The sequence below is a fragment of the Schistocerca piceifrons genome, chromosome 5 (assembly GCF_021461385.2).
Source record: "Schistocerca piceifrons isolate TAMUIC-IGC-003096 chromosome 5, iqSchPice1.1, whole genome shotgun sequence".
In the NCBI taxonomy this organism is placed as follows: domain Eukaryota; kingdom Metazoa; phylum Arthropoda; class Insecta; order Orthoptera; family Acrididae; genus Schistocerca; species Schistocerca piceifrons.
Genome location: NC_060142.1, coordinates 126,376,582 through 126,448,670, shown reverse-complemented (window position 1 = coordinate 126,448,670; position 72,089 = coordinate 126,376,582). Strand labels below are relative to the sequence as shown.

General features: G+C 41.2%; 1 protein-coding gene across 1 annotated transcript; it reads left to right on the top strand.

The window, feature by feature from the left end:
- The first annotated feature begins 15,287 nt into the window (after positions 1-15,287).
- On the top strand, positions 15,288-58,751 carry LOC124798792. The gene is made up of 4 exons (XM_047262321.1): positions 15,288-15,414; positions 16,801-16,957; positions 17,964-18,235; positions 58,576-58,751. Exons 1-4 carry the CDS (start codon positions 15,288-15,290, stop codon positions 58,749-58,751), a joined length of 732 nt encoding a protein of 243 aa, XP_047118277.1.
- Positions 58,752-72,089: the final 13,338 nt, after the last annotated feature.

The following is a 72,089-nucleotide window of genomic DNA, read 5'->3' as shown; positions in this document are numbered from 1 at the left end:
CGCCATAACCTTTCCGGTCGAAGGAATGGTCTTTGCCTTTTTTGGTGCAGATTCTCCCGAGGTAACCCATTGTTCAGATTGTTGTTTGGTCTCAGAAGTATAGCAATTTATCCACGTTTCTTCTACAGTGATGAAACAATGCTGAAAGTCCTGCAGATTCTTCCTGAACGGCTGCAAACCATCCTTGCAACACTTGACACAATTCCGTTTTTGGTCAAGCGTGAGCAATTGCGGAACCCATCTTGCGGATAGCTTTCTTATGTCCAAATGTTTATGCAAAATATTATGTACCTGTACATTTGAGATGTCCACAGCACTAGCAGTCTCATGCACCATAACTCTTCTGTCATCACCACCATATCATGGATTTTGTCAATGATTTCTGGAGTTGTAACCACCACGGTGTGTCCAGAACGTTCAGCATCACTTGTGCCTATATGGTCACTCCGAAAATTTTGAAAGCACTGATAAACTGTTCTAATCGAAGGTGCAGAGTCACCATAATGTTTATCAAGCTTCTCTTTAGTCTCCTGAGGTGTTTTTCCTTTCGTAAAGTAATGTCTAATCACCACACGAGATTCTTTTTTCGTCCATTTTTTTACAGTCGTTCGACTTCCTTGATTCACACAAATGCCCAACACAAATAAATAGGCCAATATGGCTGAAACTTGGTGTGCGTTCTTTCCAAAGATGCTCCTAACTAAACATGACCTCGATATGCCCCGGTGGTGCCATCTCTCGGACTTTACACGGACTTTTAAACGACCCTCGTATGTGTAATGCTTATTATGAATGCTCACCGGTTGGAAGCAGTATGTGGACCAGAAAATGGGACACATCCCAGCATCACAGACTACAAAGTGAAATTTTCAGAAACAAAATACCCTGTCACTGTCATATGGCTCTCATTTGCTGCTGACATCAAGCAATCCGCAGTCAGACTGACTGTCCTCACAGCTAAACCTTAGTCTTCCGCTTTCACCTTAGCTGCTGTGTACGCTGCTATCAACAATGCATTTGCAACATGCTTCATGCTTGGGATTTCACTAGCAGGATTAAGAGCACACAAAAAACTGTGAAACACCGAGTCTTCAACAACTGAAAAAGGTTGGAAGTCTTTAGTAAGTAGTTTAAGCAGCTGCCCATATATATCTTTTTTTTATGATTTACTCCGATCCTTTTGGGGAGGTATGCACCAAGGTAGCTGAAACAGCTCACTTCCCGTCCACACCACATGTGCCAAGGGCCACCTCATCTCTATAGCTTAATTATCTCCGAAAAAAAATTGATGAAAACTTGCATATGTAACAATATTTGAAACATTACACTGCCTGTTCTTAAAATTAAAAAAATTTATATACATACTATAAACCAACTGTAATAGCAACAAATGTATTTTTCTCATTTTTTACCTAAATTTGGCTCTGAAGCTCTTCGTGATGACAAATTCACATGCACATTTTATTTCTGTATGTGCTTTTTAAATTCAATATCATTGATTTATACAATAATTCCTTACTGCAGAAATCACATTTCGTGAACTCATGTTCGAGAGTTGAGAAATACGTTCACATTTTCCTCATTCTTGACTTCTTCATGTTACTGGCAACTATTGTTAGTAGCAACAACACAAAGAAAAGAAAAAAAGTGAAACAAGCCAGTACTTTCTTAGCAGTCATAGGCCAGAAAGAAATTGACATATTTTTTGGAACTACAAGAAACAACAAGAATAGAAGCCCGTTTATTTGTTAGCTCTGTGGAATCCCCAATGGCCAGGGGTTATTTCCATAAAACAAAAATACTTGTCCACTTCAATAACTACCCTCTCCAGAAATATCACTTGTTTCTGACCTCCAACTGAGTCCAGAACAGAGTTACTGACTTCCCAATTACCTCTGGTGGAACCTGTTATCTTCCAGAAAACAAGAACTGTGAACAAATATGATAGCTGCCACAGACAAATACTGACATCTCATGTCTATCTACATAGTTGCACGAATCCTTATGATCACACTATTTGTACTACCCACACAAACTATGTTGATGCACTATGTGGTGGCTGACAGGAATGACCTTGCATGGGACATGCCTTTACGGTCGTCCCCATCAACCGCTGTGCTGACACTGATTTGGTTTGCACAGACATTAGTGCGATTACACAAAAGCATAGGACACAATTCAAGAAAGAAATTGTATACAGTCTCAGAGTTATTTCCATGAGCTATAGGACACCTTCTAGATGGTCTGTCTCTCTCCCTTGTGCCCAGATCCCTGGTGATGTGAAAGCATAGTACAATCTTCGATAAACTCTGGGCACAACACACTATTGGACATTATTAAGGTTCTATTTAAACCAGATAAAGCCATTCCCAACATTTATATCCAGGTATTTAAAACTTCTGACTCACGAATTTGTGCGTATCTGACAAAATGTGCTGGGTGCTAAGGCCATTCACAATCTCCATTGTAGACAGCCTGGGGAGAAAGCATTGCTGTTGCCGGTGCCAACTAACTGCTGTCAGTTGTGTCTGCTTTGTAGCCATACCTCAGTTGACGTGAAAGTGAACACCGGTTACACACCCAGCAGGTTGGACCGGACGGAAAGAATACTTCCGCGAAGACTTTCTACTTTTCTCCAACCAATAAAATCTGAATCTTCATCTGCCAACCGCAAAGGATCCGAGAAATGAAACAAAGGCAAATAGTTTTCTCATTCCCCGACTTAGTGATCCTCTTCAATAGTGTCACCACGTGATTTCCGTCACCCAGCCGATCTCTGTGTCACTGATGCGCACTGCCCCTCTGCACCCTGTAGCAGTGTGTCTTTGGAGCCAGACACTCGGCAGCTGCCACCCCCCCCCTCCCCCCCTTCACCCCCCACCCGTCATTCCCCTCCAATCGAATGTTCGTGGCCTTAGATCCACAACAAGAAGGAATTGGTGTCCACTTGTTCCCTTCCTCCAGAAAACAAAACTTTGTCCTTATGTCTACTTTGATCTCTCTCATTTCTTTCCATTCTGCTTTAACCTTCCCCCCAAAGACAACATTCCATCTCATGGGCGAGTCATGCTGCTCATCTGGGGTGATTCAGATTCTTTATTTGTCATTGACCACCTGAGGTGGAATAGGTAATTTACATGGATATCATATAACAGTTTCCTTGAGTAGTACCTAAAGCTAAATGAGCATTGCAAATAGTGCCCATAGATGATAACATACACCATAATATAAGATAAATACATTCAGTGACATCACATAATGAAATCCTTAAAAATTAATGTCAATTGATTTTATATTCGTAAAGTCTGTTATACTGTAAAAAGGATTGATAAGTAACCAGTTTAGCAGCTTGCTCCTGAAGCTAGTTATTTGAGCTGTCCGAGAAGAAAATGGAAGTTCATTAAATATTTTTAGACTATTATTAAATGGGAATTCCCTGTTCTTGTCAGCCTGTGCCTAGGTACGTCTAATTTTGTTTTGCCTCTGGTATTATGGTGGTGTACGTTTTCCCTCATTTCAAGATCTGCTATATTGTTTTTTGCATACAATACTGAGGTGTATATACGAGGGCCGTTCAGAAAGTAACCTCCGGTTGATTTAAAAAAATACACCAAGTTAAATAAAAATATTTTAATATATACATCTTACAACTACATCTTTGCACTATTTTTCTACATAGTCTCCATAGCAATTGAGGCACTTATCGTATCTCTTCACAAGCTTTGAAATTCCTTCTGCATAAAAATCACCCGCTTGTGACTGGAGCCAGCCTGTGACCGCATCTTTGAGCTCTTCGTCGTCATCAAACCACTTGAAGGACTCAAGAAGGGCCGTTGTTCTGCGAGCAGAGTGAGGACGGGCGTTATCGTGCAAAAAAACGATACCGGAAGTCAGCATACCACGGCGTTTGTTCTGTATAGCCCGTCGTAACTTTTTTATTGTTTCACAGTACACGTCTTGGTTAATGGTCGTACCACGTTCCATGAATTCAACCAACAACACCCCTTTGGCATCCCAAAACACCGTTGCCATCAGTTTTCTGGCAGAAAAATCTTGTGAGGCTTTTCTTGGTTTGGTAGGCGAATGTGAATGTGCCCACATCTTTGATTGTTCTTTTGTCTCAGGGTTCACGTACTTAATCCAGGTTTCGTCAGCGGTCACGATTCTGTTTAACAATGGTTCTCCTTCGTCCTCATAACGTGACAGAAAGTCTAATGCAGAGGCCATTCTTTGAGTTTTGTGGTGGTCGGTAAGAATTTTGGGCACCCATCGTGCACAGAACTTATGGTAACCCAATCTTGCTGTCACTATCTCGTACAAGAGAGTCTTAGAAATCTGTGGAAAACCAGTAGACAACTCCGACAAGTAAGATATCATGAGAAATGCAGTCAAATGCCTTATTTAAATCACATAAAAGAAGTGAGGCTTTATTTTTATTCTCGAAGGTTGTTATTACTTCATTCATATTTGAAAGAACAGCAGTGGTGGTATTTCTTCCCTTGCGGAAGCCAAATTGACGAAGTTATGCAACTCAAAGTAGTAGTTTAGTTGGTTATAAATAAGAGATTCAAATATTTTCGAGAAAATGGGAACTATTGAAAGTGGTCGGTAATTTTTGAGATCATGTTTGTCCCCTTTTTTATACTCTTGGATAACTTTCGATATTTTTAGAGTTGTAGGATAGACTCCAAACTCTTGACACCTATTACACAGAAAGGCCAATGGTTCACTAATTATATGCACTGTTTTTTTTAATTACGTAATTGGACAACCAAGAGTAGTCCATGCTCCTGGAGTTTGAGAACTTTACCACTACCTTTGTAATCTCGGTGGGTGTGATTGTCCTCCATTTAAAGGTATTGTTTGCAGGTTATTGTTGCTTAAGTAGATCACTTGCATTAGTGTTTGTTGTTTCAATTTTGTTCCTAATGTCACTTACAGAGTCCATGAAAAAACGATTAACTTTATCCAGTTCAAGAGCTACGCTATGTTCATCATTCCTGCAATGCTCTTGTGCAACAACATTCCATGCAGCTTTGCACTTATTAGGAGCCCCTTCAATGTATCTTTTGTATGCTGTTCTTTTTACTATTCTAAACTTAGTTATGTAGGTTCTCTTACATTTAAGATACGGTTTTTGTACAATTCATCTTTCTTCTCTGTTCCATATTTAAGAGAATTTTTTACATGTGGTACAACGATAGCATATTTTCCCTCATATTGGTAAGTTCATCTGTGTACTTCTTAATGTTTTTCTTTATAGGTTGGCTTTTATGATTGATTTTTATAAGAGAAGAACAAGAATACCACGAATCTAAATAAATTGTAATGAAGTTCTCAAAAGCAGTTTGTTTTATTTACTCCCACTTGACAGTTATATATACAGTTCCACTTAATATCTCCGAGTTTCTGAATGAACTGGTTTACTACTTCTTCCTTCTGCTCACTAACCAACGTTACCTTTTCCTTAGCATTGGCACCTGTGTTGGAGGGGAGTCCTTCAGTTTTGTTTTGGTTGAGTGTGAGGAGTATTGGATGATGGTCTGCAAATCCCCCACCTACAATACTGACACTGTACAAATCCCTATCAAAGTTAACATCGTTGTTATCTATACATGCTCCATCACGTGAGGCTTTTCTATTGCTACAATATAGGTTGAACATTGTGAGGAGGTTGAAAAAAATACTTTGTATCTTGCTCACAATCACTTCCCATTTCTATATCAAAGTCCCCACAGATACCAATTTTTTATTTAGATTTTAACAACTTTTCCATTATTAATTCAAATTTCTCAAAGAAAACACACGTCACTACTTGGTGATCTGTAGAGACTAACAATAATTAGGTTATGATCCACAAGATTTACACAGGTGAATTCCCCATCCATTTCAGAACAGTATGGGCTAATATCAGTTTTTCTGAATATTGTCCCCTCTTTAACAAAAATGCCTGCCCCCCCCCCCCCCCCATTTTTTTCCCGCTTCCCGACACATTACAACTGCAGCAACATATCCTTGAGAAATAAAGCAATCTATCTCATTACTCCTCAACTCCTCAGCCAGTGCTCTGATACGCAAACATCATCTACTTTCTTATCAATGCAGAAATGCCCCAGTTCCAACAATTTATTCCTAATGCTACATAAATTCACTTGCATCACAGTTAGTGTTTTGTTAATGTTAGAAATTTTTTTTAGTCATATTCTGTGTCAAAATGTCCTGTTCTGTGTCCTGGTGAGGCTCCAAAATTCCTTGAGAAGCTTCTACATTTTGATTACTTTCACAATTTTTATTTAGAGAAGATATTTTTGATTTGTCACCCCCTACAGACAGTATCAGTTTCCCTTCTTTTTAATTATTTTACAAATATCAACGAGCATTTTACTAAAAGTCATTGAACCAAGTCTATTTAAATGAACACCATCCCTACCCAGACATTTGTCACTCAGGAATTTGTTTGGGTCAACGAAAATTGCACCAAGTTCATCGCACTGTTCCCTAATGCCACTGTTTAAATTACATGGGTATTACTCACTGATCTTCTTTGTAAAATTCCTCTGATTACCAGCCTTGAGCCTGTATAAACAGTTTTGGGCAGCGATATACGTTTCATGTTTCATTTATTATTTCTTCCTGGCTGTTGCTTCGTAATGAATTTGTCCCTGCATGTATTATAACAGCTTTGAAATTTGTCTTAGGACCACTATTATTTCTGGAGTTATAATCATGCTTTATGAAATTTTTAAAATTATTTGCGAGTTGTTGAGGTTGAATGCCTGGGCAAACATTGATATCACAGTTCGGAAGTACCACATTTTTCAGCATGTAGTCGCCAATAACGAGAAATTCATTTTCGACAACCTGTTTTGATGAGATACTGGTATTTTCGAGTTTGTTCTTTTTCTTATACGTAACTGTTTTCCAGGTGTATTTGTTTACAGATTTTCCTCTTGGTAAGTCCTCTGCATCTTTTTTCACTGAAATTTGCACATGAGAATCGTCCTTGTATTGTACTTGACAAAGAATTTCCACATACACAAGAAACTGTTTCACTTGCCAACTTTGTGTTAGCTTCTTTCAGAGATTTAATCTCATTTTTCAGAGATACCATATCACTTTGTAGCAATTTTATTATTTCATCTTTCTACTTTATTGTACTTACAAGTTCGACTGTTTCACACTGCAAACAGTCAGAGAAAGACCATGGCAGGTCGTCACTTATGAATTTTATGTTCACTCTAGCTCACTTTTAATGAAGCCAATAGTTGCACTTCACACATAAGATTCCTTTCATAACACGCTTTTTACACTGTTCACACAATGAACTGTTGTTTTTACTATTTTTGTACGCATGCAATGTGTCATTACACTGTTCAGTCGGCACCATCTTGTTCTTGGTTATGTTCACTGTCAAACCACCTCACTGAAAACCCAGCTGCTTCCTGTTACAGTCTGAATTTTCCTTCCTCGCTTCACATTTTCCCTTTATACCTTCCTTATCCTGCCGTCTTGCAGCATTAACAGGGAAGACTTCCTCCAGCTTATTGGGCAACTCCTTCACTTCTTTTTGCTGCTTTGTGACTTTATTGTGCACCATCCCCTTTGGGGCTCTCCCAGAACCTGTCAGGGAGGTGTCCTCTTGGCTGACTTCCACAATCAACTGAATCTCATCTGCCTTGGCACTAGAGCACCCACATTCCTTTCAGACTCCACACACACCTATTCCCATTTTGACCTCTTGTTCTCCACTGGCCAGCTTGCATATCATTTCTCTCTGACATGTACTTGAGTGACCATTTCCAGTATGCAGTCTGTTTGCTGACTCCTGCTCCAACTCCATGTAAACCCAAATGACATCTTTCTAAGGCCAACTGGAGACTTTACTCCTTCCCGGCGACCTTCACTGAACACCATTTCCCCAGTTGTGATAACCAGGTAGAATACTTTACAAATGTTATCTTCACCCCCACAAAACATTCCATTCCTCGCACTTCACCTTTACCATGCCATGTCCCTATCCCTTGCTGTTTTGAGGCATGCCACAAAGCAGTTTGTGCATTTTCACCATCATGCTATTATGATGAACTGCATTCATTATAAACAGTTGCATGTGCATTGTCATTACATTCTTCAGTATAGCAGAAAAGCTATCTGGATTTCTTTTACTAGTTATTTTAACAGTTCCACTCCCTCTTCCGTCATGTGGTCCAACCTCCTTTGGCTCTCTGGAACCGAGGTCCATTCCTCAATTTCCAGCCTGACTGTAGCAGGTGATGTCATAGTGGACCCTGTTGCCATCTCCTATACCTTCGGCCAGTATTTTTTAGAGATTTCAAGCTCCGCCCACTATCACCCTGACTTCCTCCATTGCAAACAAGTGGAGGTGGGTCGGGTGATACCCTTCTCGTGTCAGAACTCTGAGTGCTACAATGCAGCTTTTACTGTGAGGGAGCTAGATCGTGCTTCATCCTGATCCTCCGTGTCAGGGCTGGACGATTTTCACGTTCCGGTGTTGCAGCACCTTTCTCTTATGGGGATGTATTTTCTCCTTCATACACTACAATCACGTCTGGGCAGAGGGTATGTTTCCCAGACACTGACGTAAAGCCACGTGTCAGATATTGGGTGCCCGAAACATGTTAAAGTGTGTCTAAAAGTACCGAAAGTAAAAATCATATTCTACTGGAGATTCAGGGTGCTTCTCAATGTACAAATGATGCAATGTATTGATAGTGAGGTCGGCAGGCAAGTACTGTCTATTGCCATTGTCTCATCGACTGTAATGCGATTCTTGCCTAGAAAAACTGTCAATGTGACAATGGACTTTTTGCACAGTTTCATCTGGAATTTTTGTTGGGTCTTGTATTATGGTTTCACCTACCATCTGGTTTTGGTGTGATAGATCTGTCAAAAGAAGTTGCTTTGCAATGTTTTGTACCTGCTTTCTGGACACACCATGCAGTGACAGAAATGTTTTTTTACAGACTCTTGCATTACTCTCACTGACTCGAACAGTATAAACATTTGAAAATGCCCTGGGCTTTCCTGTTCCACTTTTTGGCCTATGTATTTTAACAGGTAAAACTTAAATGCAGCCAGACAAATACACATCTTGGGTATGCTTAGTCATTAGGCCATTAAAAGCATTAGTAATACAATGCCTTGCTTCAATGTCAAATTCAGTAAAACACTTGTATTTGCAACTGCAATCATTACCTGTAGTCCGGCGAGGCATGTTTTTTCCACTCGTGCTCTTGTACTTCTTTCCGTGAACCTTCCGCTGTTTTCTTATGTTCCATTCCCATTGTTCCTTGTGCGATTCTTTTTTCCTCTTCATTGGTCAAACAACTGCGTCTCTGCTTCTTGAATCTTCTTCTGAATCAGTAGAAGTCTCATCTCCACCAGGCTCATAGTTTTCTGAAGAGTCACAATTAAACGCTCCTTCCTCTTCTGATTCGCTCATATTGACAGAAACCATGAAATCAAATGACAATGAAGTCACAAAACAGATCGTAAACCCGATAAAAAATATCCCTCACAGAGAACGCACGATGTTTACACCGGTCTGCTGAACAGTACGTAAAACAACCCCTGCTTCCTGCTATTGTTTGAGGGGAAGAATGAGGCAGCTACCGGAGCTGCCTCTGTTTTTATGCGAACTCTGAGTACAGGCAGCTCCATCTGTTCGATTTGTCTGAAACTAGTGGGTGAAGCTGCATCTTTCTTGCACCAAACTAAGGTTGTTTTTTTTTTTTGAGAGAGAGAATGTTCAACTCAATAGAGACATTAAGTGGAGCTGCCTCCTCCTTGCGCCAAACCCCTCAATTTTTAAAAGACAAGAGTTTTCAAGGTATGTGTGGATTCTGCGTTGTTGGACAGCTTTATGCAGGAAAACGGTGTGCCTCAGGGTTCCATCTTGAGTGTCGTCCTCTTGGCTATTGCCATTAACCCTATTATGGCCTGTCTCCTTCCAGGCATATCTAGCTCCCTTTTGATGATTTTGTGATCTATTTTAGTTCTCCGTGGACTTCTTTGTTGAGCAGGGTCTTCAGAGATGTCTCGATCATCCTTACTTGTGGAGTTTCGACAATGGCTTTTGCTTTTCCACGGGCAAAACTGTTTGTATGACTCTGGCAGCACAGTGGGCTTCTTCCACCATCTTTACATCTTGGACCTGTTGCTCTTCTGTTTGCTCAAACTACAAAATTCGTGAAGCTCATTCTTGATAGGGAACTTTCTAGGTCCTACAATGAGTCTTATCTGGCTGCCCACTGTACGTGGTCCATCAATGTCCTGTGTGTCCTCAGCAGTACTTCCTGGGGAGTGGATTAGATGACCCTACTCGATTTGTACCTAACCCTTGTCTGTTCTAAAATAGAGTTTGGGTGCTTCGTTAATGCATCTGTATGTCTGTCCATCATACTCTCTATACAATCCACCATTGTAGCTTCTGTCTGCCCATTGGCACCTTTTAACTACCCCAGTTGAGAGCCTGTATTCAGAAACTGCCAAGCTCCTGCTGTCATACCAATGTGATGTTCTCCTTAGTGGATATGCATGTCGTCTGTTTGCCATGCTGGTCTCACATCCTATGCCTCCTTCAGTGATTCCTTTGACCACCAGTGATGTTTATGTGGGTTTCTGGTCACATCAGTCTGATGGGAAACAGGGCTGCTGACACTGCAACCAAGGATGCAGTCCTCTTACCTTGGCCTGTTAGTTCTTCCGTTCCCTCTGATGATCTCTGTATTGCTGTATGTCAGCAGGTGGTACCCTTTTGGCACCACCACTGGTCTTCCCTTCATGGGAACTTGCTCCAGGAAAGCTGCCTGCCGTACCTTTCTCTGGTATTCTCGCCGAGAATAGAGATGTACAGAAGCTCTAAAGGCAGGACTAGGTCGCAGGTCTTATCTGCCTTAAATCTTTTACAGAGGCTTGGCTGATCTCCTCTTGCCACAAGGAGATCATTTTAGTTAGGTTGCATATAGGGCACTGTAATTTTGGTTATTGCCATTTGTTAAGTGGTGATCCCCCATAACTTTGTGCTATTCCATCTCCGTTACTCTTCCTCTCTTTTTTTTACTACTGGAGTTAATTTTATTCGGCTTGTGGTTTTATTTATTTAGATATGATTATATATGTGTAGCAGCAAGTGAGTAGGTACATGGTAACTAGTAACTTTGCTTTACAATATTGAAGTTTGGATTTGCAATGTTCAGACTGATATAAAACTGAAACTGAGAGTTGATGGCAGTACACAAAATTACTTGTAACAAGTTGCTATGGTTTTGATTCAATGTTATTACACTGTCTTTACTTGGTGATTCTTTCTTCATAAAAGCAAGTAACTTTGAGTATTGTTGAGTAAATATTTCACTTTGGCTTTATGAGTCAAACTAGCACACATATTTTAAGTTCAGACATGGAGTGGGAGAGGGAATAAACACTTTTAACATAAATGCGGCACACCGTGGGTCAAATTATTGCTTTTCCACATCTGCTCTGGATAATTTTGTAGGAAACATTCACTTGTTACTGTAACATAATCAAGAAAGAAAGAAAACAGTATCTGAACTCACTAACTTGCATCTTATTCAGAAAAGTCAGTAATGAAATTCAAATGATCGTCACAGCACTGAATGTTTGTTACATTATGCAGTGGATTTTTGAATACTGTTAATTAGAACAGGCGCGCGGCTAGCCCGCATTCTCTTAATCTCAGGGAAAGAATGTAAAATATTGCTTTAGTTTCACAGAGCAGACCTTACCACAAAATGTGAAAATGATAAAGTCATAAGACAGTTATTCGTTATATTTTTGTGATCGCATAGAACATGTCGAACAGTACCTTCCAAATCAAACTGAGAAATGCACTGAATAATATAACATAGTCTGCTGACACTGCTGGAAGCTGTAAGAAAATGTTAAATATTATTATATTACCTCACTTTACCTGCGAGATGACTGCAATGCCTGAAGCAAATATTTTTTTAAATGTGCCGCGTCTGCGGCGGTTGCCCTCGCAGATTGGTACAGCGGCTTCCGCTAAATTAAATGCTGAAAATGTCTAAATTATTTACGGGACGAATGACTGGCAACTTTACAAATTATTTTAAAAACATATTTGCTCAAACTCTACATATTCAAACAAAAATGCATTAATTTTACACACCTTTTTACAACAACTCACCTAATGGCGGATCTCAAGCTTCATAAACAGAAGACTCAGGGCCAGCATATTCATTTGCTTAACATGCAAGTGTTACTCGTAATGAAACCCAAAGAGAAGAGAGAAATTATTACAATGCTTTTTACTATTTATACATGTACTGAATTGTCCTTTGTATCTGAGGCACAGATCATAATCACTAATTCATTTAACAAGAATACGATTGTCAAAGATGATGATAATATGTCATGGATTCAGAGTTAAAAAATGCATAAAACGCCAAATAATTATGAATGTTCTATCTACACACATAATATATTTAGGAAATGTTTACACAGTCTTGCTTTAGTGCTTCACTTGGTCATGTTTATTCGTGTTTAAATTATTTCTCTTTCGCCGTGTGCGTGGCACTATATCGATACATGTTAACTGGTCTTACACACACGGAAAAAATTCTGTCACATGCTTTTTATGATGACTGGCCAGGAGACGCTACAGTGCCCATTGTCATCAACCTTTGATGATTTGCCTTTTCCTGATTGTATGCCCTTTTTTTAACCACTTACATTCTCATATATGTTTACCGTCTGTATTATCAGCTGTTTTATCGAATGATGCACGGGCTGTTGACTGAATTTTACTTTTTATCCATTGTAGCAACAAGACAAAGGACAAAGTACATCATGTCGCCCATTGTATCTGTGGCATATTTTATGGACTTTTCTCTCCTTGTGTCGATTAGGCTTAATGTGTAGTCACTTTTAGCCCCATTTTCACCTTCATGTCCTACAATTGTGATATGGGTGCATATGACGTTAGTTGTTTTTGCTCACTAAAACAAAACAAGAGAGTCTCTTGCGATGTCTTGTAAGAACTGCACTAGGCCACGAACAACATCTTCTCTTGTAGTATGTGCCATGAAAATGTTCTTTCATTTTGGTGAACAGGTCATAATCGCATGGACTCATATCTGTTGAATAGAGTGATGTTCTGGTATCTCCTATCCCCACATATCCATGAACTCCTGCACAGGGTTCGCCATGTAGAATCGTGCATTGCCATAAAAGATGGTGGGATGCCATATGTTACAGTGTAAAGTCAAGTGCCGGCTTGCCAGTCGGGAATGAGAGAGCTGTGAAAAAGACGTCAGCCAGTTGCATGCTGACTGACCCTTCTCCAGGACGACAATGCGACTGCAGTGGTCTCTATGCAAAGAGAACATAAGAGCCACGGCCCATTTCTACAGAAGCCTCAAGAGTAGCAAGCCGAACAGAAGTGTCAACTATATTACTTCATTCATATTAGGCTTTGTATATACTGAAGAACTTGCTTATTGTCTTGCTTGCGACAGATCTGTGTAAGTATAAGTTAAGTATTGTAATCATTTCCTTTTGTAATAAAACTCATTAATATGGTGTGCTTGAATTGTTGTCTAGTGATCCAAGAAAGCAGGTTTTCTAGACATTCCATATTTGACAACTATGCCAGATTCAACACTATATCAGAAGATTCCATTGCTTTCTTCTCAGTGCAGTATGAAGGTGATGTAAAACAAATTACAATAGTAGGGTGCAGTGACAGTCTGCCCCAGTGGTACAGTGTGATGCAGGATTAACCTACGGATATCATAAGCCACAATAACTATCACTTTGGTACCAGCTGGTTCACGGCGGATGTTTTGTAGGCAAGGAAAATCAGGGAATTTGCAGTCAATGCACCAGTCTTGGATGACATTCAGCCATCACAAAAGACTGTCGCCCATCCCATTGCTGTATGATGTGACAATGTTATGTCACCACACGCCTCACAGAGTACCTGAAAACATTTTTGCACACACAGACCTAATGCCACTGTAATCTGCATCCACACACATTTTTCACATTCCTTGTTAGGGTGCTTGAGGTGGCCTCAGCACTTTTGGACAATACACACTGCAACTCACTCAAACACAACCATCACTGCTCTCTGAACTACTTCAGCTGTCCTTCTGCTGTCAACTACATATAGCACGCATGCCACTGGACACACATCCTTCATGTTATGGGAGTGTTGTCACTACTTTTTATCCACACACAGTGCTAATAACTTCATTGTGTGGAGCATTTTGCGTAATAAAGCTCTGAATCTCATGATTTGATTTTTTTCTCCAGATGTTACTACAGCATCTGCCTTGCCTCTCTCACTCACTTTGTATTTCTATAACGTATTTTTTTGACATGTAATGTTTTTAACGTGATTAGATGATTTTTATTGTGACACACTACTGGTATCTTTGAACAAAGTTACTTGTGCTTTTTTATTTTTGTTGGTTGATAAGCAATGTATTTGTGTTGCACTGGCTTTTTGCTGACTGGCATCAGAACAGTTTCTTTGTTTGTAAGTACACTTACTTATTCTGTAGGCTTTTTCCTGGATAGCATTGCCACTTAGAACATACAATGAGAACATGAGTTTGTCTTTGACTGCAGTATTAATTTACATGTGTTCAATACCCTTCTCATTGTACTCCACGTTTCTATGAGTATGTGTTTACTTAGTTTTTACAGTAAGTCATTGATTATCATTCGTAGTGCACCTCCGTACTTTTGGAAGACGTCAGTTATCGTCTTTCACTGCTGAGTCTGTTGTTAGACTTCAATGTCCTTGCAGCACCAAAATACAGTTCTTGATTCTAATTCATATTGACAAATATTTGCAGTTAATTACTTTAAAAACACACAATAGCACAGGCATTCTTTATCTCCACCTTTTTTCAAACACTTTGCTCATCATAAGCTGGAATTTATATCAGCTTGCGAGAGCTGTGAATAAGTATCAGTTTAACTCTGCCAGATCTTGAAAAATAAATCAGTTCAGATTAGTGCTTTCATTAAGGCCGTTTCACACTGCAGTCACACTGTGTCACATTACGTAAGGTAAAAGATTTTCAATAGTTTTAAATGGTGTAATTCACACTGACCTCATATAGCCTCGCATATGCCAAACCATGTGTCGACGTCTGTGGCCTCGCACATGCGCAGTGGTCTGTACTACACTGCCATGAGCATGACCACACCTGTCATGCAGTTTCGTGCTGAACTCGTTACAAGAAGCTGTATTGCTATTTTTGTTATTTGTTATGGAACAGGTAACTGAAACCATCAGAAGGTGTCCACTGCTGTGGAATACAGATTTGGAGAAGTGTAGGGACAGCAATTTAAAGGACACAGCATGGGGTGAAATAGCAGAGCAACTGGGACAAAATAGTAAGTAGTTCTTAATTGTATTAGTTCAAGCTTAAAACCTTTCAAAATAACCATTCATAATTGGGTATAGTCTAATAATATTAACAACATAAATGTGTTGTCTTAATATTTATTACACTGGCTTTAATATTAGCATAAATTTGTATTATTTATACCCTTTAATGAACAGCCCAAAGTAAATTTAGTACAAAATCTCACAAGGGTAACAAATCACGACTTAACAAAAAGAAACTCATGCATGTTAAATACAAATTGGCATTATGTTTATATAAAAATGACTCAACAAAAAATTACATATCAAATAATGTTCATATACAGACAGTAGATTAAACATTCTTACTACATACCACAAACTGTTAGCATCACAATTTTGTTTTTGTTAATATTAATCATACACAACAGTAGAATACATACAAACTGTTAGGACAAATGTTGTTTTGGTTATCATTAAATGTGGTTCCACTGCCATGGCACACTTCCTTCTTTGGACATGAAATATTTAACAAAGTGATTTCGTACCTTGGTACCTTCTTTAGATGCCTGAGCACCATAACGAGGAAGAAGTCTCCATGCTTTGTGATCAGCTTCTAAAATTTCATCAGGCATCATTACTGAAGATAATGGTCCCTTTGAGCAAAGATAATTGTGGAGGACGGCTGTTGCTTTGACTATCTTGTTTACTACGTGCAGCTTACAGTCTAAGGGTCTGAAATAGATACGTCATCTTTGTGCAAGAATGCCAAAAGATTTTCAACCACTCTTCTATATCTACAAAGACTGTAGTTCAAAATTCTTCTTTCATCGTTAAGATGTCAGTTCTTTGGGAATGGATGAAGCAAGAGACGTTAAAGGGGAAAACCTTCATCACCCACAATCACATAAGGAACATTGAAGTTTTCCTCAAATAATGCTTCATGTGGACAAACTGCCATAGCATAGTTGCTTAGTCTTTGCCCTAATTCACTCTCAACAAAAATAGTACTGTCAGATTCTTTTCCATAGGCACCACAATCTATAGCGATGAACTTGTATTCTGAATCAACCAGTCCCAAAAGGACAGTAGAGTAGTATTTTTTGTAATTAATAAAGTTTGATCCAGAGTTGAGGGGGGGCTTGTACTTGTACGTGTTTGCCATCAATGGTTCCTGGGGGAAAATCCCATCTGGAATGGAAGCCCTCTTCAATGTTTCGCCACATGTTTTCGTCTGGAGTTGGCATGTATAGAGGTAGCAGGTTCTTCCATAAAGCATGACACACCTCTTCAATTATTTTTGACATGGTACTAACTCCAATTCTGTAGCTGAAGCTGATTGTTGTAAATGTATCTCCTGTAGACAAGAATCTGAAAAAACATAGCCAACACCTTAATTGTGTTTATTTTTGCAGAGGCGAATTTGAAAGAGGAATGGAGGAAATTACGTGACCACCACCACCAAGCTCTCTTCCAGAAGAAGATCAAGTCAGGCCAGTCAGCTACAAAATTCAAGCCATGGAAATATGAACAACAAATGGAATTCCTCGTTACAACAGTGAAACATAGGAAGTAAAGACCTTTATACATTGTCATGAATATAATAGAGGGAAAAATGTCTGCTTGTGTCTGTATATGTGCGGATGGATATGTTTGTGTGTGTGTGTGAGTGTATACCTGTCCTTTTTTCCCCCTAAGGTAAGTCTTTCCACTCCCGTGATTGGAATGACTCCTTACCCTCTCCCTTGTAACCCACATCCTTTCATCTTTCCCTCTCCTTCCCTCTTTCCTGATGAAGCAACCGTGGGTTGCGAAAGCTTGAATTTTGTGTGTATGTTTGTGTTTGTTTGTGTGTCTATCGACCTGCCAGCGCTTTCGTTCGGTAAGTCACCTCATCTTTGTTTTTATATATAATCATCTTTGTTTTTAGATATATTTATACATTGTCAAGTATATATGCAAATATTTATCAAACTAAAAGTGATGAGGATGAGGGGAAGACTGTGGTTGTCATTTTTAAGTGACAATGGTTCAGTAACATGAGAAGTGTTGTTGATGTTACAACATATGCAACACTTTACGTCTTATAGCAATTAAAATATATTTACAGTTGTACTGCACATACATACAAGACGGTAAACATACATAAAAGGCATTTAATTTCAACCAATCATATTGGTCATCATGAGGCACATGAATGGCAGAATCAATATGGCAACACTGATTAAATACTAACAACAAGAAATAACAGAATTGACCCCTGTGGCACCTATCATAATTTGTATCCGGAACTTCTGGTAGCCAATAGTATTTAAGCAGTGACGCCGTTTTATTTCTGCTATTCTTAGGCCTGATGATGACCAATGGGATTGATCAAACACAATTGTCTTGTGCATATATTTACAACCCTGTAACTAGGAGTTGTAAGACATAAATTATTACATACATTTGCACTTAATAATTAAAACATATACACATTAAGTTTTGAAATTTAGCTCTCCTTTTAATTATTGATATTAAATATGTTTCTGTGTGTGATATCACAGTTGTACTACATCTTTGTTTTTGTGTGTTGCAGGTGTGACACTAATATCCCTCCAATGGACCAAAGTGTTGTTGGGGGAACAGTCCCTGACTGCGACCGTCCTCTCACTCCAGGAGATGAAAGCATTACTGATATAGAGGAGAATGAAGAGACTTGTCCCCTTCCCTCTACTAATGCGTCAACACCAGGTGAATCCCGTAACCATCACCACAGGCATATGGACAAATTAATTAATTATTTGCAAGAAAAACCGAGCACCAAAAGACGTGCACCAAAAGCTGATGACTTGGACTTATTTTTTGCCAGTACTTGCAAGTCCATTCGTTTGCTCCCTCATTTTTTGCATGAAAAATATTTAAAATTGGCCTTTATGATTCCTTTGTACATCAAGGAAAATAACATCTTTTTTAGAAAATTTAATGTAATTGTGTAGATAAAATATAAACACATCAAATGGGAGCAGGGGAACACACATGTACAAGATATCACAGGTTGTAAGCTTTTGGAGCCAGTGGCTCCTCCTTGCAGCAGAGGGGTTGAAGGGGAAGGAGGAGAGGTGAAGGAATAGGGCTGGTGAGGTTTAGAAAAATGAGTAGAGTTCAGAAAAGTTGCAAAGAACCCTGGGTCAGAGGAGACCTACCAAATGGGATGAGAAGGAAAGACTGAGTGAGTGTCTATGCCGAACTCTGCCCCTTTTCCTAAACTTCACCAGTCCTTTTACTTTCACCACTCTCACTTCCCTTTGAACCCTTCTGCCAGAAGCAGCAGCCACTGGCTGGCCTTTTTCTGCCTTGGTAAAGGATTACTCCAAAAGCTAGCAAGTTTTCTTATTTTCTGTGTGTAGGCCTATTGACGACTCAAGCTTCTTCTTTTTTGTGAGTAGTCACCTGTAATCCAAAAGTATTTACATTCTGCCACAACTTTCCTACAACATTTTAAAATACGTTTAATAAGCCCAGTGGCCAGCTTGACAGTCTCTTGCTGATCAATTGGCAAAAATATTGAAAATGAAAGGTTTCTACCATTGCTGACTCTTGTCTTCCTATGTGGTCTTTTCAAAACTGATGCAGATCATATGGGTGACAGATCCTGAAATGATTTCCAATGGATAATTTTACCACCTGGGTCTGCTCCGAGACTTCATTTCTCCAAGCTTGTGAGCTTGGAATATTATGAAGTGCCCTACCTCGACTTTGCGGAGGTCCTTTAGCACCACATAGCTGGACTGAAACATGATTATTAAAATCAGTTTCTTTCTGTTACTGTAAAAGTGTGAAACATGAATAATGAGAACCAGGTGAAGAAGAATATATAATGACACTGTATCTACACAATAATTAATATGACAGATCTTTTCCAGTTTTTTATTTTATTTTGTTGAAGATTACTGTCCCACAAACAGCTAAAGCATGAATGCTATGTTAATGAGTGATTCTTGTTACATTAGAGTATGAAAACATTCTTCTGCTCTTCATAGATTAACATCTCTGGAATAAAATGAAGTATGTACAAGAATTTGGAAGCAGATATGTGAAATATCAATTTATTAAGCAGAGCATGGAAGTTTGAAAACTGAAATACTAAATTACTTATAGAAGTGTGCAGATATGTAATTTATGATTGTTTCTGCATGAGTACTGTTCCTAAGATGTACGTAATGGAATGAAATAGTTTGAGAAATAGCCAAAGTGCTCTGACTGAAATTGTTGTTTCTATAAAGTTCTCTAAGTTGTTAAATAATGCATTTTGTGTGAAATGTTTTCAATCATTAGGCATTTCGCTGTGCAGACCTGTCACATCAGTAACTTGTACTGAAATTACATTGTATCTAACATTTCAGCTGTACAAAATCAGTATGATTAAGTATCAGGCAATGGAAAAACCTGTATTGAATAGTGGCATTATGAAAAAGAATAGTGCTATTCACCATACAGAGTAGATTCTGAGGCACAGCACGCGCAACAAATAGACTGCTAAATGTGAGCCTTCAGCCCAGCCAATGGGCCCGCTACTAAAGTACACACACACACACACACACACACACACACACACACACACACACACACACACGCGCCTTTTACCTGAGAACTCATGTTTGAGGCAGTCTTTTTATTGTGCCTGCCTGTGACGCAGCATCCCCTCTACATGGTGGGTAGCAGTCCATGATTTTCATAGTATTGTGTAACAAATTACACTATTTATATTGACTAAAAGGTACTATGCATGTAAAGGGTTTTGGTTATTGCCTATTTGTGTAAATAGTGATATCAAATTCTTCATACACTACATAATACAGTTCATAGCATATTTTGAAACAGCGAGGGTGTATCAGCTCTGGAGTGTTTATGGAAAATGATTTTATACTTCCTGTGCATTATGTAACTGCATATATTTTTTTCTTTTGTTTATACTTTTTACAATTAAATTCGTAGACCAGAATACAAATAGCAGAACAGAGGAGGATCACCAATGTGTACTGTAACTATACAACTGTAGCATTAGAATGTATATGTATATTTCAATCTTTTCCCAGAATATAATGATAAATGACACATATAGCTGATTTTAACAGAAAAGTTTAGTTATTAAGTGAGATGTGGTTTTGAACAATCAGAATTGTTATCCATCATATAGGTGTAATTTGTTCTCTGTAGACAGGAATTACCGATTAACACTTGATAATTTTACTTTATTCACTTCCATTTGTTGTAACTATTTGAGAGTGCATGTTGCTGAGTAGCGTGCATTAAAAAGGCACATAATTTGCCACTAAGTATCCATTTAACATGGGAGATGTGAATTCATCAACAGTTACCCATGTAATATAATTATCAGTGCACCTTTCCTGTAATCTTGCTTGCTCTGTCTTACTGGTACAGTGTAAGCATCAAGACACTGATAGATGTATAGCTCACACTGGTGGATTCACATCTTTTTTTTTTTTTTTACACTGCCTGACAAAAAAAGTGAAGCAACCAAGAGACATGGTCAGATATGAATGTAACTTTGTACATCTACACACCAGTGGCAAGTATATAGATGATTAGAGGTACAATTCTGTGAAAAAGTTAGGACAGCCAACAGGGTTCATTAGTGTTGTTAATGTTCAGTGTTGTTAGCAGGCCTGGTGAGATATATAAGGGGGCATGACGTGTGTCAGATTTTGAGTGATGACTCCAAAGGCCACTGAAATGGCATGTGAGAAAATATTATTAGCACCTGACTATTTGAAAGAGGCATCATTGAGGGATTCCATTTGGCAGGCTGGTTGAATTGTGCATATCCTGATCTGTGGGGCATTAAATGTGACAGTGGCCTGATATAGGACTATATGGAAATGTGAGAGCAGAAATAACTCATCGCCAAGCTTCTGGTCGACCACATCTGACAACCACAAGGGAGGATCACCATGTTTTGCACTGACGTCTTTGCGGCTGTGCCTGCCATCCAAGAATAAGTGATGGACTCTGTGCAGCATTGTGTGCCATCCTGCACCATTTGTTGGAGACTAGCAGCAATTGGACTATGGAATTACCAACCTGTGCATAGGGTGCCATTAACACAACAACACAAATGGTTGCTTTTGGAGTGTTGCCTTAATCGAGAAGCACGGACTGCTGGTGAATAGTGTCACATTGTGCTCAGAGATGAACTGTGCTCCTGCACTATCCCATATGACTGTTGTCGGAGAGTACGGAAGTGATGTGGGGAGCAGTCCCATCCTCCTAATGTTTTGGAGATGTGCAGTGACATTTCGCCAGTCGTGGTGCGGGGAGCCATCGGTTATGACTTGAGGTCATGGCTGGTAGTGATGCCAGAAACTTTCAGGGCACAACAGTACGTCATGGACCTACTTCATCCTCGTGTGTTAACTCTTGTGTGACATTATTGTGATGCCATTTTTCAACAGAACAGTGCTCGACTACACATTGAATGGGCATCTATGAAACGACAGTGGGACACTGAGGTACTTATGTGGCTAGCAAGGTCACTAAATCCATCCCCAGTAGAACATGTATGGGACCAGTTCGTATGTCAGCTCCACACCAGTACAATTATTCAGGGTATCGAGGACCAATTACGACAACTGAGGACCAGATTGCCTCAGGGGAGAAAAATCAGCTGTATGACTCCCTTCCCAATCAGATTAGCAGACACATCCAAGCCATGTGGACTGAAATGTCATTCTGCCAGTTTAATGGGATATGACTATTTTGTAATCACAGAAATAACGTCACACGCCCTTTCTGCTCATGAAATTTGTCTGGTTCCTCATCCTCTTCTGGGTGCTTGACTTTTTTTTTCAGGCAGTGCATTTGTAGACATAATGTTAAAACTAAAAACATGAACACCACTGGTAATACCAGCAGTTGTATGTTACTATGTAGCATAGCTTAAGTTACTGCATAGTGTTAATGTGGCAGAGTTTAATGAAAATGTGTGGAATGCATATATTGAGAATGTAACGTTGTCATCGGTGCAAATCATTATTTTTATTGGTGAGTGTTAGAATACTAGATTGTTACTTGTATCTGTTAGTCTTCTGTTACTTCACAAAGGACTGGCAGATTTTTTACAGCACCATGTTTAGGTAACCTGAATGCAGGTTACTGTAAAATACATTTTACCACTGAAATGAATATAGACTGTTCTTGAACCATTGTCATTCATTAGAGGTATAGTGGTGAAGGGGCAGCTTGTATACACACTGTTTGAGCTGCAAGAGATGATATACACACACTCATATAGTTCTTTTTTCTCTCCCAACCAATTTCTCATTGCTTTGATAAGAAATGTAACAGTTGCACATTATAGCATCCCCTTTGTTACAGCTTTTCTGTCCATCCTGATTTGTTTTCTGTGATTTCCCTAAATCACATTCCGGGATGGTCCCTTTGAAAGGACACGGCTGACCTCCTTCCCCATCCTTCCCTGCTCCAATGGGACTGATGACCTCACTATTTGGTCCCTTCCACCAAACCAACCAACCAACCATTTCTCATAAACTAGCAATGCTGTGCAAGTGATGACATTTTCGAAGTATAAAATATTGTTTCGCTTTGTTTGTTAACGTTATTACCAGATGAAATATTATGCTTTTTGGCATAATCGTTGTTCATTCAGCCAGAGGAAATTTAACAGAAGCAGGAAATTGGGAAATGTTGGTTTGATAATAGAGAAAATGTTTGTAAATAGTATCTACCCTGTGTGTTCAAGGGTTTGCTACAGAATTTCATTAAAGTCAAGAAAAATACAGCCAATCTTTAAATTGGTCATTTGCTTGCTAAGTACTTAACGTTGTTTGTTTTTTTAATAACTCTGTAGAATTTACAGCCACATCAGCCGTACCAGTTTTAATGGAACTTTTGTCATTTACATTTTATTTTGTTCATACTGTTAACTGATTTTGCTATCTGTCATTCCATAAAAAGCAAAGTTTTGGACATTCTCAGCATGCTGTGAGCTGCATATTGGACAAAGATGATGGACACTGTTACATATCACTCCACAGGAGATGGTTTGGTCGGTAATTGCTTTTTCAGTTCTCAGGCAGACAAACAACCTCAATTAAGATCCCACATGCACAGTATTTTGAGTATATATGTACATTTATGGTGAATCTGTTTCTTGATGCTATCACCAATACAACCGCAACCATCAACAGTGAACATCAGATCTGAAGTAGGCTGGACAAAGCAGAGACTCGCAGGCCTTGGGCATGAAAAAAATGTCCTGACGCTTGCTGCACAATGTGTATTCAGAAGCTACTCCAAATCCCCCATCTGCATAACCCATCATTGCCAAACTATTAGTTTGGATATTGTAAACAGGTAACATATTTAGCAGTACAAATTTTACTGGACCATCCAGCACACACACATGCCCCACTGCGACAAATTTGACTACTTCTGAGTAGCAAGTGTTGGAACAGAATTACCACAAAGTGCAACTGGAGCAGAGTGGATACTGGTGATGGCAGTCAGCTTACACTTCTCACCTCTAAATAGTGGAAGGTATGATTCTGACACCATGATAAGTTTGCCGGATTTTGCTGTCTGCAGAAATTACTGAAACCAGGGAAGAGAGAGCATGCCTGACCACTGATCGTATATAAAGGTTGGCACTCACCACTGACTGTCATACTGTCACTAACTTTTCATACAGTAACAGTAGTGAAGATGATGATGATTCCTGCCTTCTGGAGGGCACTAATGGTCTGAGCACATGTAGTGATCATTCCATCGTCTACACTTGCAGTGATTGTCTTAAGTGAGAGTCACCGTCCACCCGCAAGCAACATCAGAATTAAGATGCAAACATCATTTAGCAGCACCAAGTTATGGCATTACTAATGTGGAACAACCTGAGAGATGCAGTATTAGCAACCGGCACATAACAACCATTCTAAAACAAGAAGAGGAAGAAGAGAAGAAGCCAAGTTATAGCAGTGTTTTGCAAGTGCCTGCCTTTGTTTGTTTGGTATTCCACCATCTTGTACCACTTCATGGTATTGTGGTTTCTCACTGAGTTACTGGTTTGACCCATTCATCATCAGCTGTGATCACATGTGAATCATTCTTCTTTTGTCTGTGGGTGCGTTCAGCTTGAAAGAAATAAAATTAAGTAACTGGTTGAATTCACACCTTGTATTGAATACTTATGCTTGATTACCATGTCATTTGCCTCAAAGGAAAAACAACACATGTAGTTTCACACTTGATTGACATCAGTGTCTGGCTACTTCACATTTCTGTTTGACCTTTTCTGCAAGCAATTCATGTGTACACAGATGTACATAAGAGAGACAATGCAGACAGTGTACTGTGTGTGTGGGATAGATAGTCTGCAGTCTTCTTCAACACTCTATTTGGGCTGTAGATAGATGGTCAGAAACTAAATCTTGTATCAAATAAGTAAACACAAGGGTGTGTTACCATCTACCTTGTTGGCCAGTTTTACCTCGGAAGGCTGATGACTGTGTGTTGAACAAACATGAATTGACATTTATCTGTATCTTGTGCTCGCGTATGTGGTCTAATAATGAGGTTGCAGTCAACTTGAAATCCAAAATTTCTCCCCAGTGACCTGAAAATTTGGTAGACAGAAGAGTGAAATTAAATATTATCTTCGAGCATTTTTGTATGTTCTTACTTGGCTAATTTGAAGTTAGACATATTTGTGACCCCACTGAGTATTTTCTGTATACTTTGTGTGTATATTTACTGAAAACAATATTTTATGTTTGTACCTAATATGCGGTGCAAACAGTGTTTTTTTTTCTCTTACTTTGGTTCTGTAAAGGAGAATTGATGCCATTAATACTTCCAACACACTGATTGTGTGTTTATGTTCACATAATCAGTTACATATATTTATACCAATAAATAGATTTTATAAATAAATTCTGTGTTGACACAGCTACAACTACAGTCTGTTCAATATGTTAAATGAAATGAATATGTTGTATAAGCTTTTAGATTGTAAGATAGAAGATACATGAATTATTCTATGCTAAATGTTTTGTATATTTTTGCAACACTTCTTCATAATTTAACATTTTCTAGTTTAAAACGTATAATTCAAGATTTTTAAAGTCTGCAAAGCAACAGACCTGCTTTTTATTTTCTTAATTAAAAACTATTATTCATTAACCAAAGCAGAAACGAGGAAGAAATGAAGCAATTATTTTCTATATTGTAACTTGAGTAAGTTATATATTAGTTCATAAAAAGTAATTTAAAATAATTGTAAATCATTTATAAATTGCAATGTTTTATGTGAAACGTATCTGTGGAATTAAATGAAACAAAAAATGTTTACATCAAGGTGGGCCCAGAATCCGATATTGTTTTATGGAAACACTGACCAACAAAACAAGACTTCATGTTACATGACTGTTTTTTTGCTAATGCAAAAGCTTGCACAGAACCTGAATGGTTGTTGAAAGGACTCACTGAAAGTTGTATAACTTATGTGCTCTCGAGAGTGTGTTTGAAAGGCTCACAGTTATCAGTAATTTTTAAGTGTATATTCACCATTGGGGATCTCATCTTTTACTCTATTGTGGATTGTACATAATCCATTTGTTAGCCATTGCTTTGATTACTGTGTAATTAGTAAAGGATCTAGAGGTTATTTATATTTTTGTGGACTGATTTTTTCTATGTCTAATATGCTCCTGTTTTACTTTTACAATTGTACTTAATGTCAGTTTCTGGTATTGTATTTGTTTTTGCAGTACCTATGTTCAAGGCTTAAAGTTGAGGACTGCTGCTCTCAAGAATCACTATTTATTAGTAAGATACTGTAATGTAATTGTTTATGTAGTCATTATTTACTTTAATGTGTGTCTCTTTTTGAGATCTATTAAACTTGTTTATTTTGAAGAAAGCTGTAAAATTGCATGTTATCCAAGAAGCGTGGGTCAAGATAATAATGAAATAAAATACTGTAAAAGATTTACAACTGTGTGTTTTAATTACTAACCCACAAATAAAAGGCATGCACAAGCTGTAATACTGTAGTTTTAGCACCATTACCTCATCACATAGTATGAAAGAGCCATACATGTGTGTGTGTGTGTGTGTTTTGTGTGTGTGTGTGTGTGTGTGTGTGTGTGTGTGTGTGTGTGTGAGAGAGAGAGAGAGAGAGAGAGAGAGAGAGACCAACCAACCGACTGACCATACTGATACAGGGGCATCATGTAGGGGTATAGGCATGTATTTATTGTACTTTAGGTCAACGAAGGATAATTCAGAAAGCTAGGAAGTTTCCATTCTATTGAGTATGCCTGTTGACAACTGAACACTTCCGCTTTTCAGTGAGTGGTCCTTTAACCCTTTTTACATTCTATGAGAACTTTCCCCACAACATTTAGTTTACAATAAGAGTGATGTGAAGCAAGTTGTGATCGGGTATATGAATATTAAACACTGAATTTCACTAACACAGTGATAAGAGCCATAAACAGCTGGTTATTTAATATTAAAGTGCAGTTGAAGTGTTCTGGACTGCAGACCTGGTGCAGATATCATTTAAATTACCCCACTTTAGGCAAACAATTTTCAGCCAGATTCGATGGAGGTGCAGCTACCGATGACACGTTTGTGCAGGTAAATATGGTAATGTTAGTGTTCACAGACAAATACTAAAGCTGATATTGCTTCTCACTCGAAGTTATTGTGATGTTGACTGTGGTTGGATAGTCTTGGAAATATAAATAATGCAAGCAGATGCTTTGAAAATAATTTCTTAGGATAAAATACAGTATGAGAACATTGTTCTGAATTCATTGTGGTATAGTGTGAAGGTCTGATGGCACAATTTATTTTGTACACCAGTTTTTGTCAGGACACAGCAAAGAAAAACTTTGTATGGGATAAACAATGGGTACAATCTTCTTAACTTTGTATATTAGCTATGATCTATAAAATCATATCACATATGGCTGTCCAAGCACAATATTAATGTCTGAATACAGTTTGCAAATATAGAGGATTACAAATTAGAGTAAGCTGCTACAGGAACATAACAGAATATGAATAACTTGCAGTGCAAATGAATTTCACAACTATAAACAAGAATATTGTATGTGTGAAATAGAAGAAGCAGCATGTACATACAAGGAGGTGCTTCCTATGTGGAGGTGGCAAATAACAAAATAAGATAATGAAGAATGCTATGTAATTCCTGTTATTTAAGATCAGTTTCAAACTTCACACTAGAATTGGTAATTAGCATCTAATAGATAGTTGCTCATGAGGTCTAAATTAACACATACCAAGAGCAAATCACCTGTAGTCTGCAGGTCTACCCTAATTTAAGCACTAGTCTGGGAAACGATTAAAGTAGTTAGAGAATTCATAATAGACAGTTTCAAAGGATCCTGAATTTATATGGAGCAGAATGTATTGTTCACACATTAAATACAAATTAGAAAAATACTAGTTTTACGGATACATATTTCTGCCTTCATCAACTGTTTTCAATGAAACCTGTAAAGCTGTTCATTAATATACGAACAATGGAAAATCCGGGATTGAATATAACAATATTATGAAAAGGATAGTAGCTACTCACCATATAGTGGAGATGCTGAGGTCCTTAGTCGAAAACACACACACACACACACACACACACACACCCCTCACACAGTCTGGCTGCTGAAGTCAAAGGGCAAGCAGCAGTGCATGATGGGAGAGTCAACTGGGTGGTGGGGTTAAGGAGGCTGGGACAGGGAGAGGAAGTGATAGCAGGATAGGTGAGGGGGGACAGTAAAGTGCTACTTGTGGGAGTGTACAGGGATGAGGTGGGGGGGGGGGGGGGGGGGGGTTAGCGTAGCTAGATTCAGTTGGGAGGATAGACAGAGGCAGGGGTAGCAGAAAAGGATAGAAGTAAAAAGAGTGAGGGTGCATTGGTGGAATAGAGAGATGTGTAGTGCTGGAATGGGAACAGGGAAGAGGCTAGATGGGTAAGGAGAAAGAATAATGAAGGTTGAGGCCAGGAGGGTTACAGGAATGTAGGATATATTGCAGGGAGAGTCCCCCACCTAAGTTGGTGTTGATGGGCAGGATCCAGATGGCACAGGCTGTGGAACAGTCATTGGAATGAAGAATGCTGTGCTAGGTGGCATGCTCAGCAAAGGGATGGTCCACCTGTTTCTTAGCCACAGTTAGTCCTGGTCATTCATGTGGACAGACAGCTTATTGGTTGTCAGCCCCACCTAGAATGCAGCACAGTAGTTCCAACTTAGCTTGTAGATGACATGACTTGTCTCACAGGTAGCCCTGCCTTTGATGGGATAGGTGATACTTGTGTCTTGTCTTGAGTAGGTGGTGGTGAGAGGCTGTATGAGACAGGTCTTGCACCTAGGTCTATTATAGGGATATGAGGCAAGGTGTTGTGTAGGGTTGCACGAGGACATTGTGTAGGTTCAGTGGGTGGCAGAATACCACTGTGGGAGGGGTGGGAAGGATAGTGGGTAGGACATTCCTCAGTACAGGGCACGACAAGAGCTGGTCAAACCCTGACAGAGAATGTGATTCAGTAGCTCTAGTCATGGGTAGTACTGAGTCATGAAAGTAATGCACCTCTGTGGCCAGATGGTGAGACTTTGTGAGGTGGTGGATGACTGCAGAGAGAAGGTGTGGGAGATCTGTTTCCAGTTTGAGGGTAATTACAGTCTGTGAAGGACTCAGTGAGATCCGTGATATATTTCAAGAGGCACTGCTCATCTCTATGGGAGGACAGCCACTGGTAGCTAGGCTGTATGGAATGGACCACTTGGTATGGAATGGGTGGCAGCTGTCGAAGTGGTATTGTTGCTGGTGGGTAGGTTTGTCAAGGACAGAGGTTCTGATGTTTACCATCTTTGAGGTGGAGGTCAGCATTGAGGAAAGTGGCTTGTTGGGTTGATGAGGACCAGGTGAAGCCAATGGGGGAGAAGGTGTTGAGTTTATGGAGGAATGTGGATAGGGTGTCCTCACCCTTGATCCAGATAATGAAGATGTCATCAATGAATCTGATCCAAGTGAGGGGTTTGGGATTTTGGGTGATTAGGAAGCATTCCTCTGGACGGCCCATGAATAGGTTGGCATAGGATGGTACCATGCAGGTATCCATAACCCTACCCTGGGTTTGTTTGCAGGTAATGCCTTCAGAGGAGAAGTAATGGTGGGTGATGGTATAGTTGGTCATGGTGACCAGGAAGGAGGTCATGGTTTTGAATCCATTGGGCATTGAGAAAGATAGTGTTCAATAGCATTAAGTCATTAGGGATGTTAGTGTAAAGGAAGTTGGCATCAATAGTGAAGAGCAGGGCGCCATGTGGTAAAGGAACAGGAACTGTGGAGAGTCAGTGGAGGAAATGGTTGGTATCTTTTAAATAGGAGGTTGGGTCGCAGGTAATAGGCTGAAGGTGTTTGTTTATGAGAGCAGAGATTCTCTCAATGGAGGCACAGTACCCAGTCTCAATGAGGTGTCCTAGGTGTTTGGGTTTATGGACTTTAGGAAGCATGTAGAAGGTACAAGTGCGGGGAATCAAAGAGGTGAGAGGGAGATGGAGTCTGAGGAGAAGTTCTGGGATGGGCCTAAAGATTTGAGGAGACACTGGAGATCCTGCTGGATTTCTGGAATAGGGTTGCTGTAGCAGGGTTTGTTGGTGGATGAATCTGACAAGTGGTGGAGTCCTTCTGCCAGATAATCCTTGCAGTTCAAAACAACAGTGGTGTAGTGTTTGTCAGCAGGTACAATTATAAGATCAGGATGAGTTTTTAAGTGGTGGATTGTGGTTATTTCTTTAGATGTAAGGTTAATTTGCATGTTGAGGGATTCAGGAAATGATGGTGAGGCAAGGTTCAAGGTTAAGAAATTTTGGAAAGTTTACAGGGGATGATTTGGGGGCAATGGGGCTGGATCACGGTTAGATGGAGGAATGAACTGAAGCAGGCAGTGTTCAAGATTGGTCTTTGGTTGAGTCTCATTGGTAGTGTTGGTGGGAAAAAAAGTGTTTCCACCATGAGAACCTGGAGAGGGATAAAAGGTCTTTAACAAGTCCTGCATGATTGAATTTGGCATTGAGGCAAAAGGTGAGGCCCTTGGAAGGGACTGATACTTTTGCGAGGCTAAGGCTTTTGGAGGAAAGGTTCACAACTGTTTTTTGTGTCTGTATAGTTACTGGGTTCTTCATGTTGGTGGGAAGGAATTTTTGAATGGGGTAAATGTAGTAAGTCTGTAAGACAGTGTTTATCAGCTATGAGGGGACATGGAGGAGGTTTGGAGGTTGTAGAGGTGGTGCATAGTGGTAGTCCAAGGCAGGAGTAGGAAGTGCACAGTGTGGAAAGTTTTTTGAGATGGCATTGTGCATGTTGTTCTAGTTCCTGGAGGGCAAGAGTTTCAATGTGTGATTTGAGATCCAGGAATTTTGGACTGCACAGCAGGTGAATTTTACGGGTGGAGAGAAGGTATAGCAAGGAGATTTGGGATTGATTGATATTGTTTTGCAAGACTATGTTGGTGAGGGCTAAGGATTGGTGGAATCTGAACAGATGGAGGTCATTGTGGAAGGAAGGGTGGCAGGTGGAGATAGTAAGGTCATTTGGTGGTATTCTATGAGCCAAGCAACTATGCAGGAACAGTAAGTGGGACTGGGCTCTGGCTAGGGATAAGGAAACTTTTCTGGTATGGACATGTGAAAGGAGCAAGGATCCATGGTGGTGGATGAAAGCGCATAAAAATATGTAAATAACGAAGAATTACATCCTAAAAAATTCGCAAAAATACACCCAAACACACGGGAAATATCTTGAAGGGATGAAACAGATGAAGTAAGGGGAAAGAAGAAGAAATCTGAGGGAGTAGGCCAGTAGTGAGAGATGAAAACCAGCTGATATTGGTGTGAAGACACAATGAGAGCAGAGAAAAATAAATAAAAAGATTGTAATGTCGGTTGCAGGTCTGTGGGTGGATAAATGTGGAGGGGGACAGCAGATGTGATGATTAGGTGAAGTTAGTAGGTGCAAGCTGGAATAGAGAGGGGGAGGAGTGTAGGGTGGGGAGGGGTTGGTAGGACGAGATACAAATTTGTGGGGCACAGGAATGGTACGGAAAATAACACACTAAAATACCCAAGAGTGATGCAGGAAGAGAGATAAATTTGAAAGTATAGGGTTAATTATATCAGCGGGACATTAGAGCACCAATAATCAGTGTGGTCTTGCAGACATCTCATGTGCATAGCTGACACAGTTGGTACAGTATAGTTTGTAAGTTGAGCGTGCAGTATGGCTTGTAAGGTGACAAGAAACAGAGGAAAGAAGAGAAAGAATGAACGCTGAGTTAATAATGCACTAGAAAATGCTAACAAAGTAAAACAGTACTGGATTATGGGATGAAAGAAAAGCCTCCAGGCAAAATCAAAAATTGAAAAATCCAGGATGGAATGTAACAATATGAAAAGGATAGTTGCTACTCACCATATAATGGAGATGCTGAGTCCTTTCATCGAAAATAGACAAAACACACACACACACACACACACACACAATGATCACAGTCTCTGGGTGCTGAAGTCAGAAAGCAACAGTGCATGATGGGGAAGGCAACAGGGTGGTGGGGGTAAGGAGAAGGCTGGGGTGGGAAGGAGAAGGGATAGCAGGCTATGAGTGGGGGATGGTGAAGTGCTTATTTTGGGAGCATGCAGGGACAAGGTGGAAGAGGGTAGGGCAGCTAGGTGCAGTCGGGAGGTTAGACGGAGGTTGGAGATAGAGTAGCAGAAAAGGAGAGCAGTAAAAAGACTGAGGGTGCGTTGGTGGAATATAGAGGGCTGTGTAGTGGTGGAATGGGAACAGGTAAGGGGTTAGATGGGCAAAGACAATTATTAATGAACGGTCAGGCCAAGAGGGTTACTAGAACGTAGGGTATAATTTGGGAAGAGTTCCAACCTGTGCAAATCAGAAAAGGTGGTGTTGGTGGGAAGGATATAGATGTCACAAACTGTGAAGCAGTCATTGAAATGAAGAAAGTTATTTTGGGCAGTGTGCTCAGCAATGGGGGGGGGGGGGGGGGCACCACTTTACTGTCTTCCATCCCTACCCTGCCTCAGCCTCCTCCACCCAGTTTGCACACATCACGCTCTGCTGCTTGCAGTCTGGCTTCAGCAACTAGAGACTGTGGTCATGTATGTGTGACTTGCGTTTGCATGAGTGTTTGTATAAATGGTCTATTTTCATCAAAGGCCTTGTTTGTTGAAAGCTCTCTTTCTGACAGTCTTTTTGTTGTGCCTATCTGTGACTCTGTGCCTATCTGCATCTCCACTATGTGGTGAGTAGCAACTGTTCTTTTCATCAATATACACAATGATGATAATTAGAGTTGCAGTTACAAACTGGTGTAAAAAAAGGAACTGCTGCTCAGAATGACATTTAATTTAAACAGAATACTGTCAAGGAATGGGGAAACATTATCAAAACAAAGAGAATTTATTGATAATTTTCCAATGAGATGTCACTGTAAGTTTCGTAACATAAATTGATTTGGCTACAAATGATGGTTGTATTGCAATATGATGGCTATGGTGTGAGTTGCACATTAAACCAACCACGATATGCAATGTACATGACTGTGCAAGTTTGGCGTTCAACAGTTCTGGCACTGTTAGTTAGGTAAACCCATGCATTACGGCAAGGTCATACTACATTGGATGGGAAAAACTAGGTTTTAATATCCCTAAGGCCAAAAACTGCATTAAAAGCAACAATGGACTCAGGTTTTAACCGTCGTGAGGCCACAAGACATGTTCAAAATGCTATCCGCCCTTTTCTGCAACAGGTTGAAATTGGGAAACGATGTGTTCCACAACAGATTGGAGTGTCTAAGGGATGTGTTCCACAACAGGTTGGAGTGTCTAAGTGGTTACATTCAGAATACACTGCTGTGTGCATGCCTTCATTTCAGCTGCATTTGTAATCAGAGCACTGAACACAGCATTTTTAAGGTGACACCACAACTGGAAGACACATGGATTAAGATCGAGTGATCTGGGTGGCCAGGCTTTAAGGAAATGATATCTGATATTTCTGTCATTTCCAAAATGCCTCTGCAGCAGCTGCTTCTCTGACTGTGTAATAAACATCAAGCATGAAAATGATCTTATTCCTATATACGGACTGTTGAAGGGTTGAAATGATGTTGGTGTGTATAAAGACTCTCATAGTGTCCACCAGTGACGGTACAAGTAACAAAGCCCACAGGACCCACCTCCTCAAAAAAATACAATAAACAATGCCATCAACCCATACAACACAGTCATCTTTGTGGAATGAAGTGGCACCGGTTTATGTGTAACTGGATTTTCCATTTCACATATTCTGCAATTCTGGGTATTGACATGTCCTTGGATATGGAATGAGCTTTGTATGTCTGCAGAATACTCTATGGCAGTTCATTTCCCACTTCAGTGTGGGCAAGAAGTTCTAGAGCAAACACTTTTCTTATTGGCAGGTCTGCATGAAGCAACTGCTGAACATGGGTAATTTTGTATGGATAGCAGTGCAAAATGTTTCACAGAATTTTATGCACCATGCACAGAGGCATGTCCAGAGTTCAGGCAATTCCACGTGCACTGCATGTTTGCACACCACCATTCAACTGCTCCTGCAGTGCTGTGGCAACGCCTTCAACTGATGTTGGGTCCTTTTCCCCCCCTCTGCCTCACTGCACTTCAAAAGAACCTGTCTTTTCGAGTTTTGTAATCACTTTTTCCAGTCCTTTGACAACCATTGGACAAACACCTCATTTCTTACCCTTGAGTGTTCAGTACTTCTGCAGAGTAGCTGGTGTGCAATCACTGTTCTTGTAAAAGAGCTTTACCAGCAGTGAGCATTGAGACCATCATGCTGAGCATTTTAGAGGCAAACTGAGCAACAGCCATGTGCCCTACATATTTCAACTTGTGTATCTGCTGCTTACAGTTTTGTCTATTAGTAAAATTTTCATTAATTTTGTTTTGTAATGTTTCCCCCTTCAATAATATTCCAATAAAATTTGACGTCATTCTGAACAGTGTTTTGAAACTAAAAGTTTTATTGGGATCACTCTGTAATACTGTGTAAACCTTGAACAACAAAAGGTACAAAAATAATTTTTTTGTAAGTAAGGGAAATACATAATAGTCAAGGTAACACCTAGAGACCAGTGCTTCATGTATGTACTACTTCTCTCTATCAGCAAGAGCTACTACAAACTCAAAAACTAAAGCCTTTGTGATATGTGAAAACCAATACATGTGGAAATTAAATGAAAATTATAGTATAAAGAGAAACTAGGAACCTGTTACAGAACAGACTAATGTACTTATTATAAAGAGCATATATACATTAAAGAAACATTTTTAACCACCAGTTTCTGGACGCAATAGGAAAATGAGTGCTGTTATCTCAAATGAAATAGGAATACAATGTACATGAGAAAACCAATTACCTTCCTATTACCTCACCTACTTCCAGGGATATGGGTGGGTGGGACAGTCATTTGTTCAACATGTCACATCATTTTATACACAGCACATGACTCACTATGATAAGAAACTGATCAGTGCTGTCAGATTGCTATTGCTGTAAACCAGTTACATCCTGAAAGATGCACCATTGACTACAATGAAATATTGTTGGATTGTGTTGGAATTTTTGCTTGATTATATTTTTATTGCAAAGTTTGCTGGACCAGTAGAAGAAATGTAAATCAAGCTTCACAACATAAAGTGAAATGTGGTCTTGCTTAAGTGTACTGTGCCAGCCACTGTGGCCGAGTGGTTCTAGGCACTTCAGTCTGGAACCGTGCTGCTGCTATGGTCACAAGTTTGAATCATGCATCAGGCATGGATGTGTGTGATGCCCTTAGGTCAGTTAGTTTTAAGTAGTTCTAAGTCTAGGGACTGATGACCTCAGATGTTAAGTCCCATAGTGTTTAGAGCCATTTGAACTTATTTGAGTGTACTGTTTATTTTGTAATTGTTCATTATAATTATATGGGACCCAATTTAGAAAAATAATTGTGCTTTAGTGGACATCCAAGAAGTATAAACAGCAAAGCTAGTTATGTCATTCGGTTTCAACACTTTGACCATCTAATTTTGGTGTGTGCAGGAGAACCAAGGTGCCAATGAACAAACTACTTGCACATCTGTGCTAATGCATATCAGTTGTTTTTGAAATTAGCTGTCTGAGCCATGAGTGTTCTGTGTGCTTTTAACAAAGCAAAATATATGAAATCAAAATAATAAGACACAATAAATATAATAAAAAAAGAAAAGGATGAAGAAAATGTCTTAAATATACAACAACATACCATGTTAGCACCTCACTCAATCTGTTAAAACAAATGACTCCTCCACTCAGATGCAAATAAGTAATATATACAGAAGCAGCTATGTTTGGAATACAGTTGCAAACCTGCATCTGTAGTGAAACCAGATATTTTGTCCAAAGATTTTATAAAGCCCACAGATACCAGCAGTAAAAAAATTTCACAGTGTCCCAGTTGGGAGAGAGAAAACATGAACAGTACATCCATCACTGTGAAAATTTCAGTGTCTTACCCCAAATGAAAGTATGGAGGAAGTACCAAGGAACCAAGAAACACACTCAAGTTACTTCTGACTCTGCTCTAGAATTAATGACATGCAGTGATCTCCTGCGTAGACCAATCAGTTTCTTAACTAAACACACAAGTCACGAAGTGCAACCCAGTGAAAAGGAAGAGAGGGTGAAAATGTTCAATACCCACTCACACAATGGCTCCCATACAACAGGAAAGATAACTCAGTGAGGAATGAGCAAAAAGTAGAGTTGCCATCTATGAAAAGAATGCATGCCTCTCATCGTCTCCCCAAATACTGCCAGTTTACAGTTAGTTAACCATTCTTTGCTACGATTTCAGAATATCCAGTTACTTTCCCAACATGAGTTTCACATACCTATGTTTTTAAATGTGTTCTAAAATGTTTTGATATTGCTGTAAGTTGGTTCTGATGAATGGTAGTGACACTGTGACTTGCTGCTGAAACTCTTCTAAATAAAACACAACAAATGCTCTCAGATGTACATAGACATGACACAGAAGAGTCACTATCATCTGAATTATATGTTTATAGCAAAAGTGTTAGATTGGTGTTGTCATGAGAGGAAACACAGAAATATGAGTAGTTAACATCCAGTAGTTGTCCATTGTTCAAGGGATTCCACTGACAAAAAAGTGAGGCACCAAGAAGTGTAGGAGGAAACAGAATGAAACTGCACACATAGAAGAGGATATGTGACATTATTTAGGTTATTACAAAATCAGATCAAATTTTCAAGTAACTTGGCAGTAAGAGTTCACATATCAGTATGATGTTGAAACCCATCTGACCTGGATGCAAGCATTGATTTGGTTGAGAGGGTGTCATAAAGTCATTTTATCCCGTCCTTAGGCAAGATGTCCCACAACAGTTTTAACTGGTCCCTTATACTCAGGATGCTAGAATTGGGACAGAGTAGACATCTGAGCTGGTACAACATGTTCTATCAGGCACAGATCTGGGGCTCCTGCTGGCCGCAGGAGTGCCTCAACATCATACTGACAGTTCATAGAAATACATGCAGTGTGTGGACAAACATTGTCCTGTTGACAGATGGCACCATGTTTATGTCACACAAGAGGTATCACATGAGGACGCAGAGGATCCATGACATTCTGCAGTGCCATCACAGTTCTCTCAGTCATTACCAGTTGTGACCCAAAGCTATATCTAATGGTGCCCCACACCATGACACCAGGTTAATACCTCTGTGCTCTCCAAAACATTGGAAGAATGGGACCACTCCCCAGATTGCCTCCATACTCACAGGTGATGGTCATCCAGGATAGTGCAGTAGTGCAATTCTTTGCTTAATACAGTGTGATGCCATTTAGCAAAAATCTGTGCTTTCTGCTCATAGCACCACTCCAAATGCAGTCATTTGTGTTGTGGTTTCAGTGATGGACAATGCATGGGATGGTAATTCCCTACTCTGACAGCTGCTGGCGTGCAACCAATGGAGCAGGATGACACAGAATGTTGCAGGGATTCCATAACTTGTTCTTGGCTGGCAGGCACAGATGTGAAGGAGTGGGTGTTAGACGTGGTTGACCAGAATCTTGGCAACAAGTAAACCTGCGCTTAAGTTCCTATGCAATGCAACATCGAGGAACTGGTGCATCCAGAGGCACCACAAATCTGGATATTGCATAACTCGACCAGCTGGCCAAATGGATACCTGATGACCCTTTTAAACTGTCAGATCCTGATAATGTTGTCTCACATTAGCGTGCGATGTGTCTGTATGCTCCTCAGTGATCCTCCTTAGTTACCAGGGCTGGTGACAACACTAAACGTGAAGAACATTAATAAACTGAGATGACAAAAGTCATGGGATAGTGAAATGCACACATTCACAAGGTGATAGTATTGCACACACAAGGTATAAAAGGGCAGTGCATTGGCGGAGCTGTCATTTTCAGTCAGGTGATTCATGTGAAAGGTTTTCCAACATCATTATGGCCGCACGATGAAAATCAACAGACTTTGAATGTAGAATGGTAACTGGAGCTCGATGCATGGGACATTCCATTGGGGAAATTGATATGGAATTCAATATTCTGACATGAACAGTGTCAAGAATGTGCCAAAAATACCAAATTTCAGGCATTACCTCGCACCACGGACAATGCAGTGAACAACAGCCTTCACTTAACGACCAAAATCAGTGTCTTTCAGATAGAGTTGTCATTGCTAACAGACACTGTACAAAATAGCCACAGAAATCGATGTGAGACGTACGACAAATGTGTCTATTAGGGTAGCAAAATTTGGGGTTAATTGGCTATGGCAACAGGCGACTGATGCAAGTGCTTTTGCTAACAGCACAACATCGTGTGCAGTGCCTCTCCTGCTCTTGTGACTATATCAGTTGGATTGTAGATGACTGGAAAACTGTGGCCTGCTCAAATGAGACCTGATTTCAGTTGACAAGAGCTGATGGTAGTGTCTGAGTGTGGTGCAGACTCCACAAAGCCATGGACCCAAGTTGTCAACACAGCACTGCACAAGCTGGTGGGGACTCCATAATGGTGTGGGCTGTGTTTACAAGAAATGGACTGGGTTCTTGGAACCGGTCATTGACAGGAAATGGTTACGTTCAGCTGCTTGGAGACCATTTTCAGCCATTTGTGGACTTCATGTTCCCACAAACACACATGTGAGACAGTGTTATCAGTAGCTGACAGTGTTTGAAAGTGGCGTTGGGTCTGAATTTGGCTGTATGGTCAAATTGTGCAGTATCCAGGTTTGTGGGGCATTTGGATGCGACAATAGCCCAATGCTGGACTATAATCAAATGTAAGGGTAGGGTATACTTGTACTCAATGTTACAGTTGACTACATATGACAACCACAAGGGAGGATCTCAGTATTGTTCACTGGGACTGGTCCCATTCTTGCAATGTTTTGCAGAGGTGCAGCAATGTTAAGCCTGGAGTCATGGGATGATGAGTCTTTGGGTATGGCTTCACGTCATTACTGGTAGTGACCGAGGGAACTCTGAACTGTACATCACAGTTTGTGTTACCTCTCATGCAACATTATTATGATGCCATTTTTCAACTGCACGATGCTCGTACACAAAACGCACGTGTCCCTACAAAATGTCTGCTTGATGTTGAGGTGCTCCTATAGCCAGCAAGATCCCCTGATCTATCCCCAATATAACATTTGTGGAGCCAGTTTGGATGTCAACTCCACAGTGCCAGTAGTGAGGAGACTGAGAATGAGTTACAACAGTTGAGGGCCAGCTTTCATCAGGGGAGGATACAGCGGTATTATGGCACCATTTGTAACCAAATTGATTCATGTGTCTAGGCCAGAGGGGTCCTGTGTCATACTGATGAGTAGACTCACTCTGCAAAATTCTCCGAGAATGTGACTCAATTTTGTTTCCTCTTCAACTTTTGGGTGCTTCACTTTTGTCAGGCAGTGTATAAAAAAAAGGAGAACCTGACTGATACAATGCATACGCCACACCACTGGTATTAAGAAGATGAGAATTGGAGGAAATAATAATGTACAGAAAGTTCTGGTTGAGAATTCGAATTATTTAGGAATAAAGGAGATGGCTCACCAATAGGCAGAAGTATGCTTCCTCAGTAGGTACACAAACAAAAGGTACAGAGTTTTGCGAGCTTTCAAAATGAACTTCCTTTTTCAAGCTTGTAGGAGAAACATGCACACAAACACACATGTACACACCTGTCCTCCTACATTGTGCTCAGTTGACTGCCAGCTATTTCCTGGCCCACAGTGAGTGTACAGGGGTGAAGTGGTGGTGCAGGATGAATTGGCGTGAGGGATGGAGAGAGGCAGGAGGCAGGGAGAGGGTTGGGGGAAAGTGTCTAGCAGCTTGTGGGAGAGTGGTGAGCTGTCTGTGGGCTAGCTAGTGGTGCAGGTAGAGTGGACAGGTGGCAGATGGCTGGGCATGCAATTTCAAAGACTAGGGCATAAGACAGCTGACACAAATTAGGTGTTCTCTCTCTCTCTCTCTTGAGTTACCTTAAATTAGAGCAGGGAGGTACAGGAGTGAAGGATGTGTTGTAAGGATAGTTCCCATCTGTGCAGCTCAGAGAAGCTGCTTGTAGTGCGAAGGATCCAGATGGCAAGGGTTGTAAAGTAGCTACTGAAATCTCGCATGTTTTGCTCTGCTGCATATTGTCCCACAGGGTGGTCCATCTTGTTTTTGGCAACAAATTGGATGTGGACATCCATTCTAGTTCACAGCTGGTTGGTTGTCAAACCAATGTAAAATGCTGTGCAGTGGTTGCAGCAGAGCTGGCATATAACATGCCAACTTTCGTAAGGATAAGCCTGTGATGCGACTGGAGTAGGTGGTGATGGGTGGGTGGATTGGGCAGGTCTTGCATCTGGGTCTTCCACAAAGGTGTGATCCCTGTGGGAGGGGAATGGGAGTGGGAGTGGCATAAGCATGGACTAGGTTGTTGTGGCGGTTGGGTGGGCAGAGGAACAAGATTTTGGGAGGGGATCGAAGTGTCTTGGGTAGGATGTCCCTCATTTCAGGGAATGGTGATACACTACTGGCTATTAAACTTTCTACATCAAGAAGAAATGCAGATGATAAATGGGTATTCATTGGACAAATATATTGTACTAGAACTGACATATGATTACATTTTCACGCAATTTGGGTGCATAGATCCTCAGAAATCAGTACCCAGAACAACCACCTGTGGCCGTAATAACAGCCTTGATATGCCTGGGCATTGAGTCAAACAGAGCTTGGATGGCGTGTACAGGTACAGCTGTCCATGCAGCTTCAACATGATACCACAGCTCATCAAGAGTAGTGACTGGCATATTGTGTTGAGCCAGTCGCTCGGCCACAATTGACCAGACGTTTTCAATTGGTAAGAGATCTGGAGAATGTGCTGGCCAGGACAGCAGTCGAACATTTTCTGTATCCAGAAAGGCCCGTACCGGACCTGCAACATGCAGTCGTGCATTATCCTGCTGAAATGCAGGGTTTCACGGGGATTGAATGAAGGGCAGAGCCACATGTCATAACACATCTGAAATGTAACGTCCACTGTTCAAAGTGTCCTCAAAGTGAACAAGAGGTGACCAAGATTTGTAACCAATGGCACCCCATACCATCACACCGGGTGATATGCCAGTATGGCGATGACGAATACATGCTTCCAATGTGCATTCACCACAGTGTCGTCAAACACGGAGGCGACCATCATGATACTATAAACAGAACCTGGATTCATCCAAAAAAATGATGTTTTGCCATTCGTGCACCCAGGTTCATCATTGACTACAACATTGCAGGCACTCCTGTATGTGATGCAGCGTCAACGGTAACCGCAGCCATTGTCTCTGAGATGATAGTCCATGCTGCTGCAAACGTCATCAAACTGTTCGTGCAGATGGTCGTTGTCTTGCAAATGTCCCCACCTGTTGATTCAGGGATCGAGACGTGGCTGCACAATCCATTAAAGCCATGCAGATAAGATGCCTGTCATCTCGACTGCTAGTGATACGAGGCCATTGGGATCCAGCACAGTATTCCGTTTTACCCTCCTGAACCCACTGATTCCATATTCTGCTAACAGTCATTGGATCTCTACCAACGCGAGCAGCAATGTCACGGTACGATAAACCGCAATCGCGATAGGCTACAATCCGACCTTTACCAAAGTCAGAAACGTGATGGTACGCATTTCTCCTCCTTACACGAGGCATCACAGCAACGTTTCACCAGGCAATGCCAGTCAACGGCTGTTTGTGTATGAAAAATCGGTTGGAAACTTTCCACATGTCAGCACGTTGCAGGTGTCGCCACTGGCGCCAACCTTGTATGAATGCCTGAAAAGCTAATCATTTGCATATCACAGCATCTTCTTTCTGTTGGTTAAATTTCGTGTCAGTAGCATGTCATCTTCGTGGTGTAGCAATTTTAATGACCAGTGGTGTAGATAATCCAGCCCTGGTGAAGGATGTGGTTCAGTCATTGCAGCGGTCACAGATGGTATTAGGATATGGGGGGGGGGGGGGGAGGGAGGGGCGCTTCTTTGTGGTTGGTTCTTGGGATGGAAGTGAGGATCAAGTGTGTGTGGGGATATGGCACAGGAGAACTGTTTGTGAATTAGGTCTGGAGTGGGTTGCCTGTCTGCAAAGGCCTTTGTGTGGCCTTTAGTACACTGGGCAAAGGAGTTCTCATCACTGCAGATGTGTCTACTATGGGTGGCCAGGCTATATGGGAGGGATTTTTTGGTGTAGAAGGAGTGTCAGCTGTCAAAGTGTAGGTACTGTTGGTGAGAGGTGAGTTTGATGTGAACAGAGGTGTGGATGGAGCCATCTGAGAGGAGGATATCGACACCTACAAAGGTGGCATGATGGGTGGAGGAGGACAAGGTAAAGTGAATGGGAGAGAAGGTGTCGAGGTAGTGGTGGAATGATGATAAGGTGCCCTGGCCTTGGGTCCAGATTATAAAGATGTTATCAGTAAGCTTGCTTTGGAAAGCTTGTAATGTTTCCTCTACCTGACCCATGAAGAGGTTGGCACAGGGCAGTGCCATGTGGGTGACCATGGTAGTGCCACCAATGTTTGTATAGCTTCCTTTCAAAGGTGAAATAGTTTTGAGCTAGGATGTAGTTGGTTAGGTGTAGGAGGAATGATGTGGTGGGTATGGAATCTGCAGGCTGTTGGCAGAGGTAATGTTCAAATGTGGTAAGGCCATGTGTAGTGATTCGAGAATTTCTGTGTAAATTCTAGGAACACTCAGCCTTCTACCATCTCGAACACAAGATATTCTGGATATGAGTGTGGGATGGTAGAATCCTACCTACTGCGTGTCACATGTTTGTGTGTGCAGATTTAAAATCAGTTGCAGAAAGAATGTAGACAAGGCAGTTGGACGGCACTGACAAGTACCTGTTGGGCTATCCATGGATATATTAGTGAGTGTGTAAGGGAAAACCACGGAGTTTACATACAGCTCTGTGCTTATTGTGTCATTGACTATTGTTATTAAAACAAGAACAGTTGAAAAAGTACTCTTGCAGAAACTTGACGCAACCTTGTTAGAGGCAAGACTCCTTTCATGATTCATGTTAAGAAAGTTCATAGTATCCAAGCCAACTTTCTTTTAAATGTAACTCGATTTGTTTCTAACGTTCGATTATACGAGAGACTTGCAGGAAGTTACATATTCATGTGGAAAGTCACGTTTTTATTGTGTATGGAGATCCAATACATCGTTAGTTGACGAAAAGTAAAGTTTCTATGTCTTCTTATTTCATAAGTAGAAAGAGTCCAAAAATTCCTGTACATGGCGTCATTCGATGGAGAAGAAGTCAAGAGGGTTTCCAGCAGCCGGCTATTCAGTAAAGAAGAGTGGCAGCAAATTCCAAGTAAGTCACATCGTAAAGAAGTGGAAGGTGGTTTGGGGGAATAAGCCGATATAACCCAGATCCACACTGACACTTTAAGTCGTCGGAACGTTAGAACATGGTGACCTGTGCGAAAGGACCGAGAAAACAGGAATTTGATGTCAAAAATGAGAGAAGTGGAGCATTGTAGCTAGGTTGCGTATCGGGAACTGTCTTTTTAGCCACCGCCGTTTATTAAGTGGTGCTCTCCCACCAGTTTGTACTCATTGCGCTCAACCTTTGATGGTCCGCCATTTCTTGACATAATGTCTTTTTTTTTTTTTTTTTTTTTTTTTTTTTTTTTTTTTTTTTTTTTTTTAGGCACTTACATACTCGTTTGTGTTTGTCGTCTGAGATATTGGCCGATTTAGCAAAGAATGTGCGGCCCGTCGACTACCTTTCACTTTTTATCTGTCGTACCTGTAGCCATATGGCAAAGGCGTTTAATTTTTAGTTCAGGACCTTCATTTCTCTATGGCGTATTTTATAGAACTTTCTCTACGTCCTGGTTTTCAGCTGTCTGCTCTTCCATTGATTGGGATTGACATGTAGTCGTTTTTAACTTCTCTCTTTGTCTTCGTGTTCTACAGTTCTGACGGGAGCACGTATGAATCTAGTTGTTTTCAGCTGTCTTCTCTTCCATTGATTGGGATTGACATGTAGTCGTTTTTAACTCCTCTCTTTTGTCTTCGTGTTCTACAGTTCTGACGGGAGCACGTATGAATCTTGTTGTTTTTGCGCACTATAACGAAACGAGACAAAACAATGCCATTGGCATGTGATGTGCATATGAGCATTTGATTGCGGGTGAGCCCAACTTCCTCTTTTAGCCGGTCACTGCATGGCCTCGCACGGTGCCTGTACCGGGAGTATGGAATGGTACAGATTAAAGTGTTCTGGAGAGGAAAGTAAATACAGTACTAACCTATAGCATATGTTTAAAGTGGCCACAATTCATCTCTTGGAACTTTTGGGCCCTGGTCAGGAAGTTGCTGTTTAGGCATATAGGGGCTGGACTGCCAGAAACGTTGCAGTCTCATCCAAAATGTTCTGCTGCAGTTCTTGAAGACTATGAGGGTTGTTCCGATACACCTTAAACTTGAGGGCTCCCCACACAAAGTAATCGCACAGTGACAGGTCACGTGAGCTGGGTCGCCAGCTAGGGCTGTGATCAGACTGACCTCTGCAACAACTCCATCAGATGTGAAGATCGTGTAAACGTGCTCCAAGGTTCAACTAGCTGTATGGGCATTCGCCCCATCCTGTTCATTAATGCTGCCAGAAATGATTTCAAAATGTTGTCATATAACACGCCGAAGTCAGCTTACATTGCGTAACTATGGTCTTATTTTGTTCAAGTCTGTAGTACAGCTCGTGCCACGACAGCTTGAATATTTTTCATTCTTGACGTCAAGAGGACGTCGTTTAAGCATTAGAAAACAGAGTCTAAAACGGAGTAAAGTCTATTTGTGAAATTGTCTTCTATTTGTGTTTAATAAAATGGTGAAAGCAGTGGAGGCAATTCAAAACACCTGTGCGCTGTATAGAGTGAGTGCTATAGAGAAATTCAGGTTGTATCTATTCAAGTAGGGTAGTTTTGAGATGAATTAATCATCACATTCAGGGAGACTGACCGGCGTTGATGAAGGATATTTCTGCGTTTTAGTGGGTAAGCGGTTACAAACGTTATCGCAGATGATGACCTGTATACGTTCACAAAATGTACTCTCAGTTATATACATCTGTTTACACAAAGAAGGTGTTTTGTGTTACAAACTGCTTCACAGGGACGTGACATTTGCAGCTGACATTTGTTGCCAACAAGTAAGATGCCTCCCAGTTGCAGAGTAGCAAATGCGAGCTGGAAGACAGCACCAAGGAGCCTGGATGGAAAATACGCCAACAACACGTATTCTAATCTAGCACCCGCATATGTTTACCTCTCTTGCTCCATATCGATCAACCACCAAGAAAATTAGTTTCTGTTTTCTTTTGTCTGATTTTTGGTTTAATTTTTTTAAACGTGGCTTAATTCAGAATCAGCACGTTATACATGCGCGGGATCAAATTGCTACCTGCGCATCATCAGACGGTTTTCGATACACGGGTGGAAATACTATTGACAAATTCTCTGATATTTCTGTCTGTTTTCTTCAGTAACCTAATGGAAAACGCTCTTAATATGCACTAGACTAATACAACTGGTGTCTTATCATAATACCACACAAAGAATGGCTATCTTAATGAAACATTAAGTCTTTTGGCATACTCAAGTAGATGTACAAAATACAACGTAAATACGACAGTGTGGCAGTGAGAGTAGATGCTGAATGAAACATAGTTAACAGGGTATTCAGTGATATGATTTCATTAACAGGTTTGTGTATATTCGGTAACAGTTCCACAGTATTTTATGTTTCTTGCCTCTAGATTACTGACTACTGAATATTGCGATACCGAGTCGTCTTATGACGACAAGATTTCCAAGGATGTCATTCTGAGTTCCATACAGCGTAATCTCCCATTTCTGTAAATATATATCAGATAAGTGGATGACACACGCAAGTGGTATACCACGATTATATCAACTGAATCTTGACAAGATACTTTTCTGTCATTACAGGAAATAGCAAAACTATCCCAGCGTCACCAGACGTGTTCTCTTTATAAGAGCATTGTCTTTCTTGAGTCAGCTAACAACCTAGGTGTGTATCTTGTGCATCAAAGAAGCAGCAGTTAAATCATTTTCTCCTATGACGTCACGAGCAGTATTCTAGTATTTATCATGAGGGAGAAAAATGAAAAGTTGCACAGACCACCACAACACATACGTAAGAAAATAAACGTAATCCACTGAGTTGCAGATCCATTTCATTGATATCGACCTGTAGCTGGATGTATGTGTTGTCCTTGGCGTAAGTTAGTTTAAGCTTGAGTAAGTGGTGTGTAAGCCTAGGGACCGATGACCTCAGCAGTTTGGTCCCATAGGAACTTACCACAAATTTCCAAATTCCCACTAAATCGCAGAAACGTGTTTCATCAACGTCTTTTTGTCTTCCTGACTGTGGTGATTAATTTACGTCAGAATGATCCTACTTCTCTATAGCACTCACTCCATTCAGGGCACGGGTGTTCTGAATTGTCTCCACTGATTTCACCATTTTATTAAACACAAACAGAACATAATTTCACAAATGTTAGACTTTACTGCGTTTTAGACTCTGTTTTTAATGCACAAAGAACGTTCCTCTTAACGTCAAAAATGAGAAATATTAAAGCTGTCATGGCACGAACTGTACTACAAACTTGAACAAAATAAGACCGTAGTTATATCCGCTTATAGCAACATGCCGTACAAAACCGCCACGGTGCACGCTGAAACATACATAATGTTATACTTGATAAATGAAGTGCACAAAAGTCCGCTGGAGACCATAGGCTCTACGCCCTAAGCGCCACGATTACTTGGGCAGACGCCAGTCTGTATCAACAGGCCACTGGCAAATGGCGCTGTAATCGGTCTTACCACGACAATTACCCACGAGCCCTTTCCACAAACACGTTTCTGCAAGGTTTTCCTATTACTAGCTGGCTAGAAAATGAACAAAACAGTCTCCGATGTTCTATCAGACTCATGCTAGTAGCAGAGAGACAGAATACGGCTTAAAAAGGAAAGCAAAGTATGAGTTTGATATCACGGTTTTGCGTTCACAGTGCATGACGTTGTTTATTAGACCACAAATAGGTCATTCACAACAACAGCTGAAGTGGAAGTCGACACTTCTCGTACCATGTGGTGCGTACTCCATTATGACGAAAACACGAAGCTAACACATGTGAAATTCGGTGGTTAGTTGGACTGAGGCTAGCTCGTAATGCCTAAGATGGAGGTTCGATTCTCGCTGGGGGTACCACGTCCAGGAACACCAAGTAAAGAATGCAGGACTGTGTGGTAGTTCTAAATCAACATTAAACATGTCCATTCGCTACTGACTGGAACATAGTTGGATTAGTTTTGTCTGTCAGAAGCGGAAAATACTGCCTACAGAAAGTCTGTCTCTAATAAGCTTTCTTTCACCAGTAATGTTATTTTAGTTCATGAACCAGTCGTCATGGAAGGTTGTAGGACGTTCATTTCTTATTTTAAGTGGCCTTGACATTTTGAAAATATTGGCACTGGACTGGGATTCTAGCTTCAATACCAAATTTCCTCTGGTTTGGACCCTTCGAAAGATACTGTCCCATCATTTCGTTGTTTCTTCACGATGCCAAACTCCTTCAGGTCTTTACGAACTGCGCGATCCTAACTACTAGTGAAAGAGAATGTGACAGTTGATGCCTCTTCGTGTGGGGGTCAACAACGACGATATGCACAGGGTTGGAGTCCCAGGCAGCACAGAACAAGTGATTGCATTACCTCTACCTGAACAAGTGCTCGTCTCGCTACTGGTGAAGAAACAATAAATACGTGTCAACTCATAGCTGTAAGATAATAGCGAAAGGTGCTGTGTTCGAAACCCTGCCAAGGAAAAATCATTTGTATCGTCGTTTCAGGTTCCAGTATCACGCTGTTGGTAAACATATTTAATATCTGACATCTGATTGTGCTTAGTTGACAACGCAGATAGCTGCTAGGCTCTACTCTCCGACCATCACCGCAACTTCATGGCGTTTCACATCTCTGCGTTAGACTTTACTACATAAGTTTTGAGGTTACTTCTCAGGGGCAATATAAGCTTCATGGGGTTCCCTGTGCAGTGGTAAACGTATCGTCATTATTTCCAGGTTAGGACATTCGGCCTTTTAAACTGCTACTGGTAAACACTTTGATACTTTACGTCTTTTTATGTTTGGTTGAGTCTAGACCAGACACACAAGCTTTGCTGTTTAACAATGACTTCAAATTCGGATGATGAAAGACAAGTCATCGTGTCATTTAATGAGTGTCATAAGACTTCTGCCTTGCCAGTTGTTTGGTTAATAGTCGGCTCCAATTCGGACCACGAATAAAAACTCATCACGTCATGTTAAGAATATGGTATGACTTCTGCTATGTCACTTATTATAATGTAGTTTAATTTACAAGCGTTAGGGACTGTCTCATCTCTAATAACTTGTTGTTTTTTTAATATTTGTTGTATGGCGGTGTTAAGTTTACATCTGGACTGACTGGAATAAAGAGCAGTGTTCTCTATACCCACTGCGTATAGTCAGACGACTGTACCCCACAGGCTTTCGGCGTATAGAGGATCTGCGACACAGCTACGTAATGTTGGTTGCAATCATCACTGGCTTACTTTCTTTGCTGTCAAGTGTATATGTAAGTCGGTACATGCTGTGAGAAAGAAACATATGACGACCACACTAATTCCAGGCGTACAATGTAGGCCAGACAGATGTTAAAGGCAAAATTATTTCATCAAAAGGTCAACATTGAGTTGAGGACATAGCACGTGAATATGAAATTTCACGGATAGTATTACCAAGCATCTGCGGAAACGTAGCTCTGCAAACAGTGCACGTCGCCATACACTCTCAGTTGTGTAGGATGTGACACTAAAGATGAGGTGTATCTCGCAGTTCTGTAAGCTGTGTTGTACTGTCCAGTGAAATTAATGTGGCCCCCTGTCGAGAGCTTGAATAACTGGCTTTTGCAGCACAGATCGCGGTGAAACGTATAGTAATCCACGCGCTTACAAATCGAAACTGAAGAGTTTCCTCGTGGATCACTTCTTCTATTCTGTTGAGGAGTTCCTTGAAAAATTAAGCTGATTCTTATGTTATATTGTTGATTGCGTTTACTTAAAATTATGGCTTGACTTTTTTTGGGTTCATAAACATTTTATTTTTATCTGTTATTACTTTTATGTTGTACTTTTATGTTCTGACACGTTGCATGACCTCAGAGATTTGGTCTTCAATTTGGTCCTACCGAACTAGACGCGTAAATAAATAAATAAAATGAAGAAGAGAGGAGTCAGTCAGATTCTGGAAGGCAGCGACGTGGATGTGAAGCCAGGCCGAATCCAGTGTCGTGGCCAGGTGCGTTAGTTTTCTCGCTGAAGGATGCGAGGCATGTACAGCCTGATCAATGTGGCCCCGCAGATTCCCGATTGGGCTTAAATCCGGGGACTTGGTGGGTAGGCGAGCACAGTTAACTGCTGACGCTCTCCACACAGTGCACACACACTGCAAGCCGTGTGGCGCGTTGCACTGTGCTGCTGGTAGAGGCCGTCGTGCCGAGGAGAAACAAACCGCATGTAGGGCTGGACAGAGGCATACCTGTGTTGACCCACTGTGCGTTCCACAATGGCGAGATGACACAGACGGTGCCACGAAAACATTCCCCAGGCCGTAACGGTCCCTCCTCGCACCCGGACCCTTTCAACGATTGTTGCAGTGTGTCCACTTTCGGATGTTTCACTCCGAGCACGCCAACGGGCATCTGACTCGTGGAGCATAACACGTGATTCATCTGAAAAGGCCGCCAATCGCCATTAGAGTCTGGTCTTGCATGTCTGGGCGGTGTCCGTGCAGAGGCACGTCCGAGAACCGACCGTCAGCCAGAGGACGGAGTCTACTGTTAAAATAAATGTAGGCGTCTGACATGAGCGGGCCGTGCCTGAGGAAAGAGAGCGTGCCAGCGGTATTTCTTCTGTTTAATTTTTCTCGTGAAGGACGACGAGACGGTAGAATTATTATGTTGGCTGTGCAACTCTGCAAGACTGTTTTGCATACAAAACAAAGGGCATGGAAAGACTTATCGAAGAAGTTGGTAAGTTTCGTGTCCTTTACGACCAGACAAGTGAAAAATACCGGAATGCGAGTACACCGAGAGAGTCTGGAGGAAAACAGTAACAAATGTGCAATCCCAAGATTAGATAAAAAGCATACAAACTGTAATAGCAGAAAGATATTTATTTGCTTTTTACTTTGCAAACACACAGGTTTTGCTTTATGTCATCGACATATCGCCAAGGCAAAGTATTCTTCGCATTCCACATTCTCTTGCGGATAATTTAAAAAGTTTTTTTAGTTGTTCTCATACAGCAAATGTAGCATCTGCTCATCTCCCACTAATTCGATTTGGGTTTCGAAAATTTGATGATCTTCCAAACCTTTCAACAGTTTGTTTTGATCTATTCTCTGTTCGCACACCCTATAACTTTCCATTTTTCGAATTTTCTTTGTTTGTAATTTATTTTCTAAACTTTGGTCCTACACTTTCTGAAAGTTGACAGACACTGTGCTGTGCCATCTTAAAATATTGATACTACTTTGTCTCATCGTCCATGTGATGAGGAAATAATGTACGAATACCTCCTTGTACTGGTCTTGTTTTCCAGGCACTGTGGATCCACGTACTTCTTCTTTTTTTGGGCCATCTTCTTTTTATTCTTTTTGTAATAGCAAGCTCTTTAAATCGTCATTCACCGTTACGAAAATTAGCGAACACATTTACAAGTTTCACAAACACAAACACAGGCCACCACTTCCGAGCTACTACAAGGAACAACAGAAACACCGATGGACTTCGGTTACTTGTGCTTCCTGGAGGAATGGAGTGCAGCACAGACATTAGCCGACCGACACTCGGTACTAACGAGTCCCAGACCTGTGTGACCGGACCTGGAAGTTGACGTCCAGTTGCGGTACAAGCGTGCAAAGTCCGACTTAACCACGCGCCAGCTGAGGAGGCCCATATGCTGGAACGTTCTCTGAACGGTCGTTGAGGGGAAACTGTTGGTATCCCCTCGGCTCACCTGGACGGTCGCTTGCTCACTAGCCACACGTCTGTTCACCCGTACACATCTCTGCAGCCGTCATTCACCCCAGTCATCTATACCCCATGGTGCACCACAGTTGCTTTGGCGACGGTTTTGGATGGCGCCATTTTGCTATGCAGGGAATACTTTAACCACGGCGACATACGAGCAGCTTACAAATTACTCATTTACTCATTGTGGACGTGTTTCCTCCTTTGGCCTGAAAGCCAATGATCGTGCCCTTTTGGACGTCAGAGAAACTGTTCCGTTTCCGTATCACGAGAAAGACGGCACTGTTTTTCCGCGTCCTCGCGACGCGATTTAATATACCCTCCGCTGCTCGTGCTGCCACCTGTGTGTGGTTATCGGACGTTGACATCGAACATAGGCGGTGACCACATTAATGAGGATGCACCGTGTATAACACTAAAAAATACATCGAATTACGTACATATGACGTAAACTAAGAATGACCAATAGGGGAGAATTAGCGATGTTATTATGGATCAATGAGTCTAATGCCCACAGGAAAAAGTTGACACTAATATTATATGGACCTCCAGCTTCAATTAAGTGTACTTGACCTGTGGCGTGTGCGACCTTAGCAATTAGTTGGCGTAAAACCAAACTGGTGAGGTTGAGTTACTGTGTAATCGACAGAGGTGCATTCAGGCGATGTGCGAATTGGATGTGTGATGTTCTAAAAAAACTAGTTACGAACATTGTGTATAATAACGTGTGTCAGTAGCTTAAGAGATTTATTCTTAACATAAAAATATTACAAAAAGTTCAGATCAACATGGACTCAAGAACCCTTCATTATGGGGGTATGAAGGGGATTCCCTGTAGTGACTCTGAGCTGTATATTTTATCCTAAATTTCTACGGTAACCTCTGTCATAAAAAACCACAATGATGTATTCTGAATACATGTCGAAGGTGATCTGGGTACAGAAGATTCTCGTGCAGAATTTTCAAGATCGTAAGTGACTAACTCGATTGGTACTTGCAGTTCTTCTTGTACTAGTACATGGACTGTGCATGTAGTGGATACACGTCATTTCAGACACCAAATGAATCATTGTGATGAGTTGTGATGGAAGATAATGTATAACAGAACAAATGACAATCACACAAAAAAAACGAAATGTCATGACTAACTGCAAGTGAATTAAATTGAGCCTTTGAATAAATTATGCAACAAGGAATCGCTACAGCAAATTCATCTCATACCTCCCAAATGAATGGTTTTCAGACCCATGTTAATATGAACTATCTGTCACGTTTTGATGCCAACTACACATGCCTAATGTTTATGACGCATGCTTTTGTACAACCTATATACATTTCTGGCCATTTAAATTTCACCCCATGAAGGATAACCAATTATGAAATTATATTTTTATTGTTGTGGATTGGCAAGACAGCCAACCCACTAGGACAGGAAGCCGAAAGGCACGCGTTTTAGCTCACGCAGCCTGGCGTGAGGTCTGGAACAGGACACGGATTTTAGACTTCAGAAAAAAGGAGGTAACTGGTAGAATACTTAACTTTAATCCATAGTAGGTGAACATGGCTCTTGACAGTACATGTTTTACAGCATCAATAGTAACTGGTAATGGCGCCTTGCTAGGTCGTAGCAAATGACGTAGCTGAAGGCTATGCTAACTATCGTCTCGGCAAATGAGAGCGTAATTTGTCAGTGAACCATCGCTAGCAAAGTCGGCTGTACAACTGGGGCGAGTGCTAGGAAGTGTCTCTAGCCCTGCCGTGTGGCGGCGCTCGGTCTGCAATCACTGATAGTGGCGACACGCGGGTCCGACGTATACTAACGGACCGCGGCCGATTTAAAGGCTACCACCTAGCAAGTGTGGTGTCTGGCGGTGACGCCACATTCCTCCCCCGCAAATCGGCGTACGGTTGTGGCATAAGGCTTCCGCCCGCCGTGGAGAGGACCCCATTTTGGCGTATGCGACGAGGTGGGGAGCCTAACAACAGGCGAGGCTGTGCCACCCGCACCCTGCCATTCGGACCGAGGGGATCTAGGAAACGCCTGAAAACCTGCTTCAGGGTGCACACCAACATGCGGTGTATGCGCCCGTAGAGAGACAGGAGGGGCCGAAGGATCGACCTCCGTCGGGCCGGGGCACCCGACAGGCGAAGACGACATATGGTCCGGAGCGGGCAAGAGTTCCATGGCGGAGGACAACTGGTCACGGGAAGCGATCGGCGGCGCGTGACCCAGGGAGGCGCCCGGCGGTTGCAGCGACGCGTCCACTGCGGGCGTCGCCGGCGGGAGAACAGGCGGCGGCGGCGGCGCGTCGCCATGGGGCAAAATGGAAGGCATCGTCGGTAACACCTGGGGCTGAGGCGAGCCAGTAGATGGGTCCCCAGGGCGCTGACCGGACGGCACCGTCGCTGAAAGCAGATGGAGCGGCAGATTCTGTGCGAAGACAGAGGCGCAGCTGATTGAAATGCCGACGCACCTCACCAGAGGCCCCCAAAACCAGACACATCGCGCGGCCGAGGCAGCGAAAAATGCGCCCTGCGAGCCAACGCCGTGAACCTCGATAGTGACGGTAGTAGACAACGTCGCCTGGGGCAAAAGCAGGTGTCTACCGCTGCACAGGAACCTGATGCGGCGGATGTAACAAAGACATCAATGTTCGATGAGGGCGACCGTGGAGCAACTCAGCCGGCGAGCGACCATCTCGGGGCTGAGAGCGATACGAGGACAAAAAGAGCAATAACGCGTCCTCCCGAGAATGCGACTCTTTCAACTTCAACATCTGTGACTTGAAAGTCCTGACCAAACGTTCAGCGGCACCGTTTGACTGTGGCGAAAATGGCGCGTACGTCAGATGTTGAATACCATTGGCCTTGCAGAATGACTGAAATTCTGCGGACACGAATTGTGGGCCATTGTCGGAAACAATAGTCTGTGGAAGACCTTCAATGCAAAAGATAGCGGATAACGCTTGGATGGTGGCAGAAGATGTCGTGGAAGACATCCGGACAACAAAAGGAAAATTACTGAATGAATCGACCAGGACCAACCATCGAGCATTCCAGAAGGGACCAGCAAAATCGATGTGTAAGCGTTGCCACGGGGAAGTGGCTTTTGGCCATGCAAAGAATTTCCGCGGTGGTGCTGATTGGTGTTCGGCACACACCATGCAAGAAGAGCACATATTCGTAATGGCGGCATCAATTCCGAACCAAGTACAGTGCTGACGAGCAAGTTGTTTCGTTCTGACTATACCTCAATGTCCTTGGTGGAGAAGCCGTAAGACAGAGGACTGTAACGAACGTGGGACCACGACCCTGGACTGATCATTATCAGAATGCAACAGCAAAACACCACGCCATACAAAAAGTCTCTCCTTGTGAGCAAAAAATCGGCGAACCAACGGATCCCCGATCCGCGACTTTGACAAGGGCCATTGCGTAGCAACAAAACGCAGAACGGTAGCAAGGACAGGGTCGGCAGCTGTGGCTGTAGCTACACGACGAAAATCAATCGGAAACGATTCGACCACGTCATCGGTGTCCGTATCAATGCATGCAAGCAAGTTCGGAAGAATCGAATGCTCTATCCTCAGCAACAGGCAAACGGGACAACGCATCGGCGTTTCCGTGCTTAGCAGTGGACCGATACAAGATATCGTAGCGGTACTGCGAGAGGAAAATAGACCAGCGAATGAATTTCTGCGCTGTACGTGGAGGTACAGGCTTGGTCGGATGAAAAAGCGATGTCAAAGGTTTGTGGTCTGTGATGACGGTAAAGTGACGACCATACAAGAAATCATGAAACTTTGTAACACCAAATACGAGAGCCAATGCTTCTCTCTCGATCTGTGAATAATTTCTTTGCGCAGACGACAGCAATTTGGACGCAAAGGCAATAGGGCGATCGTGCGATCCATCTTTGTGCGCAAGCACAGCACGGATCCCGAAATCCGATGCATCCACCATCAACAAAAGGGGTTTCTGGGGATCGAATGGCGTAAGGCAAGTATTGGAAAGCAACGCCGATTTCAACTGGCGAAAGGCGCGTTCGCATTCCGTCGTCCAGACAAACGGAACACCTTTACGGCGTAAGCGATGAAGCGGAGCTGAAATGGAAGAGGCGTGGCGCACATAGTGATGATAATAATTAATTTTTCCCAGCACACTCTGTAGCTGCTTCAAATTCTGCGGCGAAGGCAAGTCTTGTATGGCACGGAGGTGCTCTGGACTGGGATGGATGCCTTGGGCATTAAGTACATGTCCCAGATATGGCAAATCACGAGCAAAAAACACACATTTGTCCTTCCGCAAGCGAAGACCATTTTGTCGCAAGACCTGAAATAATGTTCTGAGATTGGCTAAATGTTCTTCTTCCGTCTTTCCGGAGATCACAATATCGTCCAGATAGTTGGCTGCAGTAGGGACCGACGCACAAACAGTTTGTAGATATTGCTGAAACAATGCAGGGGCAGATGCACACCCGAATGGCAGTCGTTTGAATCGGTACAAACCAAGATGCGTGTTAACCACCAAAACGCGCTGGGATTCTTTGTCCACCGGTATTTGCAAGTACGCATCTGCTAGGTCCAACTTCGAAAAATATTTACCCGGGCACAGTTTGTCAAAAAGATCTTCCGGGCAGGGTAAAGGAAAAGTTGCAATCACTAGTTGTGGATTCACCATTGCCTTGAAGTCCACGCAAAGTCTCAATTTTCCGGAAGGTTTTTGCAAAATTACTAAGGGTGATGCCCAGAGACAAGCCTGCACACGTTCAATCACACCTTGTGATTCCAAATCGTGTAATGTTTTTGCGACCTCATCACGCAATGCGTGGGAAACATTGGGCGCTCTGAAAAATTTTAGTTGCGCGTTTACTTTCAGTTCCAAATGTTTTTATAGTTCTTAGCACAACCAAGGCCCAGTGCAAAAATGTCTGCAAATTCTTCACATAGACGAGAAACACTGTCCGAAGGCACAGCCTGGTTCACTGATAGGACCTGATTGACTATAGACAAGTTAAACAACTGAAATAAATCGAAACCAAACAAGTTCACTGCAGCAGAAGAACGAAGGACGTATGTTGACACAAGTTTTGTTTGTCCCTTGTATGTTGCAAGAAGGCTGCACTGTCCTAACACAGGGATCGCTTGTCCTAAATAACTACTTAACTTAACAGTTGCGGCACGCAACGGAGGTGTGCCCAGCTGTTTGTACGTGTCGTGATTGATCAGAGAAACTGCAGCTCCGGTATCGAGCAGGAACGGTATCACTTTGCCGTTAATGTCCAAATCTAGAAAAAGTTTATTGTCGTGCTGACGACAAGAGCGACTGTCTCGTGCATTGTGAAGTGATACCGGTACAAAATCACTTGCGACTTGACGGGATTTCCGGCAATGTCGACGCACACTATTTGTGGGACGAACACAGTCACTGTGAGAGAGAGTAGCACTGGGCGGAGTGGAATGAACTACATGAATTTCCATGGGCGAAGCGTCGTGAGCCTGAGTAGCCTTGGTTTGATTCCGATTTTGGCGCGAAGCAAAGGGCCAGGAATGGTTTTGAGCTTCCGATCGGAGGTTTTTCTGGCAAACACTTTGAACATGTGCTTTTTTATTACAGAAAAAGCAAACAGCCTGGCGTGACGGGCAATTCTCACGTGAATGTCTAGTAGCACACCGCGGGCATGATTTCACTGCATTTGCTTGCTGGCGCGGGACACGTGGCTGAGAGCCAGGCAGCTTTGGCGCAGCCGGGCGCGAGGACTGTTTACTGTTCTGTGCAGCTCGCCCCGCGGGCTGGTTAACCTGACACACAGGTGGCGAAGTTGCAAATGATTCCTGAGCAAAGTCAAGTGTGTCCTGGTGATCCAATATGTCCATCACTTGTTGAAGGGAGGGATTGACTAGTTTCAAAATCTGTTCCCTTATACGAACATCAGAAATGTTCTGTGCAATTGCATCACGCACCATAGTATCTGAATAAGGGAGTCCACATTAACACTCAAAAGCACAATCCCTAGTAAGGCCTTGCAAGGTTGCAACCCACTCCTGATTAGTCTGACCTGCCGTACGTTTTGTACGAAAGAAGGTATACCGTTTGGCAACTACATTGACTGATTCTTTGAAATATGCATCTAACGCAGACAAAATTTCGTCGTAGGACAGAGTTGCTACATCGCATCGGGGAATCAATTTGACTATCACACAGTACGTGGTCACTCCGACACACGATAATAAGAAAGGCTGCCACTTGTTACCTTGAATTCTGTAGGCGGCGAGATGGAATCCAAATTGGTGTGACCACTCCGTCCAGCTTTCCAGTGCAGCATCAAAAGGACGAAAAGTTGGTGCAACTGCGTGTTGTGGCTGCGTGAGCGGTGGAGTGGCGGCTCCCGCATCGTTTTGCATTGCACGTTGACCCTGGACGAGCTGTCCAAGGGCATCCAGTAAGGCCTGCATCTGCTGATTCTGTAAGCGATAAAATTCGGACAGTACATCTGGAGATTGTGGCGAAGCCATTACACAAGTAAATCAGGGCAGTATGGTTACGAACGCGATTTGGCCTCGTCGCCAACTGTTGTGGATTGGCAAGACAGCCAACCCACTAGGACAAGAAGCCGAAAGGCACGCGTTTTAGCTCAAGCAGGCTGGCGTGAGGTCTGGAACAGGACACGGATTTTAGACTTCAGAAAAAAAGAGGTAACTGGTAGAATACTTAACTTTAATCCATAATAGGTGAACATGGCTCTTGATAGTACATGTTTTACAGCATCAATAGTAACTGGTAATGGCGCCTTGCTAGGTCGTAGCAAATGACGTAGCTGAAGGCTATGCTAACTATCGTCTCGGCAAATGAGAGCGTAATTTGTCAGTGAACCATCGCTAGCAAAGTCGGCTGTACAACTGGGGCGAGTGCTAGGAAGTGTCTGTAGACCTGCCATGTGGCGGCGCTCGGTCTGCAATCACTGATAGTGGCGACACGCGGGTCCGACGTATACTAACAAACTGCGGCCGATTTAAAGGCTACCACCAAGCAAGTGTGGTGTCTGGCGGTGACACCACATTTATCTCTATTGTATACTGCGAAAAATACATGGTCAAATTTGTTGGTGATTCGATGGTATACAGTGGGAGAGGTTGAGTACACACAGCAGTCACATCTAGCGACAAACACCAGCTCGAACCCAGCCGGGTGTCGATTCGTATTGACCTCAGGAAAGAAGATAGGGCATAGCTACATAAGAAATGTAACAGCTGCTGACCAGATCACTGACACGCTACCACCTGTTCTAACCTCATTTACCAGTAACTAGCAAGTGGGCAGCACTGCTTACCTCAGCATTTTATTTGCAGGAAACACCAGAGACAAGAAGAGAATCGCTGCCCTCTCTCTGCGTCCTGCCGTGACGTCAGCACCAGGAGGCAGACTGGGAGGCGGCTGGGGGTGGTCTGCTTGGTTCCTCTGGGCGCCGTCGGCGGTCAGGGAGCGCCAGCGGCGCCAGCATGTAAACAAAACATATCAGGGCTAACAATGCCATGTAGCACCTGAACCACTTGTGACTACTGCTACTAATGACAGGAAGTACACACGTGAAATCACGAGGAGCATGCAGAAAGTCGTTTCTTTCTTGCTAACTACTACTACTGGTATAGAACTGTTGTTATGAATAGCTACAACAAGAAACTAGTTTGCAGATGGTCCGGAAGAGGCGCTACCACAGTCCTCGTTTGTTGCCCCAACTTAACTTCCATTCGGGCAAGTACTGAGGTTTGGGCCGCTGCCGCTCCCGGACCTCTGGAAAGGAGAATGGAAGCAACTGGAATACTGTACCGGGGGCCGCCGAAGCGGCGCCGAAGGGGGCGAGGTGTTGGGGCCGCCTACAGTTCCGTCCTCAGGGGACGGACGTATTTGGCCCGCGCGTGCGCGGCAAAGTTGTACGCGCACGGCTCGCTTGCGCGGTGAACCGCACCGTGGTGACCCGCCCCCCCACCCCCCCGCCCCAGGATCACGTCACGGTGCGACCACGCAAGCGACAACACGTCGCCCCGGACGTGGCTGACCGTCGGCCGGAAGGCGCGGTCAACCACGTCCCCTAGAACGCATCTCAAAACGTCCCAGAACATATCCATCAGCTCTCGTGAAGATTCACAAGAGATATGCCGTTTCCGCGGAAACTAATCACCCACAGACACATTGTTGCAACAGCACCAACTATTGTGGCTCGCCTGCGTTTTACAATTACTGCAAACGACTGCAATTCCAACGAACTTTCTCGCACAGTTTATCATTTTACTTGTTCTGTTCCTTCGTAACATTGACGGTTATTTTGAATAGAATGATTGTACAAGGTTAGTCACAAAGTTTTTAAAATCATCACGAAGAAATGTTTACGTTGTCTGTCTAACAGGATAAAATCTCAGCACCAAAGTAACATCTACAGCACATCGGTAGAGGCACAAAGACCATAACGACTGGGCCAGTTCGTGAAGTGCAGCTCCCTGCAGTAATCTGTTTTCTGCTTTTGAAGGGGGACAACACTCCAATAATCCGTTCTGAGTTTTCGGACGACTGTTGCATGGATGTAGCATCTTACGAAACAGTGATTAGATGGCGTATACGCTTCTAGCGAAGTCAAACAAGTCTGAATCATGAAGAATGAAGTGACAAACCATCTGCCCCAGAAGAGCCGGGTATCGCAAAAGAAACGGCAGATCTGCTGTTCGAAGGCAGACAATCCAGACGGTAGTGGCAAATGCGAAAATGGTCACGGATCAGTTTACAACACCCTTCAGTGCATTTAGAGCAGGTCAGTGGAAGCTGCTCGCTGCTCGCATTTAAAAATCCCGACAAACCGCGGCAGCTGCATTAGGATAATCCATGTGACTTCTGCAGCTGCCAGATCGGTATTGCAGAGTGCTCTGGCAAAGAAGCAAAGCGAGCAGTGCAAACATGTGGATTCGACACTGCCGAAAAATGACGAAAGGCCAGCTACAATCCGTAATGACTAAACCTGATGAAGACGCAGTTAAGGACTGCACACGCGTAAACCGTTCCAAACTAGTCGCCAGTCGTGTAGTGACCAAGTAATACGAGGGCCGATCCAAGTAACACAAATGTGGCTTCATTCATAAACCTCTGAATAATAACGAAAATAAGCCTCTCATGGCTCCACAGGTAACAAGACAGAAGAATCACATAGAATAGTGCTTCGCGCATAGGACTTCAAGAACAACGTCTTCGTCTTTAGTTGGCTTGCATTTGGACATCCTTATGGGTTTCAATGAAATGGAAATAAGGTTCGTTACTATTTCTTCAAGTTCCTACTCAGTTTTCTGCACTCCTATGATGGGAACCTTTGCTGCTATGTTTTCTCAGGTTCCTGTTCGGCTGCTAATGGTTTTGTAGCTGTCTTACTGACATAGTCCTCGGTGCAGGGGTTGTTTGAGTGCTCCTAACACACCTTAACTCTGTTTTCAGTTCCAGAATCTCCATATCATACTTCTTTAGTATGTGTCTGTACACCGATAATTTACTTAAGACGAATATTTTCTGAGCATTGTTTATTTTATTGTTTTCATTAATCAGGAAAGCATCCATTTCCTCTGTTGCGTTAGCCACTGCCTAAACGACGATACATGTCTTTGAACAGTCCTCGTCAGTAGAACTCGTCGAATTTCGGCCACGTTCATTCGCCTTCTCTACATTCTCCTTACTAGGACCCATTCTGAAGTGATCTCGTAGGGCAGCTCAGTCACTTAAGGCTGTGACGTACAGCAGTGGTGAATACGTGTTTAGGGACTGGAAACGATTTGCTAAAACAAATATTCTCACAATCCCTGTCGGCCTAAAATGCACCAGGCGCTGGTTTCGTTCGTTACCAGCCCTTGCCACCAGCTATGTGGCACAAGCGACTTCCGAAACCAGCAAACGTATAAGAAAGGTAAAGACATGTTAAAAAAGGCATGAAACGACCTACGAGGATAATATTCTCAAATTTTTATGAGCTTAGGCCACAGCCAGGTAATCTCTGTTTTATGTCACTGCACATCCGTGCACATCCACCAAGTACTGTGCACTCACGATTTCTACGATTTCACTTTGCAAAAGATTTCCTAAATAACAAACATGCAGTGATAATAAGGACACGCTATGGAAGGATGTGAAAAGAGCTGCGGGAAATAATACACTCACAATTTTTGTAAGCCTGACCAACAGCAACAGAAACTTTGAGTTCTTTCACTGCAACTACGTACGTGCCCGACATCTCTTTAACAATTTGATTTCTTAAACTAACAAAAATAAAAGTGAAGGAAGACACATTTTATGAAAAAGCATGAAACGACCTACAGAAAACAACCACAATTTTGACCGAGCAAACGGATAACAGGGAACACCTGGTCTCTTCCAACAAACATGAGCTCATTGCAAATATGCCCGACTGCCAGCCACATTGCACACACGAATTTGCCTTAGCAAATAGGTTTCCTACAGTGGAGTACACACATGATTAGTGGAGAGATATTCTGAAAGGGCCTCAAGCAACCTACAAACTGGGCACTCACGAATTCTATCAAGGTAACAGAGTAGCAGCGAAGTGCTTTTTATAACGCTACACAAAAGTGGTTATAATTCTTTAACTTTGAAAGGGATAAAATAGGAATCTTGGAAACTTTGCAGCAGTTGGCAAAGGACCCTGTCTTGGTAAATGACTAGGGATTAAATATGAGTCTTGGACATAAAGTTTAAACAAAATAGCATTATTATTTGGATAAGAAACCAAATGACTATTCCATTATCCTGATAATATAAGATGAAGGTGGTGGCCGTTGCTATTTTCTGTGGATACTCAAAAGACTAGCAAAAATACCCATAGCTCTTGCCATGTAACAAGCTCTGAAAATTCTCTTCTTAGCATTGGAGTTTTGTACTACAAAACTGACCAACATATGCCACGAATAATGAGCCAAACTGCTTCCACATCCGAGGATATATTAAATAACCTTGCTGCTCTTCTTGCCTCGTTCAGCACTCAAGATGTGAACATTTTGCCTGCTATCCATGACTATCGTGCCATTAAACAGCCTTGTAGTTCGACCACCAAATCCACTCTTTTGTACCCATCAAGTCAGTTCCGTTGAGAGGGACTTTCCTCCACCTACTTCCCTATGCGTGAACCTGTACTACAAGTTAAGTTTTAACATTTCCATTTTTTTACAGAACATTACTTTCAAAATTACATTCATAGTTTGATTATATTGATGTAAATAGACATAAATAATGAATGAAATATTTATATAGCTGTTACATGGGTATACAGATCTCACATTAAGTAAAAACAGAAAAAGAAGTTGTGAGATAAGTATAGAGAATATCTAAATTGGTTTTAAAATCTGAAACACAGAAAGCAATTTCTAAGCACAGCGGGAAGATTTTAAGCACATTTTCAGCTCATGCATCTCTACTTGAGAACTGTAACACAGGTGTGATAATGAAAATTCACGAATTTACACTAGTTATAAGGCTCTTGAAAATATCAATTTCATTAGGAAAAGCTGAGAAATATCTTTTTCAGAATCCAAAACAGGCATCACCGGTGAAGCACGATGTGTTCTGTGATGATGAACTATTTCAAAAACACCGCACATGCACTATTTACCACAAAAACACTACAAATTTGAAAATTGACATAAATCAAACACGGTTTGTGTTTCAGAAAAAAATGTTCAGTGTGGATTGTAGTCTCACAAAGAAATGAATCCATGTGCCAAATTTCAAATGGAAAGCACACAATTTGCCTACCCTAATACCCTAAAAGTCCAGAGCATACATGATGCACGTCCAGACAAGACGAAGGACAGTGGGAGTGTGTGCGTGTGTGACAGGGACAGTGAGCAAACACTCTTCAGAACTGGATGACGGATGGGGGGAGAGGGCTCTCTCTAACTGACCACTAAGGCCAGATGCACAGGAAAAATTTTTCTATCAGCTGATTTTACTTCACCAACAGTGAGCAATGACGTATATCACAAATTGGTCAATTTCTGTACGCATGTGAATGATTTAGTAAATGGTAAACAGTTGACACAAGCATGGAATTTCAAATGGTTGCTAGTTTTTGCACTTTCCTTATAAAGTGGAGACAAGAAACAATTACCAAAATATTGGGTACATCCAGTAATAAGTGTGACACAAGTAAAAACACAGTCAGTAGGTTGTATGAAGAATAACTGATATCACCCTTCGAATTTTGAGAGTACAACCGAATGTCTATCAACAGGTTTGATATGTTGCTTGTAATTATTTCACCTCATATTACCTATCGGAATGCTGTTCGAGATGATATTACAACTACTGAAAGTCTTCTACTTACCATAAACTAAATACATTAAGAAATAAAACATTTACTATAGTTTTCCAATTAGGTTCTAGTTACTTAAAATTGGAGACAGAAGTTGACAAAGTCAGACTCTCATTCCGTTCTTCTATTTCTACTAAATGTACTTCAATTGGAATCTCTTCTGAAACAACTACTGATGAATGAGATCCATCTTATTCTAAGATATCTTGCTCAGCATCAGCAACGGCTTGCCAGAGTTTCATTTTTACGTTTGCTCTTCAATGGAAACACCAAAAACCACATAAAATGTGTCCCTTCATCGAAAACTTCTTAGCTTTCACTTTCCAATATTTGTAACCTTTTGCCTTTGTTTATTTCCTCAGCATTGGTGGCTGTGTATGAGTACTCGGGCTGTCTGTGGTTTCTGCATCTGTATTGCACATTCCTGAATCAACATTTGGTGAACCTAAAGGTTGCTCCCTGTCTGAAAATTCAGAAATTGTAATAGACAGTACAGCTGGTTTTAAGTTACTTGTTTCAAGTTGGGAGCAGGAGCTTCAAAGTTTTCATTCAAAGTCTTGAATAGCTAATAAACAGTTGACTCTTATTTCAGCAGCGTTGGGGAAGTTATAAGAGTACATAGAATAGTACTTGAGCCATTTTAAGTATTTAGATAACCTGATAGAATCAGAATTGGTCAAGACATCGGTATGAAGATCACCTTATTATGTTGAGGAATTAGACATTTTCTGTGCAGAAAGAAATGAGAATATGCAAGATGATAATGGAGAAAATAATAACTCAGACAATATGTGATTCCCAAACAAATTTATTAGCAGACAGAGTACAAATCTTTACCAAATACATAGTCTAAGTAAAATTAAAAGGGCATCCAAAAGTTCATAAAACAGTAACATAGCCTCACAGGTATTCATGCCTAAGGCGGTAGTGAATAAGGAAGACAACGTAGCATCAGTAAATTGAACAGGAACAGAGAGAACTATAGTTACAACTAATTACACTATAATAGTTATGGAATAGGGGAGCATCCTGGAATGGGGCCAAGATATGAACAGATATTAGGCCAGATCATACAAAAGGTACTTTCCTGTACTCATAAAATACCCACAAAGGAATGGTTACTAGAAGAGGAAGAAGGACATCATGATGATATTCAGCCAAAACACATAGTAATAGCCAAAATGTATCAAAAGCCATTAGATACTTACATCAACACGTGTAGTGAAATATCATTATTTTCACAACTGGTACATACTATGGAAAATAAACTTATGTTGCCAATAATACCTGTTACAGGGGTATATGTAGTAGGGATTACAGGTAAGACAATCAAGCATGAAACAAGAATACCTATACCCAGAGGAGAACAGGTATTTTTTAATGGGATTTGATATAAATTTACCAATGTTACTTGGTATGGATTGGTTGCTAAAGTATAAAGTAGTTGCAAATTTTGATACCAGAACACTATTCTGTATAATACCATTGAAGCCAGATGCCAAGGCAAATCCAACTCTTTTTTTTTAAGTATTAAAATATGTTTAATTGATAATGGTCAGACAGCATGTCAAGAAGTAACTTCAAATGAGATATTAACTGGTGAAAGTCTAATACACAGTAATATTATGAGAAGGAAAGTTGCTACTCACCATATGGCGGAGATGCTGAGTCGCAGATAGGAACAACAAAAAGACACACACACACACACACACACACACACACACACACACACACACACACATGCAAGCAAACGCAACTCACACACACTACTGCAGTCTCATGCAACTGAAACCACTCTGCAGTGTGGACTGAGCTACTTGAGACTGCAGTCAGGTGCGTGAGTTGCGTTTGGGTCAGTGGATTCCATTCCCCTTTAAACAAACCTGCAGTGACTCCATATTCTGAGACATCTGTTGGCAATTTAAATGGCTTGTTCATTGCAGGATGTTTAAAATGGGTGCATCTACTAGTGCCTGCTTAATATTTGAAAATATTTCACCTGTATCTTCGTCTGATACCCACACAGACTGTTGTTTTAATAGATTTAGAAACCATGGATCGTACAAGGTTTGCCCTTCAACATTCTGACAGCAGAATCCCGTTAATCCTAAAAATGAACACAAGTGTTTTATATTCTGAGGTTCTGGACACTCCTTGATAACTCTTATTCTCTCTGGGTCTGTTTTTATACCATTGAACCCAGCCAAATGTCCTAGAAATTTTAATTCCTCCATTGAAAAATGTGATTTTGACAGCTTTATTGTTGTCCCCTTTATAGAACTTTTTAAAGACTTTCATTAGTAAATGACAATGTTCTTCAGAAGCTTTCGATATTACAAGTATGTCATCTAAATAGATAATCAGTTCTTGTAACATATCATTACATAATGCTTCATCGAGTACTCATATAAAAACTGAAACAGAAATGTTTAATCTAGAAGGCAACACTCAAAATCGGTTAGATTGCTCATTAAATAGAAACACAGTATCTTTTTTGGAGTCTTTGTGTAACTTGTCTTGCCTGTAACCAGTCTCAGATCCATTGACCTTAAGTATGTGGCCCGGTGAAATCTGGCTAATAATTCTTCAACACAAATGGGTCTGCCCCTTTCTGTTTCAGTATGTTCATTTAACATGTGAACATCCAACACTAAGCACATCCCTCTTGTAGCTTTTTTCACAACAAGTAAGAGTTTGTTATATACACTCAGGGTTCACCCAATAACTTGGTTATCTAACATTTTATTGATTTCTGTATGGACTACTGTTCTTAAACTTGTAGGCATTGGGTATGTTTTACAAAAGAATGGGTTTGGATCCTTTATCCTAAATATACATACATAGTCTACAATTATTCGTGGTTTGTCAGAAAATATTTCTTTATATTTAGATATAGTATTATATAAATCTTGTCATTGCTCTGTATTTAATAAGAGTGATTCATAAAACTTATTATATATTACACAATGGAAAATCCAGGATGGGATGTATCAATATTATGAGAAGGGAAGTTGCCACTCGCCATATAGTGGAGATGCTGAGTCGCAAATAGCAACAACAGAAAGAGTCTCACAATTAAGTGGGGGAACATGGGACAATAGCTTTCTCTAGCAGAAGCACGAAAAGCATTACATGGTCACAGAGGAAGGGCTGTTCATGACTGTATGGTGTATCTGAAAATTTCAAATATTGATATATGGTTCACAGACTATTATCCATACAGGCCATCAAGCACTGTAATTATTCATGGACAGTCAGTTATTACAAGTACATGAATGACTCAAGCATTGGGATGTGCTTTTACAGAAATGTAATATAGAAATTAATCATGTCAAGGGACCACAGAATGTTGTGGCAAATCCATTATCACATTTCCTCTAGGTATCATTAAAGTAAAATGAACTGGAGCTCCAGGAATGATTTTTGCAATAATTTCTTTGAGTTTCAGCTATACCAACAATGATGTAACATATTACGCTTTAAGAATAAATTGTGGCCAAGATAGACACAAAGCCCATGCCTACTACAGTAGTACAAGTTTATATGCCAACTAGCTCTGCAGATGATGAAGAAATTGATGAAATGTATGACGAGATAAAAGAAATTATTCAGGTAGTGAAGGGAGACGAAAATTTAATAGTCATGGGTGACTGGAATTTGTCAGTAGGAAAAGGGAGAGAAGGAAACATAGTAGGTGAATATGGATTGGGGGAGAGAAATGAAAGAGGAAGCCGCCTTGTAGAATTTTGCACAGAGCATAACTTAATCATAGCTAACACTTGGTTCAAGAATCATAAAAGAAGGTTGTATACCTGGAAGAATCCTGGAGATACTAAAAGGTATCAGATAGATTATATAATGGTAAGACAGAGATTTAGGAACCAGGTTTTAAATTGTAAGACATTTCCAGGGGCAGATGTGGATTTTGACCACAATCTATTGGTTATGAACTGCAGATTGAAACTGAAGAATCTGCAAAAAGGTGGGAATTTAAGGAGATGGGACCTGGATAAACTGAAGGAACCAGAGGTTGTAGAGAGTTTCAGGGAGAGCATAAGGGAACAATTGACAGGAATGGGGGAAAGAAATACAGTAGAAGAAGAATGGGTAGCTCTGACGGATGAAGTAGTGAAGGCAGCAGAGGATCAAGTAGGTAAAAAGACGAGGGCTAATAGAAATCCTTGGGTAACAGAAGAAATATTGAATTTAATTGATGAAAGGAGAAAATATAAATATGCAGTAAATGAAGCAGGCAAAAAGGAATACAAACGTCTCAAAAATGAGATCGACAGGAAGTGCAAAATGGCTAAGCAGGCATGGCTAGAGGACAAATGTAAGGATGTAGAGGCTTGTCTCACTAGGGGTAAGATAGATACAGCCTACAGGAAAATTAAAGAGACCTTTGGAGAAAAGAGAACCACTTGTATGAATATCAAGAGCTCAGATGGCAACCCAGTTCTAAGCAAAGAAGGGAAGGCAGAAAGGTGGAAGGAGTATATAGAGGGTTTATACAAGGGCGATGTACTTGAGGACAATATTATGGAAATGGAAGAGGATGTAGATGAAGATGAAATGGGAGATAAGATACTGCGTGAAGAGTTTGATAGAGCACTGAAAGACCTGAGTCGAAACAAGGCCCCGGGAGTAGACAACATTCCATTAGAACTACTGACGGCCTTGGGAGAGCCAGTCATGACAAAACTCTACCATCTGGTGAGCAAGATGTATGAGACAGGTGAAATACCCACAGACTTCAAGAAGAATATAATAATTCCAATCCCAAAGAAAGCAGGTGTTGACAGATGTGAAAATTACCAAACTATCAGTTTAATAAGTCACAGCTGCAAAATACTAATGCAAATTCTTTACAGATGAATGGAAAAACTGGTAGAAGTGGACCTCGGGGAAGATCAGTTTGGATTCCGTAGAAATGTTGGAACACGTGAGGCAATACTAACCTTACGACTTATCTTAGAAGAAAGATTAAGAAAAGGCAAACCTACGTTTCTAGCATTTGTAGACTTAGAGAAAGCTTTTGACAATGTTAACTGGAATACTCTCTTTCAAATTCTGAAGGTGGCAGGGGTAACATACAAGGAGCGAAAGGCTATTTACAATTTGTACAGAAACCAGATGGCAGTTATAAAAGTTGAGGGGCATGAAAGGGAAGCAGTGGTTGGGAAAGGAGTGAGACAGGGTTGTAGCCTCTCCCCGATGTTATTCAATTTGTATATCAAGCAAGCAGTAAAGGAAACAAAAGAAAAATTTGGAGTAGGTATAAAAAATCATGGAGAAGAAGTAAAAACTTTGAGGTTCGCTGATGACATTGTAATTCTGTCAGAGACAGCAAAGGACTTGGAAGAGCAGTTGAACGGAATGGACAGTGTCTTGAAAGGAGGATATAAGATGAACATCAACAAAAGCAAAACGAGGATAATGGAATATAGTCAAATTAAATCGGGTGATGCTGAGGGGATTAGATTAGGAAATGAGACACTTAAAGCAGTAAAGGAGTTTTGCTATTTAGGGAGTAAAATAACTGATGATGGTCGAAGTAGAGAGGATATAAAATGTAGACTGGCAATGGCAAGGAAATCGTTTCTGAAGAAGAGAAATTTGTTAACATCGAGTATAGATTTAAGTGTCAGGAAGTTGTTTCTGAAAGTATTTGTATGGAGTGTAGCCATGTATGGAAGTGAAACATGGACGTTAACCGGTTTGGACAAGAAGAGAATAGAAGCTTTCGAAATGTGGTGCTACAGAAGAATGCTGAAGATAAGGTGGGTAGATCACGTAACTAATGAGGAGGTATTGAATAGGATTGGGGAGAAGAGAAGTTTGTGGCACAACTTGACTAGAAGAAGGGATCGGTTGGTAGGACATGTTTTGAGGCATCAAGGGATCACAAATTTAGCATTGGAGGGCAGCGTGGAGGGTAAAAATCGTAGAGGGAGACCAGGAGGTCAATACACTAAGCAGATTCAGAAGGATGTAGGTTGCAGTAGGTACTGGGAGATGAAGAAGCTTGCACAGAATAGAGTAGCATGAAGAGCTGCATCAAACCAGTCTCAGGACTGAAGACCACAACAACAACAACAACAACAAAGAATAAAGCAAGAGGTGGAGGTAGATCATTATTTCAGTAATAAGTATAATAGCTATAAAGAAGTACCTCAGACAGAGGATGATAATAAAAGATATATTATCCACAAACTAATCTGTGTGAATGCATTATAAAGGAATTATCATTCTATGAAATATATTACATGGGCACAGTGCCTTTAGGGATTTCAGGTAATCCTAAATGAAGTACCACATATGTCAATAGGATTAGCTCCAGTCCAGATTATGAATGAAACATTCATAAGAGAACCCTTGTGGAAAAGCTTACCTAGCCATAATCACCAGATACTGACTTACAAAATCTGCAAGAGAGTGTGCACCCGAATCTGCATACATAGGCACAGAAAGGAATCAAGTCCCCAGGAAAGTTCACATCATTTGTGAATTCAGTGAATTGACAACAACTAGCTGTCTTGGTTAAATTGATTTGTTATTTAATGATTAAAGGAAAATCACACATAAAGATGTGAAACAAATACTAACAGAGAGATAGAGGGTCTGGCCAGTACTTACCTCAGCTCAGTACAGCCGATAGATACACAAAACAGAACAGAAAATTTACGTTCCTAGCTTTTGGAACTTTGTTTCTTCATCAGGGAGGAGAGAGGGGAAAGGAAGGGAAGAAGGGAAAGTGGATTCAGTTACTCACAATGCAGGTTATGAAACAACAGGGAAAGGATATTTGTTTTAGGAGCTTCTGCCAGCATCTCTTCCCCAGAAGCTAGTTCAGAGTTCCTTGATTCCAACTGTACTTCCTCTCAGCCACAAGATATTTTACAGCAAACGCAAATGTTAATAGATGATGCTGCAGAAATAACATTATTCTCTTACTCACCTGTTTTGAGGTCTCAGAGCACACTGAAACAACAGAGATTAAGCATGGAGACATACGAGACTATGAATTTGTCTAATGCTGAACTGTGGAGACTACTATTACCATACTAGTTAGGTGCCCTGAACAGGAAGCAACAGAAATTCTTAAGAGAAGTGAAAGAAAAACAATAAACTGAATTTTGTAATGTCACAGTACAGCACATTTTTTTATTAATTAAAACTTATTCTTTAGATTAAATGTTTGTTTACATTTTGCATTTGCCTAGCACCATATCCTCTTAAACAAATGATTCAGTACAAATTCCTGTAACACATTCTAGTTTAAAAAGCTGAAGGTTAAAAAATTTGTGTGCTTATTTACTGTAGTATCAGGCAAGTACCTCCACCACATCCTTGAAACAATTTTTGATCAAAGTAAAATTGGTGACAGAGAAGGAAGAAAAATACTAAATTGCATTTTCTTCTGTGGCAAACGAGCACTGTTTTCTATTCCACCAAAATAGAATTTTGTTATGTCTGAAGAGATAAATATTATTTTCATTACAAATAATACATGAATTAGGTTTGTTTACAGGATGTTAGTAACAAACTCCCACACATTATATTTGACATATTACATTAATAATTTCCCATCTCCTGTTTGTACTGTGTACATATATGTTTGTTGCTTCCTCTTCTCCCAATGCTGGAAGATCATTTTCATAGTCACTAGGTGCCTCAAAATCCTCATCTCCTATTTGTTTTGCTGTGTTGTGCAAAGCAAAGCAGTCTATGATTACACTGTGGATTTTTATTTATGCAAGACTTACTTTGTTTTTCAGAACTGGGAAACACCTTTTCAGCTGTCCAAAGCACCATTCGATTACCAACATTTCCTTAGACTGAAGTCTGTTGTACGCCCTCCCATCAGGTGTTTCAGGATAATGGTGTCATTAACCATGGTGAAAGGCCCTATCCTTCAGTACCTAAAATTAAAGCATTGCATGAGTTCTCTTGTAATGTCTGGTATACTCTGAGTTTCTCCACATCCTAGCCTCATGTGCTGACCCAGGCCATGAAGCATTGACATTAGTAAACATTTCACTGTAAACAATGTTGGCAGCACATATTTACTGGGAAAGCCCTTTCAATTAATATATCCATCTCCAAGTGCAGCAGGTTTCATTATTGTCACACAGGTGAAACTGAGAGCCCCCATCACACATGGAAACTGATATGTTGATTGCCACTTAACTTATGCTGCTTCTAATGTTTTTCAATAGCCAGATCCACAATGGTGGTTTTTTGGTAACTTGCTGAAGGGCATATGAAAATGGCAGTGACAAAATTGTCTAGTGTATTCCTAAGTCTTCCCTTAAATGAGTCTGAAAACCTGGTCTGGTAAACAGTGCAAAAATATTTTCATTTTAGATTCATTTGAAAGGGTGCTTCCTCCTCTTTTGTAATTTTCTGTAAGAAAGTGATTAAGTAGACAAATAATTTTTGCTTTGCTAAACATACATAAAATTCTACAGTTCATTGCTTCTGTGTTTCTTCATCTACATATATCTC

What these genes read in the sequence shown, in the direction of transcription:
- LOC124798792 (XM_047262321.1), top strand. Translation starts at nt 15,288, where the DNA reads ATGGAACAGGTAACTGAAACCATCAGAAGGTGTCCACTGCTGTGGAAT. An exon ending in AGAGCAACTGGGACAAAATA is followed by an intron (nt 15,415 to 16,800) that starts GTAAGTAGTTCT and finishes TTATTTTTGCAG; the next exon opens with AGGCGAATTTGAAAGAGGAA. An exon ending in ACAACAGTGAAACATAGGAA is followed by an intron (nt 16,958 to 17,963) that starts GTAAAGACCTTT and finishes TGTGTGTTGCAG; the next exon opens with GTGTGACACTAATATCCCTC.